The 72,089-nt window shown below is 36.8% G+C and overlaps 2 protein-coding genes across 2 annotated transcripts; both read right to left on the reverse strand.

Annotated features, from left to right (window-relative positions):
* Positions 1-5,029: 5,029 nt before the first annotated feature.
* LOC115956036 (homogentisate 1,2-dioxygenase) lies at positions 5,030-10,727 on the reverse strand. The gene is made up of 9 exons (XM_031074490.1): positions 10,336-10,727; positions 10,003-10,236; positions 8,772-8,851; positions 8,143-8,310; positions 7,812-7,987; positions 7,559-7,628; positions 7,291-7,445; positions 6,741-6,824; positions 5,030-5,633 (listed from the first exon to the last, which is right to left on the reverse strand). Exons 1-9 carry the CDS (start codon positions 10,527-10,529, stop codon positions 5,424-5,426), a joined length of 1,371 nt encoding a protein of 456 aa, XP_030930350.1. The 5' UTR covers positions 10,530-10,727; the 3' UTR covers positions 5,030-5,423.
* A 24,550-nt stretch (positions 10,728-35,277) lies between these two features.
* Positions 35,278-36,266, reverse strand: LOC115956688. The gene is made up of 4 exons (XM_031074996.1): positions 36,201-36,266; positions 35,923-36,138; positions 35,713-35,874; positions 35,278-35,574 (listed from the first exon to the last, which is right to left on the reverse strand). Exons 1-4 carry the CDS (start codon positions 36,264-36,266, stop codon positions 35,278-35,280), a joined length of 741 nt encoding a protein of 246 aa, XP_030930856.1.
* Between the last annotated feature and the right edge of the window lie 35,823 nt (positions 36,267-72,089).

The raw sequence follows: 72,089 nt of genomic DNA on the forward strand, positions 1-72,089 counted from the left end.
GTGGCGGATTCTTTGGTAGATTTTGGCAGCATCTCCAAAGGTTTTAGGCAACATCTCCGGCGGCTGGGGTTGTATCTTAGCTGGCTTGGAGATTTGGTTGGTTCTTTAGGAGGAAGATACAATTTTGTTGGTATATGAATTTTTAGAGGCAAGATTATGTGCGGTAAGAATTTTTTTTTTTTTCAATTTACAATAAGTTGATGTGGCGCAATTTGATTAAAGGGTGTAAAATAGGTGTTTTACGCCCCATTCGGACAGAAGTTGCACATATCTTTTTCTCTATAAGAGCATTATTATTGGTGGTGCTAAAAAACCATATTGCTATTTTTAACTTTTTAGCACCACCAAAGATAAAAAACATGCTACAATGGTGGAGGTATAGTGCACAACTGAAGATGGTTGTGCACCATAGCTAAGAAGGTAAACCAAATAATAATATTTTATTAAAATGTTATATTATTTTATTTTGTTGGTAGTGGTGGTTGTTGTTTATTGTAGTAGATATATTATTTTATTGTGTTGTTTATATTATTTTATTGTGTTGAAAGCTAAAACAAAACCACTGATATTGGGTGCTTTGTAAAGTGAAAATGTAAAATAAATAAAATAGCTTTTGGTAGAGCCAAATAGCTAAAATTATGGCTCCACAAATGTGGATGCTCTAATGCATATCAAATGTAAAGATTTGAGGCCAAAAAGGGTGATACTCTCCTCCTTTATAGCAAAAAGAGTGACAATTTTGATGAAGACAATTTTAAGGGAGATGATATTTATTCATATGGATGAAGACAATTTTGATGATTTGATGGAATTGATTAGTAGTTGTGTTTTAAGGCGTTTAGAGAGGTTTAGGGATTAGAGAAATGGGGTTTAAGGCTCTAGAATTCATCCCCTTTGACTGAATAGGAGGACTTTGAGAGAGTTTCAACCTATAACGTCCGCTCTTGATAATAGTTTTTTATCATTAGACCAATACACCAATTGGTTTTTGGTGTATAGGTGGGGATTGAACCCCAAATCTTTTATACAATTATTAGAGATTTTACCAATTGAGCTAATTGGAACCCACAAATAGGAGAACTTTAGTTATTGAGAGAATAAAATCCTTTAGGCAGAAACACATACCACATGTAAGCCCATCTAGAAGGGCACACATACAGTGTGAACCTCTTTTTTTTTCAACTATTAGTTTATTTAAAATTTTACCATTCTCAAATACAAATTTTGTGCACTTGTTTAATGGCCTTTCTAACCTCTATCTTGAGTCTTTTTGGCATCATTGGAAGGATTATGATGTCTACTTTTCAAAGATATTAACTTTGTGCAATTTGATTCAATATTCAAAAAATAGTTATTCAAGTGGGAAGTTAGGTAGTTCAAATTGTCAGATTTTGAAAAGAGAAGTATTACGTCTGTAACATTTTCATAATATTTTCACAACAAATCGTAGTTGGTAAATTGTTATTGGTTCAAATTTGAACTTACCACTAAGATTACTTTTTTACCCCAACAATAATAATCAATAACAACAACTTAAGATTTGTTATGAAAATGTTGTGGACATAGCATTTCTCTTTTGAAAATGGTTTTTTCTCATTTTGTCCAATTAATTTCCAAAAATCTAGAGATGATCTTGCGATGCCATTTGAACCAAGATTTAGAGGAAAATGCTTAGATTCATAAAGTACAAAATTTTCAAATCAAATATACGCAGTTCGTGGCACATCTTTGGCAAAAGTCGGCACCTTGAGCTGATTTTGCGGACAAAAATGAGAATTTTTCAAGTTACTTCCCACTTTCATGAACTTCGTTCTTGGCCTTCTAAGTTCTAACCTCGAATTGCTACAAACAAGGTATCATCAGAAAGCTTGTAACACCAATTTTTAAAATATATCGGCTTTGAAGTTCAAAGATCTCGATTTGAAAAATTAAAAGTATGGTAACACCACCAATTAATCATGTTTTGGTCCAAAATCTCACTTTTTGTAGTTGTGTGAGTTTTCCTTATTCATGAGGAATTTCTATATGTCGAACCCACCAATCATCATGTAAATGGAATTTCATGATCTTTTATATAAGAGAAATGCTGGAGATACACACTTTTGCACAACTTTGTGCCACAACTCGTCACATGGCGAGTTGTGGTTGGTTAGAGTGTGTTAGTGGGGGCACACTCTAACCAACCACAACTCGCCATGTGACGAGTTGTGGCACAAAATTGTGCAAAAGTGTGTATCTCCAGCACTTCTTTTCATATAGACATCAATTTACTAGGACGGTCTAATTTTTTATCAAATCTTGGTTAAACTTCAGTCAACCATGATCCAACCTGATCAGGCTTGGTTAAAGTGTCTTGGAACACATTTTATTATAAAAAACTTAAAATTTTGTGTCTTGTTATGTTTAGAGCTCGATTAACATTTGGACAAATCTAGTCAAATTAGGTTAATTGTAGTTAAATTTTTGTGAACAAAAATCCAAAATGGGGAATTTGATATTTTTCTATATAATCAACTTAAATTGACTTAATCGGCATTGTTCCCCAGGATTCTAGATGAAATTTTGAAGAAATGTAATTTAGTATTTTTCGGACCTAATAATGATATTTTATGAAAATTAAGTTTAGAAAAAATAAAGTATCAAAGTATCCAACACATGAAGGGAGGGGAGAGCAATGGCCCCTTTTGACTTTTTAATTTCCTTTCAACTAATACTACTAAAATTATAGAATATATGGTCATTTAGTTAACGTCACCTTGGCATTTTTTTTCCCCCGCAAAAAAAAAAAAAAAAAAAAAAAAAAAAAAAAAACCTTGGCTTTTTTTTTTACAAAAATTATACCACCGCTCATTTGAAGGTCTAATATGTTATTTAGTCATCATCTCTAACAGTTATATATTCGTGTCATATGTAAATTACATAAAAACATATGCTTTCACAAATATATTGACAAATCCCTTTTAAAATTAAACCTTCTCTCTTCTAAAAGCAAAAGCCTCAATTTTTTTATTTTATTTTATTTTAAATTGTTATAAAAGTGATTTAAAAGTAACTTTAAGTTTCCAAAATTTTTAAGTTGGTTATATAATTAGGTTATAATTTTTTTTTTTTTTTTTTTTGTCTAAAGATGATTTTAGGGAAACCATCTCCTTTTAATACATATATAGTTTAAAAGAAATGGTGTTGAAAATTCAGAAATCATTGTCCAATTATATATCCCAAATTCTAAAACTTTATATTCTAAACCATTAAAAAAACTCAGATTTGAATCTAAGGAATTATCACCTTATTACCTGATCTGGATTTAGATTACATATTTTTAACCATTTAAATTGTTTAAACAAAATTTTAGAACAAGATTAAAAAAAAAAGAAAAAAAAAAAAAGAAGAGTTTTTAAGTGATTGTTTAACTTATTGAAAGAGATATTGTTAAGAAATTTAGTACAAAATCAATTATAAATTATTTTAGTACTACAAAAAGAAGATATGTGCAGCACAACTTTATTTAAGTTTAAAAAACTAGTTTATGAAAGGAAATAATTATTTTGAGTTTTATTTGGATATAAATGTTATTCTACACAAAACAATAACATACATTGGGTCATGTTAAAAGACATACTTGATATATGAGTGGGGCGTATCTCCAACCGATGTGAGATAAAGGTGTCAAGCCAAAATGGCTACAAGATAAAGCCCTTGACTTGAGGTGAAAATCCTAGACTTCCATACTCGGGGCCGAGAACCAAAACCTTGCAGGCTTGGCTCCCCAAAGAGGACAATAAGCTTGCGGGGCGTGGAACAAAATCCTCCCCCACAACTCCTATTGTAGCAGTAAACTTGCCACTACCAATTTGCTCAACCTTGAGAAAGACATGTCATTTTTTTTTTTTTTTTTTTTTTTGATGGGAGAAAGACATGTCGTCTGATATATGAAAAGAGCAGAAAATCTAATTTCTCACCAGGAAGCAATAAATTAATGAGATCCAGCTAACCTAGTTTTTTTTTTTTTTTTTTTTTGGGAGAATCCAGCTAACTTAGTGTTAGAAATATAATGAACCCACTTATACTACAAATCTATTAACCATAATTAGTGTATGGTTAATATAGAATTTAGTCTACTATATATAATCACACTTATGCTATGTTTGGAAGTTTAGAGGGAGAGGAGAGTAAAGGGGAATGGTTATCTTCCACCTTATTTGGATGTTTTTAAAATTAAGGGGGAGAGAAATAATTAGCCTTTTCATAGTTTGTAATTTTGTTAATATGGTAAGAATAAATTTAATAATTCATTTAGTACCCGTTTGGGTACAGCTAAAACGCAATGCGTTTGCATTTCAACGTTTTTTTTTTTTTTTTTTTCATTGAGAAGCATGTTTTAGTGCTTTCTAGTGAGTCCCTCTTTTTTCAACAAAACTTTCATTAAAAATGGGTCTCACGGAACTATTCACACATTTAAAAATTATTTTGCTACAGTATTTTCAGTTTTCAGCAAAATAAGCGGTATCTAAACGGACCCTTAGTCAGACATTTCTATGCTCTACTCTCCCTCCAAATCTTTCCAATTTGGGAAAATTAAAAATGAAGAGTTAGAAGAAGTTAGAATTCCTCCAAACCCCTCTCCCTCCTCCCTTAGAAAACATCTAAATAAGGTAATTTAACTTACTCTCCCTCCCTCTACTCTACTCTCTTCTACTCCCCCTCTACCCAAACAAGCTATCAGTTCATTATTTAGTAGGCTAAACTCTAGACTAACCGCACATTAACTATGGTTAATAAACTTATAAATTTATAGTACAAGTAGTAGGAGACTTAACTTGCACACAATATAAGATTAGGCTTGAGCCTATGCTATTGGACTATTATATTTCAAAGTCTAACAGTTATATTTCTAACAATTAGGATGCCCGACTTTCAAACACAACAAAATAAGCATATAGAACTGATTTCTTTGAGTGTGAGAGAGGGAGTGAGGCACATTGCTTGTACGAAAGTGACTTCAGAAAAACACTAAAAATCAGTTGTCTGATCAGAATTATAGTAATCACATATATCCAATAGAAACAGCCACTGTTCAGAGAAAACTTTTCACCCAAAATTTGGATAAAATACATCATCCGCAATCACAAGTGGAAGGTGCTTATCAATATTTGCAACTCAGGCAATGCTTATTAGACCCTTAAAACTGATACAAGGCCATGTTGGTAGGTTGAAACATTTGTAGAAGTTTGATACAATCATGCTATTAAGCAAACTAAGACAAGACAGAAAAATAAAACTCTATATATCTAATATATCCACACTTTAGATGCTCTTTTATTGTATTATATACATGCTGGATTGACTTATGGTTGCTTCAAGCTGATAATGTTTGTTCTATATATTAACACGATAGACTCGCCTCCACTTTCAGTATCATCATGTCAATTCTGTATGTTTAGACTTTTCATATCTGTCCCTTCGCCTGTAAAATGGGATCTCAGGCCTATCCAACAATGGTAATAATCATGATCCATTAAGGGAGACTCAAGAGCCCAAGAGCAGACGCGGGGTATTAAACACGATTCAAACATAAAAGCCATGGTATCAGTTATTTTATGCGGCCCTGCCTCATTTCCACTTGCAATTGTTGTCTGTGCATCAAAATGAGCGATATGGTTAGATCAGGACTATTCATTGACTCTAACCCTAATGAACAAGATTATATGATATGGTTAGATCAGGACTATTCATTGAATCTAACCCTAATGAACAAGATTATATCATTGGCCAGTAAAGGGACTCCCCAGGAGTTGACTCAAGGTTTGAAGTGTTCAACATTAGATCCACTCAAGGTTTCAAGTTCTGGAAATGGAGCCGATATATGACCCTCTATGTTTCAGATTGCCATTAATTTGATCTCTCTTTCGAATTTAAACAATTTTATTGAACTTTCAGATTGCTATCAATATGATCCTTCCATCTAGCTGTTAAATGCCATGTCACCCACACATAACCGTCAAACTGATGAAGTATTGGTGAAAAAATGAGAGGGAGAGTGTTGGGAGAAAGAAAAAACATAAAAGAGGTAAATAATGAAGAAATAGATTAGGAAGAGAAACATGGGGAGGGGTTAGGGTAATTAGTGAGGGGAGAGTAGAGCGGAAAGCAAATCTGGGTGAAAAAAAAAAAAAAAATCAAAGACATAAAGTGAAAAACAAAAGATGAATTTGGGATTGTTTGCTTCATTGAATTCATTTTGGGGGATTTATTTTTCCTCTTGTTTATCAGATTTGAATACTAAGGTAGTTTAGGAGAAGATGGGGAATCTCTTCTAGATCTACTTTAACTAGGTCTGGTTTGATGACGATAATTTTTACATATTTGAATTGAAGAAGAACTTGAAGGAGGACAAGAAGAATAAGAAAAGGAAAGAAGGATGGTGATGAGGTGAGCAAGAGCTATCCTACCCCATCCACCACACAGCACCTGCTCTCTCTTTTCTTTTCTTTTTTCTCAATTTTTTGCACTAAAAGGATACTGTTTTGGTCAGCACCTTTAACTCACATGAAAATTAACAGCATTAATGGATATGGATGGAAGACCAAACTGACCTCAATATGGAAGTTTAGGTATTAAATTAAATGCAGAGGGATCAGATTGACAGCAGATATAATCTTGAAAGGAGTAATTTATATTTTAACCAAAAAAATAAAACGAAGCCATCATCTTTTTCTTTGGGTTGCTTATAAAATACATACCTCATATGTCTTGGTATCAGGCCCATGGGGAGTCATGCAGTTATGAAGACTTGCACCACCAGGGAGAAACCCGTCAGCTTTCGCCTGAAAACAAGATTATGAAATAAATTGTATAATAGAATGCAGAACAAAGCTGAATTAAAGTATCCACTTCCTCATATGCCAAATTGTTCTGCACATGCATGCCTTATATACACAGTATAATAGGCCAGAACTGGACAACACGATTTTCCCATCTGTTGCCAGGAAGACTTCAACATGTATATGACCCTAAAATGTGATGATTCTACAAAGACATCTTACGATATTAAATGACTAACATGCATTTAGAAACCGCATGTTAATTATTTATTTTAAATATTAACAGCATAAAAAAGAAGTTTGGCATTTGAATATATGCAGCAACCACCTTCCCCAACAGTACAAAGAATTTTACATCCCATTCTCAGCCAATATATAATCCCCAAATATTAGGAAATTACTTTGTCCACCACATGTAACATTCACAACACGATGAGACAAGTAGTTTAAATTAGATTTTGAGAACAACCTCATATCCACCGTGAATGAGGCCCATAAATTCACTCATACAATTGCGATGATAATATGGAGGCCGGAATGTATGCTCTGCAACCAACCATCGGGGAGGAAAAATGACAAAATCAAGCAGAGCAACGCCAGGTTTTTCAGTTGGTGCCGTCAATACTGCATAATAATTGCAAAATAATAAACTAAGATAATCAAACACACTTTATAAGTGAAAGCGAAAACCTCATTAACCCAAATTTGAAATAATAAAAGCACACCATTAAGCATACCTGTATTTATTGATGGATCACTATGATCGATTAAAACTGTATTGTAAGGGCAGAACTTACTTAGATCATACTGCAAGCAAATCAGATATTACATCAAATCAAGTCCCTTTATGGTTATCATAGTCATATCTAGAGAGTTTTAACAGTCCAAAATGTTATATAAACAGCTGAGAAGAGAGAGAGAGAGAGAGAGCTGCCTATCCTTTTTATTTCATTCATGCAAAAAAGACGTTTTCTTAAAAGTAACACCCACCTTATACGGAGCATAGTTACCATGCCAAGCAACAACATTGAATGGAGAGAAATCTTGTCTAGCAGTAAAGAGTTCGCCACCAAACTTTTGTACAATAGTGAAGCCTGGATAGGAACTCTCTTCAAACCAGGCTGTAGGCACAAGGAAGTCCCTTGGAGCAGCAAGACCATTAGCACCTACATGCAATCAAATTAATAATATTCTCACTTTTGGAAGTATTGAAGTTTAACGATTGATCAATTAAGTACTCTATGTCATATAATTTGAGACAAAAAAATAATCGCACTTGTTTTTTACTCAAACACCACCAGCTGAACAAGAGACTACGTACCTATGGGTCCAAGATCAGGAAGTTGAAAATGGGTACCAAAAACCTCAGCAACATAACCACGTGATGGGCCATCAGGCAAATTAACAGCAAAACGAAATCCCTGAGGTAGAACGGCAATTTCACCTGGGGAAACTTGCAATCTTCCACATTCAGTAGTGATCCATAGCCCTGCACAACCAGCATAGAGTGTAAGAAAGAAAACTCCTATCAATTTAACACAGAATACCCTCACAAAAAGGGTTAGATTTTTTAAACAGTGTACTTGCAAAATTTCAAATACCTAGTAGCACAAGGAGCCAACAATTAGATACAAGCTCAGAATATAAGACTCTTGGAATGCCAATCCTCCAACAGGAGGGCACTATGGGTATGTGTTTCGCATCAAAGAGCTCATTCAAAGGTGAATTCGTTCATCACCCTCTAAAATTAAGCAATCAGTGTCTAAAAATCTCCATCTATTAAGGGAAATTGTCTTTCATATGAGTACATAAACAGAAAGACATCTGCAGACTTTATCCCTTTCCAATTTTTAACAAAGTATGGCCTTCTAACAGGATATCAGGGGGGAAAATCCCTATTTAAGAGAAACCAAAATTAAAATCAACCTTTAAGATAGAAACATCACTTACTTCCCTGTTGAGGCACTATCAAGAAGTCACCATCAGCATTGCAAAAGGCACAGTTAGTCATAGATTTGTTGGCAGTATACCTACAAATTTAATTCCTCAATCTATCAAGGTGTACATAAAACCTTCATAATTTCATTCATGTGTTAACATAAAAAAAGAAGATTTAGGATCTAGGAATTCATTAATCTCTTCGGAAAATATTTCTACTGAAGAAATTTTGCAAACTTGAAAATGAAAGCAAGACAGCAACAAAAATTGTGTGAAAGATATAAAAACGAGGTCGTACCCAGTGCACAAGTCTTCCCCTTATGCAGTAAAAATAAATAACTTAAGTAAAAAGACAACTGCTTGTTAGCATTTCTTACATCACTTTCACACATTGAACTATGAACCAGTTATTTAGTTGCCACTGAGCATATAAAGAAAAAATGAATAAACAGAACACTCTTAAGTAACACTAGCTCCAGTTCACTACATTTTAGCAAACCATTGGCAGTCAAGAGAAACTATTTAGCTTTGAGATAGTAAATAAATTAAGTTAATTTATTATAACATCACAGCTTTTTTAAACCTTGACTTTAGCTGTTTCTCCAACACTAAAGGTCAGCCATTTGACAGCTGTAAAACTCAAAACAAAAAAATCCAAAGTTTCTTTAACTGGTATTTCTGAGCAATTAAACACAGTTTAAACTTTAAAGTACAATACCCTGTTATTTTCTTCTTTCTTTCTTTCTTTCTATTTATTAAAATAATAATAATAATCAGAATCATAAGATAAGATAAAACTTGGACTTCATCTAACAATAAAGTTCGCATAGCTTATTTTTTAACTTTTTGAAATTGAGATTGTTTGAAAAAAGCTGCACCTTAGAAAAAAGTGAATTTTAAAATGAAAAAAAAAAAAAAAAAAAAAAAAACTGATAGGTCCATATATGATATTTGTGGAAGTGAAGAACTGGGTGTCCTTACCTTAATACCTGATAATCAATTCATACATAACAAATTAAAAAAAAAAAAAAAAAAAAAAAAAAAAAAAAAAAAAAAAAAACTAAATTCTAAAAGAATTCGAGGCAGAATGCAAATTAACTAATAATTACCAAACAAAGTAGGGAAATAATAGTGAGGAATACAGTAATTAATGTCATACTCACATGAATATATATGGTATGGCTAATGGCGTAAATGTAGTCGTAAAAAAAGAAAGAAAGAATGAAATAGGGAAATTAGTTACATGTGAATAGCAAATCCATGGCGTAGGAATGAGCTGCCAGCCCCGCACACAGTGTATAAGCCATCGATAAAATCCGTGGGTTGATCGGGAATATGAGGGGGGTTCCATCGTAGCTGAGTTGGGGTGGTAGAAGCTTTGGACTGGTTGTTGAATTCACTAACCAGCTTCTCATGACCTGCTTCCCGACGTTTAAACGGTTCATGTGTAACTGATGGTTTTATCCGATATAGCCAACTGCAGCCCACATATTCAAAAGTAACGAAACTAGCAGCTATGCAATTATTTTGAAAGTAAAGCAAGGCAATCAGCAATTAATTATTAATTCAATCAGACCTGCGAAGATTGAGCTTGCGAGGAGAGGTGAAGGGGGTGCCAGAGATCTGTTCGGCGTAGAGGCCGAAAGGGCAGATAAGAGGGCTGTTTTGACCTTTGGGAAGAGCTCCTGGGATTGCCTCCGAAGCCAAGTGGTTTCCGAACCCAGATTGGTACTCCACCTCTTCTGCTTCTTCTGCCCTCTTATTCTCCATTTATTATGTTTATCTTTATCTATTGAAGAAGAAGTACAAGAGAAGGTTCAAGGCCAAGGTGAAGTTGAAGGTGAAGGTGAAGGTGGGTATTATCTTATATTTTATTATTTGCATGTTGAGTTGAAGGAGTCATTGAATCACCATTTTATAAAGGAGAGAAAGGGAGGATTGGCAGGAAAATTGAGAAATGAGAAAGATGTCATAATCATGATGTCGTGGCGATATTGTCCGTTACAAGAGACGTAGGCCTATTAATGAGATATACCAAAACTACATTTTTCACGCAAATTTATTGAATATTTAATAATCATAAATAAATGTGTAGAATCTCATTCTACATAAATTTTAGATCTTATCATAAATCTAATCAGAGAGATCCATAATTATATAAGAGATAAGGGTACACATTTATAGTACTTTGAAAACATTTAATAATTACTCATTTTTCACTTAATTGTTTTGTTACAATTAAATTCATTTATGGGGTTCTCCTCTTGGCCCACAACTCCTTTTCCTCTCCATTGTTGTCAAATATTTAATGGGAACTAAATTGACTCTAAACTTATTGTGAGGAACTTGGATGTCTTGATTAGAGTAAGCCTAAAGAATTTTTATTTTAATGATTTGCCTAGACTTTCTACCAATAATAACAAATTTTGCAACTAATTAAGAAAGTAAGGCAGTATTGAGAGATGTCACAGTTGGATTTACCTTCACGTGAGAAGTCTGTTACTTTTTTAACAAAAATATTAATTTGGCACATTTGCAAAGTTCGTAGAGTAAATTGGCCAAAACAAAAATTTAGGGAGTATAATGGCCACTACTCTAAAGTTCAGTGGGTGTGTGAGTATTTTTCCCATTATAATTTGTGTAACATTACTTTTGTATAGGACCATTATGAATATAAATCCTCTGTACAATTTTTTGTGTACCATTTTATTTTTCACAAAATGGTACAACTAACATCACTTTTGCATTGTCACTCAAAGTAAAGCTAAATCCTACCTGCAGGTTGGCTTGGCGACCAAAGACAATGACAGGTGTATGGTCATTCAAAATAAAGCCAAATCCTACCTACAGGGTGATCGACAACCAAAGACATCGACGGGTGCAAGATCACTTAAGATAAAGATAAGTCCTACCTACGAGATGAATCAACGACCAAAACATCGATGGGTGCTTGGTCCTTCATTCAATCTAAGTCCTACCTAAGGCATGGACCGACGACCAAAATATTGATGGGTACTTGGTCCTTTATACAATTTAAGTCCTACCTACGGGATGGACTGACGACCAAAAATATCGACGGTTGCTTACTCTTTCATTCAATCTAAAGTCCCACCTAAGGGATGGATCGACGACCAAAATACTAACGGGTACTTGGTCCTTTATACAATCTAAATCCTATCAACGGGATGGATCGGCGACCAAAAATACTGACACGTACTTGGTCCTTCACTCAATCTAAGTCCTACCTAAGGAATGGACCGACGACTAAAATATCGACGAGCACTAACACTTGGCCTATTTTAGTGAAACACATGCTCTCATTTGGTCTAACGGAGTAAACCCGATGAACGTGTACATAGACAACCATTAAACTTGACTGAAGGTGCCTTCGAGAAGGTCAGCAAGAATATTCTACAAGCAAATTATATCTTAACAGAAAACAAAAGATGCATTCAAGACTGATGGAAGCATAAAAATATTCGGCAAGCATAAACAACAAACATATCCAGGGAGCATGTGAAAATAGAAAGGACATTATAGATATAAAAGTATATGTTCAAGCTCGATGAGGGCATAAAGATGTTAACTTGTGCCAAAACAAGGCACCCCGAATAGTTATGAACTTATTTGTACCCAAAACAAGGCACCTAAATTTTTTTCAACTGACTTAAAATATAAAAGAAACAATCAATTTTAAGGATTACAAAAATCAAGCTGGAGGATCGTCGGGCACTTGTAGACACCATATTTTGTACTCGGTTAATAAACTTTAGTCCTCGGTCCCAATAATGAGCTTTACATAGGTAATTGAAGTTATTTTGATAGTTTAGAAGTAATCACAACTCAAAAGTGCTCAAATTGCTTTGAAAACATTGTTAAAAATGACCTTTGCTTATTGTTTTGACCGTAACTTTTGATCCACAAATACTTTTTGAGTTCAATTTGTTTCATTGGAAAGTAGACATACTAGGCTTTAATTTGAATACAGATTTTACCTAATTTGGACTTACATTGAGTGAGTTATGACCGTTTGAAGTCGAGCTATCAGAGTTGTACGTATGCATGAAACTTCATGTGTACGCATGCACGAACCTGCATATGCATACACAAACTTGCATACGCAGGGCCTATTCTAGAACCTCAGAACTTCACGTTTTAGAGCCCAAAGCCTCCCTCTTTGATGGGGCCCGGCCCCTAGACCCTTTGGAATGTCCAAAACCCTAAAAATAAGCCTGAAAACCCTAGTTTTAACATATAAATACATTCTTATACCTCTAAACTCAAACCCTAGCTAGAGAGAGTTGATTTTTGACCTAAAATTCTCCAAAACACTTTTCTAACTCTAATTTTTTGCACACACAGCCACCATGAACGTTTTTTGGTTCTTCCAAACCTCTCTCTAGTAGTCTTAAGTCAGAAACTACTTTCTAAATTCTTCCAAAAACCTTTTTCAAAACAACCTTTTCAATAACATCATTTTTATTTTGAGTTATGATAACTATGAACTATTGGAAATCTTCTTTTACCTTGATATCTCATTGAATCTTATTGTGTAGGCACTAAAGGGCCGGTTGAATATCAATCAAGTTTGTATTCCAGAGCAAGGTGAGTCTCTCTTCATGGCTTTTCCTTGATTTGGTTCTTTTATCATTTGTGTTTTTGTTGTTCTTAGTTAATTTATATGTTATTCATGCTTAGAAATATGTTTTGTTTTGTTTGATTTTATTTTGTTTTGTCTCATCATGTTTTGATTGGAAAGTTGATATAATTTGATATATTGATGAATATGTTTTGATGTGTTAAGTGTTGCTCTTGTTTGTTGTTAGATCCAATGCATGTTTAGAAATAGATTTTGTTTTGTTTATTTTTGATATCTTTGTTGTTAGTTTAGGTTGTTTAGTTTTATATTAGAAGCAAGTTAGGTTTGGTTTAATTATTGTTTTGTTGCTTGCTTTAAAATTGTGTTTCTGGGCGTGTATGCGTGCACATACTTATGTATACGTACGCATACTAGAGGCATGTGTACACATACTCATGTATGCGTACGCATACTCGTGCCCAAAAATGCAGATTTAGGGTTCTTGCAATTTTGTTTGTTTTGCTTAGTTTTAATCCTTTGTTTAAGTCTTGTTAAGTTTAATTTTCACAAGTTTAGGTCTAGGGTTAGTAGAATAACATGTTTCGCATGCCTTTATTAATAAAATAATAATAAAATTTCTAACCTTCTTATTTATTAAAAAAGAAAAGAAAAGATTTTCAATTAATTTTGTTTCTCTTTTTTTGGGAAGAACATGTTCATGTTCTTTGTGTTCTTCCCTATAATCAATCTCTAGCAAAAAACAAACCCTAAACCCAGATCCTAACCAAACCCCAAACCCATATCCCCAGTAAAGCAAACCTTAGCCTTCAAATCCATAAATTTTCTTAGCAAACAAACAAAAAAAAAAAAACCCATTGAAAAAAAAAAAAAAAAAACCCAAATCACCACCACCGAATCAAAGAACATGAAGATCAAACCCAAGCAAAAAAATAGAAACAATTGAAATCTGCCACTAAAAAGAAAGATTAAGACCCATGAAAAACAACCCACCCACGCCGTCCATCAAGCCACCAAATCAAACAACTAAGATCCAAAATCCATCAACCAAAACCTGTACAATCTTGATCACCAGATCCACCTTCGACGCACTAAAAGTAAGTCCCACCGACTAGCGGTTGAATTGAACCAAAAAAAAAAAAAAAAAAACCCTTTTCATTCGTTGGCCTTGGCTCGTACAACTACAAACTGCAAAACCTTACAAAACAACATAGACAAAGGAAAGCAAATAGTCTCAATCGCCCTCAAGCGACCAATTCAATTCCAAAAAGAAAAGAAAAAAGAAACCCAAACAGGCAGCTCTCCTCCACGAATGACAAATTTGATCTGATTTCATCTGATCTGGAAATGGAGTCGTTGACGTCGTCGATGTTTGTGGAACTTGAAGACTTCAGTCAGAAGGTAGACCTGACTCGGCAGATCTGTGACGTTTTGTTGAACTACCCGGAGGGTACGACGATGCTAAAGGAGCTCATTCAGAATTATGTTTTTAACCAAATGAACACATGTTCTAGATTCTTCATGTTCTTCACAAAAAAAAAATAAAATAAAATAAAATTTAATTGAAAATCTTTTCTTTTCTTTTTAAAAAAAATAAGAAGGTTAGAAAATTTATTATTATTTTATTAATCTGTCAGTTTTCCCGTTAGTCTGGTGACAGAATGGTGCTTCAAGGACTTAAATGTCTCGCATTAATTGGTTTAGGGACTAAAAGTGGTAAAAATAAAATGTAGGGACTAAAATGGAAAAAAAAAGTCAAAATGTAAGAACTAAAAGTGCATTTACGCCAAAAAAGAAAGAATGTGGTCAAATTTTGAGACCCATGTGAGCCTTCACCTACCCCCCTTATTTCCCAATCACTCATTCTCACAAAATATCTCACCCTCTCCCTTGGCTAGCTAGTGAAGGGGTTGCCTTCATTTTCTTTTATTGTCACACTCAAGCATAAACATGCCCACATACACTACTCTCTACATCTCTCTTTCATTCTTTCACTGGTGCTCATCTCACAGCCACCTCCACCATTTTCTCAACAAGGTTTACCAAAAAAACTCCATAGGAAAAAGTTAAGACTCACTCATATCTTTTATTTGAGGTAAAAATTTCTAATCTTTTTGGTGGGTTTTATACTTTTGTATGAGGTTCTTTTAATCTAAGTTTTGGAAATGATATTCATGTGATTTTTGAGCTTCTTGGGTGATATTCTTGTGATTGTGTATATGGGTTTTTGATTTGGTGGACTTATTTGATGAGTGGGTTTATGGTTTTTACAAATGGTATCTATCTAAGATTTATTTATGGTGGAAATTTATGGGTTTTGAGCTATATCATATGATAGTTGGTAAATCAAAATTTTCCATTGCTATTGGGTTTATTTGGAGCTAGTTAAAGATTTATATTGTTTGTCCTGGAGGATATTGTGATTTTGGTTTCATGGGTCTCTTGATGATGTTGTGTAAACCTTGTGGGAACTACTTATTAAGTGTTGAAGTTTTAATGTTAGGGAGAATACCTTAAATGATTTAAGTCCATAAATTAGAGTCTATGCCTTGTAAATTAAATTGTTGAGAAACTTTGGAAGTGGAATACATTATTTGTGAGGTTAAATACTTAGGCTTGCCTAATTAATTTCTTATTTAGTGATTTCTAATTTGTAGCTAGATGCAATATCAAGCCTTGTGCTAATCGTGATAATTTTGCTTGATATTGTTTAAGTTCTAACTAATCTCCTTTGGAGCTTGAGGAATTAGGCTTTGCGGGGTGCGAGGTAAGTAGTTTTTTAATGAGATTTTTGGAAAATAACCTTGTTGCATAAACGCTATTTTTGGGTCAAACATATTTTGGAAAATTATTTGTGGGATTATGTTTTCTTAAAAAGTGTTGTGTTATGACCTTGTTATATATGATTACATATGAAAAGTTCATCATGTTTAATATTACACATGGGGAAATGCATGAATATTTGACTTGGAAAAAAAAAGTATATTTGAATTCATTTGATAGTGGATTTCATGGATTTATGGTATTATTTTGGAAATACTAAAGATGTTTTGTCTTAAATTGTATTATTTGGGAAATTGATGCAAAATATTTGTGACAAAAAATGATTTTGAGGACTTTGAGAATATTGTGGATATTTGGTTATTGAAATATCTTATGAAACTACTTGGAAGTAAACTATATAGTTTGAATACATTTAACTTGTGAGCTTTTGATGTGGGTTTGCCCTTGTGCTATGATGTTGGTGATTACCCATCTTTGTGATGACGTCTTGGTCACGTGTGATTACTTCGTCTTTGTGACGACAAGCCCAGTTGGAAGCTCCCACTTTGCATGACACGGGTAAATCCTTAAGTGTATGACTAAGGTTGCTGCCCATAAGGCCAAAAAGACCACATGCAAAACGGGTACTGTGGAATGCATCATTCCCTACTGCCCATAAGGGGAAGTGGTAAATCCTTGTGTGTGTGGGTGAGGCTAGGCAGGGCTATTAGACCACATGCCAAAAGAGATACGTATCATGCTAGTGTGTTTGGGTTCTGAACAGTCTGTGGCGGTATGATGTCTTAGTAACATTTCCGTCTTTGTGGCACCTTGGGTGAGGTTTTTGGTTTTGAAATAATATTGGATATTTTGGGAAACTTGGTACTCAATTATTTCTATTATTCTTGTCATGTTGTTAATGAAATTGTTTTTGTATAAATAAAATGGAAATTCCCAAATTATAGCATGTTTTGTAAAATGCTCATTATTATAAAACTTGCATTTCCCCCGCCCCCATTAATTATGTTACTTACTGGGTTTTAGCTCATCCCACACTCTAACAGTTTTTCAAATCAATTAGTTATACCTGGGGTATGCAGTTTGCTTTATTTGGTGGTAATTGGAGTGCTATGTTAAATTGGGAGACTTTTTCTGTAAATGGTTGGTGACTCAATTATTCTATGTTCAACAAGGCCTTAATAAATTCCATGGGAGGTTGGGCACTTGAGGTTTGTTAGCCTTAGGCATGGTAGGCCCAGATTTGATGTTGAGGTTGTCTATTCTTGATAAAATTGTGACCTTGTGTAATCTATTTGGAGTTTTGTAATATATTCATGTATCTTATGGAGGCATATGATTTTTAGTCATTATTTGTAAATGTGTTACAGAACTCTGACTTGTAATGTGGAGATTCCAGTATATTTATTCTAATCATGTGGAAAAGAAAAGAAAAGAAAAATCTCTTACTGTTTCTTTCTTGATGGTTCTTTTCTCATACTTTGGACCCATTTGGGTTCGGGACGTGACAGATGGCTCCCTTTCAAAGGAACCAACTAAGTCGTCAACCATGGACTCGTACCCTAATGGAGAGACCTTGTCGTTACCCTACTCCAAATGGACATACGACAAATATTCACTTATCATGTCACTATTACTTGACATCTTTTCACCTATAAGCGACAAATGAAAAAATTACTCACATGACAACCAAACACTAGACCAACGACCATCCCAACTACAAATAAATAAATGAAAAATATTTGAGGAATAGAAACTTGATAGGCCACAAACTGAATGATCCCTTGTGATAGAAATTAATTAATTAATTAGCCAAGTTATTAATTAATCAATTTATTATGCAAACGTGTGATAGCACAAACAAATTACCAATAAACTAATTATGCAGCAGAAAATAAATAACACGGTGATTTGTTTACGAATGGGGAAAACCTAACGGCAAAAACCTAACGGCAAAAACCCCACTGGGTGATTTTCAGGTCACCACTCCCAAAACTCCACTATTATTATAACAAGCGGTTACAAGTAAAGGAATCCAAGACCTTATCAACCTACAGTTGAACTCTTACCCTAATACCCAATTGGACTTGTTCTGTAATGACAATTCCCCTTTCTGATGCACGGCTCCAAGTACGTGACTAACCAATTTGATGCGCGGATCCCAGTACACGGCTTACTCCTTTGCACGAATCTCAGTACGTGACTAACTTCACAGCAACCCTTTGATTGTTGTAGTTGATTTGCAGCAGCTTCACATAGAAACACCAATAAGATCTTCAATGTTGGTGTAAGAGACTTTGCTTGGTTACAGAACTCAAAGGCGTACAAGAAATGCAGCAAGAACTCTTTTTTTTGTAGAAAGAGGCTAGGGTTTCAAAAAAATAAAAAACGTTATGAAGCTCTCTAGGGTTAGGTTTTTCTTTTTCCACCTCCTTTAAATAGGAGTTTAATGGGCTCTCCTATTTCAAATAGGTTTACACAAACCTTGGGCTTTCCTAATCCTATAAGGATTATACAAACCCATAAACAAATAGCTTTTTAGAATAAAACGTTTCTCACTGTAATCTGGAAACCCGTAAGCTCGATCGATCGAGGCATTTGCTAAGCTTTAATGAATTTCGACAGATCGAGCTTCTATCGAGCAGGTATCGAGACCTGCAGATTGCACTTTTCTTGAACAGTTCTTGAGTAGTCTTCATATCTTTAATTTAACCACTTGTAATGATCATCTTGAAACTACTTAGATTTACCCAAATACAAATAAAGTACATTTTGTCAAAAAATATGCCAATTACATACAAATATTTCCCCAACAAAACTTACCCGATAGAAGTGACAATTGAAGAGCAACAAACGAACTGTTGAAACAGCCAGCTCTAAAATCGACGAATGATCTCAAAGACCGACGAAAGAACTAGTAAATAAAAAGAAATTACTCAAAAAAGGTGAAAAAGAAAATCAAAAGCAAGTTCACATCAATCTATTGTATGATTGCTTAGATACATCATAATAATGTCGAGTGAAACATGCATAAAGCATAATTTGGTACGTAAAAAATCACCTTTTATCGAATAGCGTTTGTCGTTAGTGTTGGATCCGCCATAATACAAACAAAAAAAGATATTCGATAATTTGTTTACTGTCTTAAGTTTTTCATGAAAGAAGTTTACCGTCTTAAGTTTTTCATGAAAGAAGATTCGAATTTATGATATCTACTTTATAATAATTATTATTATTTTTATTAAATCAAAACATCAACTAATTCTTTTGCATGGATAAAAGTGACTAAAACTATTTCCCATACCTCCCTTTATTCTGACATTAAAATTTATAAAAAAAAAAATGAATGATTATCTAAAAAAAACATTTTTTAGAAAATTATTTTATTTATATATATAAAACCGAAACTTCTGAAACTCTCATAATTTTTTATGTTAGCACAATATTTAAATAAAATTATTTTTATTTAGTTCAAACGTAATAAGGAGTGAAACTCTATTTTTCTAACAAGTCCAACTTAAAGTCAAACTCATTATTGTTATTTTTTAAAACAAAATTATTTTTGTTTAGTCCAAACTTAACAAGGAGTGAAACTCTATCTCTCTGACAAGTTCAACTTAAACTCAAACTCATCATTTTTTCTAAACAATTTTTTTTTTTTTTTAATCCAAACTTAACAAGGAGTGAAACTCTATCTCTTTAAATTGAAACTTTTGAAACTCTCACAATTTTTCACGTCAGCACAATATTTAAATAAAATTATCATTTTATTTACATAAAATTATTTTTATTTAGTCCAAACTTAACAAGAAGTAAAATTATCAAATTATTTACAAAATTATTTTTGGTCTTTCAGAAATTTTAATATCTGAATTTTTGAGTTATTTTTTTTTTTAGTATCTGAAATTGTCAAACAAATTTTTTGTAAGTCATTGCACGTTCAAGCAATGGCTTCTTCATCAATTTGTAACACAAATTGAAATTATACAAGAGCAAATCATGCAATGGTATAATTTCTTAATTAATTTAAGATTTTATAAAATTATTTTAGTCTACCTTACAAGTAGGTAAGTTCCCGTGCATAACACAGGTTGGCAACTAATTTTTCTATAATTGGTAACCTTAAAATGAATTGAAAAACTATCTTTTAACTTTCTCTACTTAGCCATGAGATAGATTTTCTTTCACCATTTTATTCTGAAACTACCAAACACCCAAAAAAAAAAAAAGCAAGAAATTATCAGTCAAAGCAAACCACGAGTCATACGTGTGCGATTCCGAATTGGAAAAGGTTAGAGAGTTCATCCAAACAGAAAAAAGAAAAGAAAAGAAAAAAGCAAGATAGAGAATTTTGGACCCATACCTAATTAATATTTCTTAAAAAAAAAAATTACTAATTAATTTAATATTGCTTTAAATATGTATGCTGCCAACCATGGAGGCATGGAGCTATAGGTACACTTTACTTTTTGCCGAGGTCAAATATCTTTTTTTTTTTTTTTTTTTTTTTGGGAGAAAATGCCGAGATCTAATCTGTACACTTCCTTTCTCTTTTTTGTCTGGTTTGTTGCTAATAGGCACCACATCAATTAAAATAGAAAATCGAAGGAGCAGGATAACATACAGGCACAGCTAAGAAAATTTGACTTAAAAGGGCCTAATTAATTAAATCATGGGCCACACCATTTTTAGATTTACATATCAAAAGAGCAAAGTTGTCAATATGTCTACAGGATAGTTGCCAACTGATAATCACTAGATGCTACTGCCAAAGCAAATTTCATTATCATCTTCTATTATAATTACCATACACATCCTCATGTTCTTTTCTATCTGCATTGCAGGACCCAAAAAATGCCTCTGACCTCCACTGCCTCAAGTTGCTCGCAAAGAATTGATTGCGCCTGAATCAATGCATAGGTTTCCCTTCATAATTCTAAGAATTAAGAACCACAGCAAAGCTATGTCGCAAGTTATTCTAGGATCATAAATTTGTTTGCCACTATTCTTATATTTTAGAATATTAGTAGTTATTTATCACTTCCGTATCAACTCATTATTTTTTCTACATACTTAAAGAGTTGTGATATCAGAGTTGTGACATATAAATTGTGGACCTCGATTTTCTCTTCTATTGACAGATGTTGCATCACAACTTAGTTTGTGTCTTCTAGCACCAGGAGCCTGCCAACATGAGAGTTAACTGTTTATTGTTATATTCGATTGCATCTCGCCTTTAATCGATTAGCTATCAATATTTTTTTAACTTCATATGGAATTTTTTGGTAGTGACATACTTTTGTATCTAAAACATAAACTCTGTGTTTGAAATTTTGGAAGGAAAGGGGCAAGATTTTTTTTTTTTTTTTAAATACTTGTTTTTATCTTTTTATTAAAATTTAGGCAAAAATGCAAATTTCACCCTCTAAGTTTGACTAAAATTCATTTCAAGCATTAATTATACTTTCATTTAATTGAGTTCTCTAACTTTCAAATTTATTCAATCAAGGGTTTTGATTAGTCTCTGTCAAAAATTCTATTGGTTTAGATTTTTTAATATTATTAAATTTTTAATTACAATTGCTTGGTGAGAAATCGATGGCAATTAAGTATGTTTGGCTCAATGACTATGGTCAGGTTAGCATTGGGGTATTTCGCTTTTTTTTTTCTTTTTTTTTTTCTTTATTATGTTTGGGCGTTGATGGTGGGAAAGTGACTATTTTAGCATTTGATACCAATCGTTGGGGTTTTGGTAATATTGGGGTGGTTGGTGTAGAGAAATATTTTGGTAGTCTGATTTAAGGGCAAAAGGGATCAAAGTTTTCTCTGATACCAAATTTGATGCAAGATTGGGAGGGTAGCAAATCGAAATAACTGGGAAGAAAGTAGATCAGGGGTAATCACAGGCTTCACCACCAAGAATATGCTTGAAATTTTAGGTTTGACCACATAAGGGTGCTTAGAATCACCACCAAATTAGAGAGAGAATATCTATAATCCATATTATATATCAAATTCAACATACGAATTATGCTTAAACTAGGGACTATTAAATAGGTTACCATATTAGATGAAACAAGGAAAATAGATCATAATTAAGATAGCAATAAAATACCTTAACCCTTAAATAAAATTCAAATAAATTCAAATCCCATAATCTTAAATCCAGTAATCTAGACCAATTGAATCAATTGGCATTTATTTGGTGTCTATACCACTTGTTTAAACAATTTATTAAGTTATACGATTAATGATCTGTTTGTTTTGAAATAAAATATTTTCAAACGTAAAATACTTTCAGATGTTTGGATGTCATGTAAAATTGTTCAAGCAAACCACCAAAACTAATGGCTCAAACATTAGAGCTGCTAGTGCTGAAGGTCTATGACCAAACCTCTCGAACTAGCAATTGATATGATGGCTTTGACAATCGGACCGGTCTCTAGTGACTTGAATGGTAGCTCTAGCCACTAGACCGCTGGAAACTACCAAAACAACATCTTCGGTGACTGAATTGCTAGTATCAATCATTGTAATGGTGTCTCCAGCCACCTAATTGCTAGCACTAGTTGCCAAAACGGGTACACCAAACACTAGACTACTGACACCGGTGACCTAGCCACCAAATGAGGGAAAGGGAAGTCACCATGTGTTTTTGTAAAATGTTTTACCAAATTTTTAAAGGTAAAATGATTTGTAACTTTTTATAAAGGATTTTAAGATCAACGGAAATATTTTACAAATTTGACCATATTTTACATGCAAATAAACATCTAAAAATTAAAACATATTTTCCAAAAAATATTTTACTTCAAAATAAACTGAACGTAATATACATGAAAGCTCACTTAATTGTCAAGCTCTCAATTAGAGAAATTTAGAAGATAACTTTGATGAGAAATGTTATGTTTATAATATTTTTCATAACAAATCTTAGGTTGTAGGTTGTTACTAGCTGTTATTAGTAGGTAAAAAAGTAATTTCAGTAATGAGTTCAAATTAAAACCAATAACAATTGACCACCTAGAATTTGTTATGAAAATATTATAGACATAGCACTTCTCTAAAATGAGGGGAGGGGAAGTCATCATGTGTTTTTGTAAAATGTTTTACCAATTTTTTAAAAATAAAATTGTAAGGACGTGATTTGTAACGAACTGTAACAGTATTGGGTTTGCACGTAAAAATGCCCAAACAATATCATTTGTAGAGCATGGGTTTGAAAGACTAGGCCTTGGTCACCAGGCGATGGGTTTTTCGTGATATCCATATATGGTTAAGTCGTCTTCGCCCTAGGAGTCTTTCTCTTGGAGGCGGGCTGGGAGGCTCTGGTTTTTTGCCATTTTTCCCAACCCCTGCTATGAATTGCTTACTTTTCCTTTTATACTAGCCTGTGTTTTTTATCCTTCGTCCACGTGTAGGATCGACATTCCAAGACTGATACTTGTCCCATCAGCCCATACCCAGAGTGGTTGGGGGTGGTTGTAAAAGCTGGAGAGTATGGCTCTGTCAGGTGCGGAGTATTGAATGGCAGTAAGGGCAGCTTTCCCTGGTCGTTACGCTTTCCCTGGTCGTTACACTTTCCAGCATACCCTTTTCTATTGGCACAGATATTTTAGATTTTTTCCCAAGTTATTTCTATACCATTTTTGCCCTTTCTTCTTGTGAGGTCTCGGACATGCCGAGGACTGAATCGTCCTCGGCTGTGTCCCAAGGTTATTTCGTACTTGTATTGCCGAGCCTGGGCTATCACCTTCCTCGGCTTGGGCCTTTGGACCCCAACAAATAAATGGGCCTGGCCCACGAATTATTGGGCCCTACAATAGCCCCTCAAAGCCCTGTTGTCCAACCTCTTGGTTGGAGAGGAGGGTTTTGGTAATACCAAGCCTTTATTATAGCTCGTTTAACTCAACCCTTTATTAATGTTGGCGTTTCTCCATCTGCCCAGGAAATGTACCGGTCTACGAGACATTCCTTTGAATTCATTCACAACGCGTTCATGCTGTTTGGCTATCCAAAACGTGCCTTTAATAGTTTCCCTTTACGAGACCATTCAAATTTAATGGTTATTGATGGTGTGGGGAAGTGGAGCGGGCATATTTTCGTTTACATATTTTCTTGGAGATCTGAGCATATTAAATACCTTCCGTTTCGCCCCTCATATAAAAAGAAAAAGCGAGAGGTTATTTCTCCTGTACATGAACCCTTTTAATCCCTCTGAAATCTGAAACCCTTAGACTCCTCTAGAGTTTACTTTACCCGCTAGTTATACTTTAATTTGTAATTCGTTCAAAATAGGAGCAAGTAATGAAGGAGACATTCCCTTCTCAGAAATTCCATGTTCTTATGAAGCTAAAAATGGCTCGGTCGGGGCAGGGATGGCAAAGACTCAAGATACTTCTCACCCTCCTTTCAGCCAAAATCCGAAGCAGGGGCTCGTCGCGTCAGGCTTTTGGCGCGACTGAGCTGGGGTCACCCATTATCAGTATCAGCCGCTCTCTTACGAGCATAGCTAACATGGCACCAGCGTGTTAGGAGTCAGGACTGATGCAGGGACAAAGCATCCCTGCTTCTTCCTCTTTTCCTCCACTGGTGCCTCCTTTTGCCTTTCTTTCTTCTTCTTTCCACCGCTAGATCCATCTTGGCGCTTTTCCTTCTTCCTCTTCTTCTCCTCCTTCTTTCTCTTCTTCTCCTCCTTCTTCTTCTGAAGAAGGTCCTCATCTCAATATGAGCGCTATTGAGGCAGAGTTTGGAAGGATTTCGGAGACGAGTTTAAGAAGACATCTGACCGTTTATTTGTTATATTGTTATTGTTTTCCTTTTATTATTTTTGTAATCCACCTTCTGTATAGGCTTGTTTAAGCCCTTCTTTGTACGTTGTAATACCTCTTTATATTAATAAAAGTTGTTATTGCTTTATTTCACACATTCTATCTCTTTATTTCTGAAATGGTTACGCCGTGAATAGACATACTATCTTGTGAATTCTTTTTATTTTTACACTTTGACCGATGTCTAAGACCGAAATCCTAGTTAATAAAAAGATCTTACTCTGTGTTTATAGGCAATATCCGACTTAATACTACCGAATCGAATTAGAGATACTTAGGGTTGAAACCCCTATTAAGAAGAAAAAGAAAGGAACATTATGGTAAGCTTATTGAGGCGGCCTGGCACAATACCGCCGACCTTAGAGCACAATACTTAGGGCCGAAATCCCTTATCAAAGAAAAATGCGCTATTATGAACTTACGAGTGCTGTTCGGCACAATAATACAGACTTGAACTAATGACACTTAGGGTCAAAATTTTTGCTAAGGAAAAGATATTACACGACTTTAATAGAATTGTTTGGCATAACAATGCCGACCTGCGAAAACAACACTTACCCCAAAATAGCCAAGATGACAACTGAATGCTCGGTGCGGTGCAGGAAGTAATCATCCGAAGACATACAACCCACAAAATGAACAGCCCCTCCAGGTTGCTAAGTAGTAGGGTGTTTCACCATCTTCTTAACAACTTTAATAGTTTTAACCTTTTATGGTATTTGAGCCGAGGATTGAGTAACTTAGAATTTTTATTAAGTAGCCGACCTTACGAGACTCAGTTTTTCTTTCAAAATTCAGTTTTTCATCTAAGTAGTTGGTTTCTCCATAGGTTTGAGTCTGAGGACCATACAATACCTTGGTTCTGTCCAAAACTCAGTTTTCTCATCTAAGTAGTTGGTTTCCCCATAGGTTTGAGTCCGAGGACCATACAATACCTTGGTTCTGTCCAAAACTCAGTTTTCTCATCTAAATAGTTGGTTTCCCCATAGGTTTGAGTCCGACGACCATACAATACCTTGGTTCTGTCCAAAACTCAGTTTTTTGCGTGGGACCTTGGTTTTAGGGGAATTAGCTCCTCGACCAAGCCCCTAGAACCACCCATGCGATTGACGCTACCAAGCGTAGCCCCTAATCAAGAATCATAGCCCCTAATCAAGAATCATAGCCCCTAGCGGAACTTTACACTAGAACTCCATAACCAGCTGCTAGAAATGACAAGGGAACTCTCTCGACCTACCGCCTATGCCAACACACAAGCCTTTCCCACAGACAGCGCCAATTGTAAGGACGCGATTTGTAACGAACCGTAACAATGTTGGGTTCGCACATAAAAAGGCCCAAACAATATCATTTGTAGAGCATGGGTTTGAAAGGCTAGGCCTTGATCACCAGGCGATGGGTTTTTCGTAATATCCATACATGGTTAAGTCGTCTTCGCCCTAGGAGTCTTTCTCCTAGAGGCGGACTGGGAGGCTCTGGTTTTTGGCCATTTTTCCCAGCCCCTACTATGAATTGCTTACTTTTCCTTTTATACTAGCCTGTGTTTTTTATCCTTCGTCCACGTGTAGGATCGACATTCCAAGACTGATACTTGTCCCATCAGCCCATACCCAGAGTGGTTGGGGGTGGTTGTAAAAGCTGGAGAGTATGGCTCTGTCAGGTGCGGAGTATTGAATGGCAGTAAGGGCAGCTTTCCCTGGTCGTTACACTTTCCAGCATACCCTTTTCTATTGGCACAGATATTTTAGATTTTTTCCCAAGTTGTTTCTATATCATTTTTGCCATTTCTTCTTGTGAGGTCTCGGACATGCCGAGGACTGAATCGTCCTCGGCTGTGTTCCAAGGTTATTTCGTACTTGTATTGCCGAGCCTGGGCCATCACCTTCCTCGGCTTGGGCCTTTGGACCCCAACGAATAAATGGGCCTGGCCCACGAATTATTGGGCCCCACAAAAATGTTTTACAACTTTTTATAAAGGATTTTAAGGTCAACAGAAATATTTTACAAGTTTGACCATATTTTACATGCAAATAAACACTTGAAAAAAAAAAAAAAAAAACCACTTTTCATAAGATGTCTCATCATATAACTTTTTTTTTTTTTTAGAGAAACAAACACACATATAAGAGAGAGAGAAATGAATTCTAAGAATTACGTCCATTAGAATTAAATAATCAATGAGAATTAATATATTCATCACTTATCTACTCAGTATAGTAAGAATTTGACGAAATATTTCAAAGGGATAAATCGATTAGAAATATCCATATATGAATTAGTGAGTAAATGAAAAGCACTTACTCTCGACAGGTGAAAAAAAAATAATAATAAAAAGTAAATCAAAAGCAAGTTCACGACAATTTTATTCTATAGAACTTCAGTAGATACATCGTGATGTGGAGTGAGACATGCATCACAGGCCAATTATGAAGATATCATAATCGAAGGTGACTCCCTCAGGCCTCAGCGGCATTCAGGCCTTGAGAGAAGAACCTTGCGAGATTCACTGGAGAATCAGAAACATCATAGCAGATAATATCATAATATAGAGTTGGCAGCTCTTTCTCCTAACCTTTCCTTCCATTGGATAGCTAGGGTAGCAAATGTAGCTGCTCATACTTTGGCCAAGTGATCAATATGGAAAATAATTTGTAGGTTCTTTTGTTTATGGCAATTGGCCTCCCTGTCCGTGCGATATTCTCAGGGAGGAGGCTATTCTGTTCTCTCCTCTGTAATTTCCCTGCCTTTTAATAAATATTTTCCAGTTCATAAAATAAAAAAATAAAAAAAAGCAGCGTGGCATGCATGATTTTTTAAATCGATAGATCTTAAAGAAATTGGATTTATGATATCCGACTTATAATAATCTTTACTACTAATTAGGGGGTTTTCTCTTTTTGATTTCCTCATTTTTTTAATTAAAAAATGCCCCTACACCTCTGTAGGGGTATTGGGCCTAGGAGCTCATTCTCCATGTATGTATTGGGCCTAAAGCCCAAGCCGAAGACTAGAGATCATCCAAGGAGTAAACATTATCAAGGGAGTCTATGTTAGTAGATGACGAGGTCAGTTTTGGTCATAATGGCACAAGACTTTCAGCCTTACAGCTACTACTCAAAGACTTTAGGAAGCTACTGATGGGATAAGTATCAAGACTAACCATTGAGCCTGCACGTGAAGGGTGGAGATGAAAGGAGAAAAAAGTATAAAAGAAGGAAGTAATGTGAGAGGGAGATCGGAAATTTGTAAGAGAAAGCACTGTAGCAACTTGAACCATATCTATAACCATTTTCAATCAATATATACTAGAACAGACCTCCTCGAATTGTGCCGAGGACGAATTTACTTAGATAACTCCAGTCCATTTTTGTTTGATTATCTGTTAAAATCCATTCTAACTGTTATTCCATTCATTAGAGCCTAATTTTTCAACCCACTCTCTACAAATTTATTGTATTGGGCTTGGATCCAATCATACTTTGGATCTAGGGTCCAAATTGCGTCCTTACAATTGGCGCCGTCTGTGGGAATAACTTGTGTGATAGTGAGTGCAACGGTTAACTATGGTAGGATCAGGTTTCCATCAACAAGAGTCCACGGGGTCCCAATGACAAGATGATTTTCTTAATCTTAAAAACAGGAGAGATCGAGAGGGTAGTGTGCATACTACACATACAAGTAGAAGTCATTCTCGAGTTGGAAGTCACGTCTCTCAAGAGTAGAATAACAGAGCCATGCAACTAGAAATTGACCATTTAAAGAAGAAGTTGCGTCATGCACAGCGAAAGCGAACCCCCTCCAGCTCTGACATTTCCTCTGATGATGGAGAGGATGCTAGTTATAGACGAAGGTCAAGAACCCCGCCTAACAAGTCTTTCTCCTACGATGAGGAGTACCATCACAAATGTAGGTATAAGAGCCCATCTTGCAAAGGCCTGGGCAATGACGCTATGAGTAAGGCGTTGAACCAAATTTCCAAATCGCCCTTCATGCATAAGATTGAAGGGGCAAGACTTCCTCGGCGATTCAATCAGCCAACGTTCACCATTTACAATGGTCGAATGGATCCTGTGGAGCATGTGAGCCATTTCAACCAAAGAATGACTGTCCATTCCAAGAACGAGGCCTTGATGTGTAAGGTGTTCCCATCCAGTTTAGGATCTGTGGCCTTGATGTGTTAGGTGTTCCCATCCAGTCTAGGACCCGTGGCGATGAGATGATTTGATGGCCTGGGGGCAGGTTCCGTAAATTCCTTTAAGGGGCTCACCCAAGCATTTGGCTTTCGTTTTATTACTTGTAGCAGGGTTCCTTGGCCCTTGGATTCCCTACTGTCCTTATCTATGCGAGAGGGGGAAACGCTGAAAACATACTTGGACCGATATTAGGAGATGTTCAATGAGATAGATGGTGAATTTGATGACATGGCTATCAGTACTTTCAAAGTCAACCTCCCAGCCGAGCACGGTTTAAGGAAGTCTTTGACGAGAAAGCCTGTCACCAGTGTACGCCAACTCATGGACTAGATTGACTAGTATAAAAGGGTTGAGGAAGACTAGTAGCAAGGGAAAGGTAAGGCTAATGTTATCCCTCTAGAGAGGAGGGATTTTAGGTTAGACCGATACAATAACAATTGACCTCGAAGAGACTTTGCTAGGCAGCCAGGGCCTGCCAATGCTCAAGTAGTTAATGCGGTGTTCTAAGAACCGATGCACCAGGTTCTAGAGAAAATCAAGAATGAGTCGTTCTTCAAATGGCCAAATAAGATGGCAAGAAACCCCATGAGGCGCAATCAGAGCATTTATTGCCAGTACCACCAGGACTAGGGACACACTACGAAGGACTATAGAAATTTGTGGAATCATCTAGACTAGTTGGTCTGAGAAGGAAAATTGAAGCAGTTTTTGCATCATTCTAATGGTTAGTAAGGCCGAGAAAATTCAAAACCCCAGAGAGATGCTTCTTTAAGACCTCCCTTGGGCATGATAAATGTCATCTTTGCTACTCTAGGGAGGACTAGTTCTTGTCCCTTCAGAGTGATGTCTGTGGCTCGACTGTCCACCGAGGACACTAATTCAGAGCCGAAGAGAGCTAGATTGGATATCCAACCGGCACTAAGTTTTTCGGACGAGGACAAGATTGGAACCATTCAGTCATATGACGAGGCTTTGGTGATCACACTCAGGATTGAGGGGGTATGATGTGAAGAGAGTGATGGTGGACCATGGCAGTGGTGCTGAGATCATGTACCCTGATCTGTACAAGGGGCTGAACTTAAGACCCGAGGACTTAACAACCTACGATTCTCCTTTGGTGAGTTTTGATGGGAAGGTTGTCATCCCGAGGGGTCAGATTAGACTACCTGTGCAGGCTGGTTCAGAAGTGGTTGAGGTGGATTTTATCGTGGTGGATGCCTATTCCCTTTACACGGCCATTGTGGCCAAACCTTGGCTTCATGCCTTAGGAGCTGTCTCTTCTACTCTGCACGAGAAGGTAAAATATCAGTCAGGGGGCCAGATTGAAGAGATTGTTGGGAGTCAATTCACGGCTAAGTAGTGCCTGGTGGCTGCCATCGTACATCTACCCGAAGCTGAGTCCCGACCTCTAATAAAAGGGGCTTATAACAATCAAAAGCTTCGATGTTTCCTGTCAATAAACCAGTCGAGGAGGCGAAATGTGAAGATTTAGAAATGATTGTTGTTGATGATGATTCAGAGAAGTTCTTTTAGATCGAAGCTCAGCTGCCTCTTTAAGAGAAGGAAGAGCTGATAGAGTTTCTTAGGAGAAATGTTGATGTGTTCGTATGGAACACTTACGAAGCCCCGGGGGTGGATCCGAGCTTCATCTACCATCATTTAAATGTTAATCCATTTGTCACCCCTAAAAAGCAATTACCTCGGTGCTCATGCAAAGATCATTCTGATGTTGTCAAAGACGAAGTGATGAAGTTTAAGCAGGCAAAGGCTATCAAGGAGGTATTCTATTCTGAGTGGCTGGCCAATATTGTGGTGGTAAAGAAGAAGAGTGGGAAATGGTGAGTATGTGTGTGTGTGTGGACTTCATAGACCTAAATAAAGCTTGCCCAAAGGATCTTTTCCCTATGCCTAGGATAGACCAGCTGGTGGATGCAACTGTAGGCCATCATTGGATGAGCTTTTTAGATGCCTTTCAAGGATACCACCAGATACCACTAGCCCTAGGTGATCAGGAAAAAACAGCTTTTGTTACTCCCACTGGAAACTACCACTACAAAGTGATATCCTTTGGTTTGAAAAATGCAGGGTCTACGAATCAAAGGATAATGGCTAGGATGTTTGAACCACAGCTGGGCAAGAGTATTGAGGTCTATATAGACGATATGGTGGTGAAGAGTAATGTAGTGTCCGAGCATGTGGGAGACCTCGAGAACATTTTTGAAATTCTAAGGAAACACAGGTTGTGCCTTAATGCTTCCAAATGCTCTTTTGGTGTGGGATCAAGCAAGTTTTTGGGCTACATGATAACTCATCAGAGAATTGAGATTAACTCCAATCAGATTAAGGAAATTAATAGTTTACAACCACCTCAGAATCCCAAAGAAGTCCAGAAGCTAACCAGAATTACTGCTACCTTGAACCGGTTTATCTCTCAGTCAGCGGATAGATGCAAACCTTTCTTCCTGTTGACGAATAAGTGGAAGAGATTTAAGTGGACCAAGGAGTGCGCTTTGGCCTTCCAATGGCTCAAGGAATATCTCTCTCGGCCACCTATCATATCCAATCCTGAGGTGGATGAGGTCCTGTTTGCTTATGTTGCTATGGCCCCTCATGCTGTAAGCTTGGTGTTAGTATGAGTTGATAGCGCCATACAAAGGCCAGTTTATTATGTGAGTAAGTCACTACATGAGGCCGATGTCTATTATCTACCATTGGAGTAGGCCATTTTGGCGATGGTACATGCTACATGTAAACTCTTCTATTACTTCCAGGCACACACAGTTGTTGTCCTAATTCAGGTTCCGCTCAGAGCTCTACTCCGAAGTACTGATTACACGAGGAGGATTGCTAAATGGGGCACAATCTTAGGAGCTTTTGACATCAAATACATGCTTCGTACCTTCGTCAAGGGTCAAGTCCTCGTTGATCTGGTAGCTGGGTTTGTTGAATCTCCATTGGAAGTAGAAGCAGAAAAGCAAGGCATGGATGAAAAATCAGTTGGCATGATCTCCCTACAAGATCCTTTATCCTGGACAGTATACGTTGTTGGTGCAGCAAATTAGAGGGGATCCGAAATGGGGCTAGTTCTAATATCTCCCGAGAAGATTACCATTAAGAATTCATTGAGACTGGACTTCTCGGCCACAAACAATGAGGCTGGATATGAGACTCTGTTGATGGGAATGGCCATGGTGCAAAAGATGGATGGAAAGGTAATAGAGATTTTCTCTGATTCAAGATTGGTTGTAGGCCAGGTAATGCGGGAGTAAGAAGCCAAAGATGTGAGAATGCAGGAAAATTTGAATTAGGTTAGGCATTTGCAATCAGAATTTGAATCTTTTAACTTATTACATATCCCTCGAGGTGGAAACACACATGCGGACTCCTTGGCCATTCTTGCAACATCCTCGGCACATGATTTACCTCGAGTCATACTTGTTGAAGACTTATGCAAGCTTATTGGAGTAAAGAGGAATATAGTCCAAATCCATCAAGTTAAAGTAGGGCCTAGCTGGATAAATCCCATAGTGCTATTCCTCAAAGAGGATATCTTACCCGAGGAAAGGTCAGAAACTAAAAAGGTGCATAGAAAGGCTCCTCGGTTTTGGCTGTCCGAGAACCAAAAATTGTATAAGCGCTCATTTTCTGGGCTGTACTTGCTGTGTATACATCCTGAAGCATCAGAGCTACTCCTTTAGGAGCTACATGAAAGGATTTGTGGGAGCCATACAGGAGGCAGATATTTGTCTCACCAAGCTCTCACTCAGGGATACTGGTGGCCAAGCATGCAAAAGGAAGCACAAGAATATGTGAAGAAGTGTGACAAATGCCAAAGATTTGCACCAAACATCCACCAACCGGGAGGAGTCCTTAATCCTCTGTCCAGCCAGTGGCGATTCGTTAAATGGGGCTTGGATATTGTGTGTCCTTTTCCTAAGGCCACAGGGAATAAGAGGTACCTGCTGGTTGACACGGATTACTTTATCAAGTGAGTCAAAGCTGAACCATTGGCTAACATCAGGGACGTGGATGCCAAGATATTTGTTTGGAAGAATATTTTAACCCGGTTTTGGGTCCCTCATACCCTTATCTCAGACAACGGCCTGCAGTTTGATAGCAAGGCCTTCCAGAGATACTGTTGTGACTTGGGGATTACGAATAGATATTCCACCCCGGCTTACCCCCAAAGGAATGGACAGGCCGAGACTGTCAATAAGGTCATAGTGAACGGAATCAAGAAGAGGTTGGATGATGCAAAGGGAAAATGGGTGGAAGAGTTGTCAAACGTCCTTTGGACATATCGGACTACGCCTCGTAGGTCAACAGGAGAGACATCATTTTCAATGACGTATGGAGTCAAGGCCGTTATTCCTTTGGAGACTGGATTCCCAACACTGAGGACGAGTTCTTTCACTCTGAGTAACAATGATGAGCTATTAGGGAAAAGCCTAGACTTAATTGAGGAACGAAGAGAAAATGCAATGGTCTAATTGGCCTACTATCAACACAAGCTCAAGCAAGGGTATGATGTCAATGTGAAGTTGAGACCACTAGCACTAGAAGATTTGGTGTTAAGAAAATTTTTGGGTGCTACTAGGAACCTAACCTAGGAAAAGCTGTGGCTTAACTGGGAAGGACCGTATCGCATCACTTCAGTAGCAGGCATAGGAGCATATTATCTGGAAGATCTCGAGGAAAATACTGTACTCCATCCCTGGAATGTAAACAACCTGAGAAGGTATTATTATTAGTGAAAGTAGTCTTTGCCATATTTTTGGTTTATCATATTATTTGGCATACGTTCTACTATTTATTGAATATCAAACAGAACCTTGGTCATGCCTAACTCTCCGGACGACATGCCTTGGATAAATTGATATTCTATGACATCTATCTAAGTATTAAATAGAACCTTAGTTATGCCTGGCTCTTTAGACCACATACTTTGGGAAAATTAATACTTATAGACATCTATCTAAGTATTAAATAGAACCTTAGTTATGCCTGGCTCCTCAAACCACATACTTTAGGAAAATTAATACTTATGGACATCTATTTAAGTATTAAACAGAACCTTAGTTATGCCTGGTTCCTTGGACCACATACTTTAGAAAAATTAATACCTATGGACATCTATCTAAGTATTAAATAAAACCTTAGTTATGCTTGACTCCTTAGACCACATACTTTGGGAAAATTAATACTTATGGACATCTATCTAAGTAGTAAACAAAACCTTAGTTATGCTTGGCTCCTCAGACCACATACTTTGGGAAAATTAATACTTATGGACATCTATCTAAGTATTAAATAGAACCTTAGTTATACCTGGCTCCTCGGACCACATACTTTGGAAAAATTAATACTTACTGACATCTATCTAAGTATTAAACAGAACCTTAGCTATACCTGGCTCCTCGAACCACATACTTTAGGTAAATTAATACCTCTTATTATTTTCCTAAGTGTCTAACAAAACCTTGGTCATGCCTGGATCCTTGGACCACATACCTTGGATAAATTGACGTTTCAAGCCATTCACAAAGGTGTCAAATAGAACCTACATTATATCTGGATCCTATTGAATATGTTAACACTTCCTATTGGTTATTTAAGTGTCTGATAGGGTCAGCCCTAATTAATGATGCAGTTCTTCATTAAAGTGCCATAGTTAGTTGCATGCTTGTAAGTGTCACTTAAAGCATTTGAAAGTATATCCATGATCTGTTTCAGGTCTGATTATTGTATTCGGGTCTTTTAACTTAGTAATGGGAAGAAGTTTAGATAAAGTCTATCATGAATTGGTGTCTTACCATTTGCATACATAAATGGAGTTGTATCCAATGTCCATATTAGCTAAGTATTAAACAAGATAGAAATTATATCAACACTTGTATGAGAATCATAGAAATAAGGAAAATGCTCATAACTTTCATTAACAAAAGCCTTGAAGCAAGGAAAATTGAATACAAAATGGCAACTTAGTAACAAATTATGAAAACCAAAACATAAGTTGCCAGACAAAAAAAAAAAAAAAAAAAAAAGAAAGAAAAGGAAAAAGAGAACTGTCTTAAATCCTACTTCTTTTTTATCACATTTTTTCCATGAGGTGGGGCCTAGGACTGTGGGGTAGTAGCCTCTAAGGATCCTTGACCTGTGCCTTTAGGGTCACCTTTGGCACGTAGCGGAAGAGTTGCGAGAACAAGCTCCATCCTAGGTGCCTCCTTGTCTTTATTTAGATCCTGGGTAACAGCCGAAGGATTGGTGGCATCAGAGGCCAGCCTTTTTGACACCTCAGTCACTTTCCCATCTACCCCAGGTTGCTTGGCTACTTTTGGAGGGCTGCCAGGAGGGGGGGAAGCCTTGCTGGGGCTGCTCTTCTCAAGATCTGCCACCTCGGGAGGGGTGTTTGTCTTGGAGTTGCTTAAAAAGGAGGCACAAATGGTTGGGGGCTAGTAGACACTTTCTGCCTTCCTAAGCACAAAAGAAGCCTCAACCTTAGCTTGGTTGAGATCTTCATCCCATACTTAGGCACAGTAAGTCCTACACACCCTTGAGACCTCAGCCTTGAGGGCTTTCTTGGTCTCGGCCACTCCAATATCATATCCTTCTTGCTTCACCTCTTCTCGAGCTTTCTCTGCCTCCTCCTTGGCCTTCTCGGCTTGATCTTTGGCCTTCTTGAACTCCTCTAATCTCTTGTTTAGGGCGACTATCTAGTCCTTGGAGGCAGCCAGTTGATCCTCGGCATTATGGAGAAGTACCCGCTGGCCTTCGGCTTGCCTCTCAATGTTATCCAAGGCGGCTGCAGTGCTTTTTCTTTCCTTTTTTTCCTCGATCAGCTTAGCCTTCAGATCTTGATTGCTTTTCTCAACCACCTGGAAGGCCTTCATAGTTGCAATTTGCCTCCCCTCCTCTTTCTTGTACATATGGTGAGAACTACTCACCATCTCCTCGGCCCTAAAAGCTACTTGGATAGCCTGGGAAGGAGAAGAAGTTAATAAAAATAATAATAAAAAATACGTAATAAGAGAAAACTTACCATAGCCAAGTCCTTCTTCAGGACGAGGAAGACCTCATATTTCCTCATGGATCTGAGGTCGGCCATATCCTTTAGCAGCAGTAGGGTTTGTTCCATAGCATTGGCTACGTACCCAACCGTGCCCCCCTGAAAATCCTGGACGGTGGCATCACTTGATAGAGGAGCCCCATCCCACTCCAAGGGTGGGGCCTAGGCTGAGGTTGCAACCTGGTGCTCACCCTTCCTTTCTACCTCATAGGCTGACCTCATCTGCATGCCCCTTGGTTGCTCAGACCCCCTCTGATGTTCAACTTCTTGGGAGGAGTGGGTCCTTCCAGTCTCCACTACCTCCTTGCCTTTGTCTTACCTCTTCCTTTTATGGTTGGCAGGGTTGGCTTGGATATGTTGGGCAGGTGGAGGAGTAGGAAACCGGGTCTGGGCTACCTTCCCGGATGCTTTTCCCCCCGGCTGGGACTCAAGCAACTCCTGGAGGGTTGATCTTTGCTTGCGCTGGATACCCATCTCATCTGGTAAAGATGTAGTTCCTAGAGAAAGCTAGCCGAGATCACTAGTTATAGTCTCAGGAGATAAGGGACGATAAAAAACCTCGTGCAAGTCCTCTAAATATGAGGCGTCTACTATCTCCTTTTCCTTTTCTTTTTCTTCTTCATCTTCCTCCTTGTTGATGGGCTGAGAGGAGTTAGCTTCACCAATTGTGTGTTGAAGTGGAGGGACTACCTTAGGGACGCCTTTTGGATGGGTTGAGTAAGGAGAGCGCCCTCTGGGATTGGAGTGCCCTCGGGAAGGAGAAAACCCGGGACGGCTACACTTATCCGCTGAAGGCGGGGATCTTTGGCTTTTATGACGCATTTAGGCGCTTGGAAGCTAGATGAGATCGGCGTGTACCCCAGGATCAAGTGAGCCGCTTGTAACTGACCATCCTTGTTCACAAACACCTTATCTCGAAGGATTTTGTCTAGTTTATCCTTGTTGACCATGTTGAAATTCAGCTCGGCAGCGTGTATATCTACAAAATCATCAGAGAAACAAAAGAAAAGTCGTCAGAATCAGAAATAATATCAATCAGAGGAAGACGGGTAACTTTAAAACAATCTTTCTAAACCTAGAGCCCCACCTGGTTGCCCCTCCCTCGTCGGGCAGGGGAGGCCATCATGCCACTCCCCTGACACGATTAGGAAATCTTTATTCAGCCCATTGTTGGATTCAAGGAGGCATTGAATAAGCCTAACTTCGAGGTACCTTGATTTTAGGTAGTACCCCCGCCTCTTTAGATGGTGAAGGTTATAAACCCAGTTGATGTCGCGGTGGGTCAACCCTAGGCCCATTTTTTTCATTAAGGGAATCTACACTCCCTAGTATTCTGAACGTATTTGGAGCACATTGGGTGAAAGTTAACCTATGAGCCTTGAGGTAATCCCTAGTAGCGGTACCCATAGGAATCCTCATCCCACCCTCTATGAAGGCAATCATTGGGATCACCACTTCTCTCTCCTGCCTTCTTTCATGCCACTAACCCTTCTTACAGTACCTAACAAACACCCTTGGTGGGATCCTATATAGAGCTCTAAAGCTCTCTATTCCCTCCTCAAAGTCTACCAGGCTTTTGAATCTACCCATTTCTAGGAAGGTTTGGGGGAACTAAAAAGATCGAGAGAACAAAATGGAGCCGAGGAGAAAAGAAGTACAGAAAAAAGAAAAAATATACGGAAAAACAGAGTATAAAAGTTTATAAAGACTTATAGGAAGGAGAAAAATATCCTCGGATAGGCTTTTAGGATTTATAAAGGCATAAGTGAGTGGGGAGAAATTGGCAAGTTCAGTGTATGTATGCTAGAGTGAAGTGAATGCTAAGATAAGATGATTAATTGATTTGAGGGGTATTTATTCCAAGGAGAGAGCTAGGAGCAGGAAAATTGTTGCTTGGTTCCCAGCAAAATCCTCAACCATTGGATTCGCATCACACCATAGAACGTAGGGGACAGGAAGCCGTAAGAATTTAATGAAGATGCGTCTCAAATGTCGAAACACCAAGAGTGTGTCTTGGGCAATTACAAAGGCGTTTTCATAGGCAAAAGTGGGATGCAATGGGCTCAGAGCAACTATAGTAATATCGAGATCCTCCTTTCTTCCCAAGAAGCCAAAAAGAAGAATCTCGGGGGGCTATTGTAGGGGTATTGGGCCTAGGAGCTCATTATCCATGTATATATTGGGCCTAAAGCCCAAGCCGAGAACTAGAGATCGTTCGAGAAGGAGTAAACATTATCAAGGGAGTCCGTGTTAGTAGATGACGAGGTCAGTTTTGGTCATAATAGCACAAGAAGGTAGGCCGAGGACAAATGTCACCTCGGCTAACCAAAGCCGAGGTTCAAATAGGTGATCTGCCGTCTAGGGGGATGTTCTAGGAAGTTTTGCTGGCACGGATAAGCATTGTAAAAACAAAGTACTAAGGGGAGTCCTAAAATATCTAAGGAGAAAGCTGCTACCATCGCATTAATTGCTTTGCAACTAACTCTTTGGCCGCATTAATATGAAGGTGATACCTGAACAGTGGCTTTCAACCTTACAGCTACTACCTAAAAACTTTAGGAAGGTATTGATGGGACAAGTATCAAGACTAACCATCTGGCCTGCACGTGGAGGGTGGAGATGAAAGGAGAAAAGAGTATAAAAGAAGAAGGAAGCAATGAGAGAGGGAGATTGGAAATTTGTAAGAGAAAGCATTATAGCAACTTGAACCATATCTGTAACCATTTTCAATCAATATATACTAGAACAGACCTCCTCGGATTGTGCCGAGGATGGATTTACTTAGATAACTCCAGTCTATTTCTATTTGATTATCTGTTAAAATTTATTCTAACTGTTATCCCATTCATTAGAGCCTAGTTTTCCAACTCACTCTCTACAAAGTCATTGTATTGGGCTTATTGGGCTTGGATCCAATCATACTTTGGATCTAGGGTCCAAAACGCATCCTTACAACCTCTATGTTTAAGTAGAGACAAAACTAAAAAACTATCCAGTAAAAATACAACTCTAACTCCTACCTAAAAAATAGGACCACTCTCCTGTTAATTTTCAAATTACTTTATCCACTTATAAATTAGATTCTTAAAATAAAAATTATATATATAAAATCAAAACACAAAGTTTTTTTTTACTAAAAAAAAAGCCTCATCGCACGTGAGAAGCGTGTTTGATGAGGCTAGTTTATAATAATTGTTGTTTATCTATACTAGTACTATTTAAGGGGCTGTTTCGAATATTCAATTTAGATGTCTAAAATACCCCTCAAATTCATTGGTTTCTAAGGCTTAAATTATAAGGTTAAAATGTAAATTTAGTAATTTAAAAACTCCTAATTTTTAGCTAAATTTAAAAAAAAAAAAAAAAAAATTCTCCCACCTCCACATTTTTCTCTCACATTAGTTGTCAAGTACTAATACAACTTCTTATTTTTGAAAAAAATAAAAATAAAACTTTTTTTTTCCACAAACGTACCATTTTTTTTAATCACTAAACTGTTTTTTTCTCACCTCCACATTTCTCTCTCACATTAGTAGTCAAGTACTAATACAACTTTTTAAAATAAAAAATAAAATAAAACTTAAATGAGCAAAACATGTAAACCAAAAAATAAAATAGAACTTACATGAGCAAAACATGTAAGCCCAAAAAAATAAAAAATAAAAAAATTAATTAGTTATTATGACAAAGATATTAATTAGTTTTTGGTACCACTACTTTTCATTTGAACTATGAACCTATTTTTTTAAAAGAAAACCATGAACCATCTAGTTCAAAAAAAGTAAGAGAATTTTCGACACATACCTACTAAGAAACAGGGGGAAAAAATGAAATTACTTTTTGGACCTTGCTTTTATTTTTTTATTTAAAAAAAAAAAAAAAAAAGAAGAAGAAGAAGAAGAAGAAGAAGAAGTATCTAAGAGTGCTTGATTTATATGTGCTAAGAGCATTTACATTAAGGATGCTAAAATGCTAAAATTCTATATCTAACAATCAACACACAAAAACATTTACTACATTAAAGCACTCAAATGTCAAAAATTTTGACATTCAACTACAGTGAGCTGCCATCTCTAACAACTCACTGTAGCTGAATATTATAAGAAAATATTGTTTTTTAATCCCTCTCCCACGCTTGCTCTCTTCTTTCTCTCTTTCTTTCATATGTGTGCCTATCCTCTTTCTCTCTTTCTTCTCCATGTGAGGCTCTTTTCTCTTTCTTTTCATCTCTTCCCCCTTGCAATCACCCACACAACCAAGCCCTCTCTTCCCATGCTAGACCCAGTCAAGCCTTCTTCCTACGCCTGACCCACATCGCCAAACCTTCTCACACGCTGCCAAGCCTTCTTCCGATGTTGCCCAACCTTCTCCCTCGCCTTGGGTTTTGATTTGCAAGTTTTGGGTGGTGGGTTTGTGATTTGGTTTTGGGTGGGTATGGTTTGTGGTGGACCGGTGGTGGTGGGTATTCGTTTGATGGGATTTTGTGGTGGACTGGTGGTGGTTGATGGTCATGGTATGAGTTGTATGTTTTTTTTTTTTTTTTTTTTTGGGGTTTGTGATTTGGTTTTGGGTTTGTTTTTGTTTGTGATTTTAGTGTTGGGGGTTGTGGTTATGGATGGTGGTGGCTATGGTAGTGGGTTTGGGCGGTGGTGGGTGGTTGTGGTTGGTGGTAGTGGGTGTGGGTAGTGACAGTGGGTTGGGTTTTGCAGTGGGTTCGAAAGAAGACGAATACATGGAGAGAGAGAGAGAGAGAGAGAGAGAGAGAGAGAGAGAGAGAGAAAGGGATGAGATTGTGAATAAAAAAAATAAAGAAATAATATATTTAATGAAGTGGTAAAAAATATAAAACTTTTGATATTGAGTATATTATAAAGTGGGGTGTTAAAATAGATAAAGTAGTGTTTTAAGTTGCTAAATGCTATATTTCTTTAGCATTCTTGATGTGAATGCTCTAAGGATGCTATCATAGACCTAAGTACACTTTACATATTTGCTAAAGGTGAGACTTAGGTCCAATGCATCTAGTGCACTAGACTCGTTGAGATAGTGATACGTGTCCAAAAGTGGACATGTGTCATTATCTTAATGGATCCAGTGCAGCAGGGCACTGGACCCAAACCTCACCCTTTTGCTAAAACCTTAAAGGAGTATACTTAAAAACTTACTCTAAGTGCCTGTTTGGGATTTACTTATAAATTAGATTATTGCTTATTTTTCTTATTATTTGTAGGTTTTACTTAAGTCACCTACATATTTTATTTAACTTTTACCTTTTTTTCTACAGTGCTTTCAGCTAAAAGTTTTCAACAAAAACCTAGACAAGTTATTCTCAAATAGACACTAAAAGCATTAATATCCAAGCTCCTAAAAAATTTTAGATTTCAGCATTTATGAATTTTAACACACTATTTCACAACTCATCCTTCATCCCATCTTTTATTTTTCACATCACAACCAAAATTATTAATAAATTTATTCATTTATCTCTCTTCCTCTTCATCTATTTCTCTTTCTTCCTCACTGTCTCTCTTAAGCAACTAGTGTTGATACCGTATTTTGTCCGCCCTCGATTTGCGTGCTGGACCCGAAAAATCCAAAAATGTTATTTTCTCTCCATGGGGCCTCGAGAACATCTAGAATGACGTGGCGTAACCCATTTGAGACACCGGAGCACCCAAAGTGCCTTTTTCAGCTAAAATGACCAAAATGCCCCTGATCAACCTAGGGTGACCGAAGGTCAAGCGAGGTCAAAATCCTCACAAAACAACATTTTTCATAGTTTTATACCAAACTCGAGCTTTTCGGATATTTTTGGCAACTTTGACCAAGTTTGACCTAGTTGACCCGGAGTTGACTCCTAGCGGGCCCTAGAAACCCTAATTTTAATTCGGCCGTCAGAATGAGTTGAAACTAATGTTATTGTGAAGATTATCAAATTCTCAGTTCAAAGACTATTCATGGGTCAAAATTGGAGTTAAAATGGCCGAGATATCATGAAAACCAGGATAAAGCATCGATCGATGCACTGCTAACTTCCGAGAGCCATAACTTTTGATCCAACTGTTGGATTTTCAAGTGCCATACCTTTTTAGAAACAAGAAGTCAGGATCTTTCTATGGGAGCCAAGATCAACCCAATATGTGGCCATTTGAAGGTAGTGCCCTACAAGGGCTGCCTCCTTGAAAAGCGTTTCGGGACTATAAAAGGCCCCAGGCACCCTCCAAACCAAAAAAGAGGAACTCTCTCTAGGTCTTGCTCTCTGCTTGGACGTTTTCTACACATTTTTCCTCTCTCACAAACACAAAAAATACACAAAAAACACATCAAAGTTTCTTGATTCTTCTCTCTTCACCAAAAATACAAGGTATTGTTTTTATACGCAATCTTCTTCTCCTTGGTTCTACACTTTGGATTTGGGGTTTAGGGGTGTGGATGTGGCTTTTTAGCTACTATCCACACCCCTAACTTTCCAAAAAATTTTCTAGCCTTTATCTTGCTCTTTTTGCCTTAATAACATGATTTATTGCTTTCTTTAGCATGTTTCTTGCTTTATTTGCATTTCTAGCTTAAATCTCCTTGATTTTTATGCCTTATGCCATGTTTCATGCTTAGACCTACGTCCTTACATGCTTATATGTTTAGATCTACATGTTTTATGCTATAAGCCATGTTTTCCTATGCTTTGTTCCTCTTTTTGTTCTAGGTTGATGTTAGAGTTATATGCTCACATGCTTGTACGATGTTGTTGGCTATGCCTTGCTTGGATCTATGTGTCTATGTGTTTATTTCCATGCTATATGGTTAGATCCTTGTCTTCACATGCTTGAATGCTTAAATTTGTGTTCTTCCATGCTTTTATGCTTACATCCACATGCTTAGATGTACACTTACATGCCTACATGCATATTTCCATGCTTATATGTGTAGATCGGTGTGTTTACATGCTTAGATCGATGCTCTCTACATGCTTTATGCCATCATCTATGTGCTTGCGTGCTTCACGCCATGTTTATGTGTTTAGGCCTAGACCTTGTTTGTCATGCCATGTGTTATTATAGTCCTTTTGTTCCTTTTATCGCATTTTCTTATGTTTTGGCCTAATGGTCAGGACCCGATCTAGACCTTATGGTCTTTGTCATCATCCATACACCAAGGCCCACATAAAAGGGTTTGGATCACCTCTATTTGTATGTCTATGCTTACTTGCTTCTATGCTTTATGCTTGTGTTAGCCTCTCTAGTTCTAGGCTTTGCCATGCTTGATGCCCTTAGCAAGCTTGTGGTTGTATGGTTACATTCGACACCCATGAGGCCTTGTTTGGGTGTAACCATTTGGGATGCATCTCCAGATGCTAGGTTGCTTTGTGCATACCTTTCCCTTTTCTGCTCCGCACAATGCTATGCTTACCATACTTATTTGTGCCACCCATTGGCTTTCTATGCATCTTTACGCGCTTGCTTACATGTTCATGCATGAGTCTTGCTTGCTAGTGTGTCGTCCATACTTCAACATAATGAAGCTATGGATATCCGATCCAAACCTACATTTGTCCCCTGTCGACACCATCTTTTGTTGGTCTTTTTGCTTGTTTGTCTTCCTTCTTGTTTGCTTTCTTGCTTGTTTACCTTCTTGCTAGTTTGCTGGTTTACTTGCTTCCTTGTTTGTTTGCCTTCTTGTTGGTTTGCTTGCTTCCTTGTTTGTTTGCCTTCTTGTTGGTTTGCTTGCTTCCTTGTTTGTTTGCCTTCTAGTTTGCTTGTTTATCTTGTTGCTTGTCATGTCTCCTTCCACATGCTATGCTTGCTTCACTTGTATGCTTGTTTGCTTTACACCCATTGCGCATTATCTGCGCATCTCTTTTTTTCCATTGCTTGTCTACTGGTTTCTTGTCTTTGCCTTTGCATGTACACACATGGAGCAAGGACACATGGAGCTAGGGCATGGTCTCCCGGGCTCAAGCAAAAAGGGCACGGATGCAAGCATGAAGATATGAGCCAAGCAACTATATTCTGTAGATTTAGGGGTCTAGCCTCTCCCATTTGGTTATGTACTCTTTTAAACCCCCCTTCCCTCCTCCCTCCTTTCTCTCTTAGATGGTTTGTATTAGGTATATCATGCCGTGTACCATTCATCCTCATCTCTAGAGTATGGCGACCCCTGTTTACTTTCCTACACCTATATTTTGGGCCATGCTTAAGGGATGTAGACATTTACTTTCCTGCTCTGTGTGCTTGCATTATGCATGATGTATGTGTATATATATATATATATATATATATACCTACTCTCCCCTTCCGGTGTGATTATCACAGTCCATGTCACCTAAGGCGAAGCAATGCCTAATTTCGACCGCGAAAGTAAGGTGACATGTTACCAGATTTTCGCCATGGAAATCTAGTACTTTGCCTGAATGCCTTAAAAAAGCATAGATTGGGACCACACCCATTCAAAAGCCAAACCTCAAAGCCCCATGCATGTAAAGCCCCGAAAGCCAATGCCAAAATCATGCTTTTACTACCAATCTCTGAAAATTAAGGTTTTATCAAAACAAAGGACTGTCCTTGGATAGGCGTTGTGAGGTGCCTAACACCTTCCCCACTCGTAACCAAACGTCTGAATTCAAGAATCAAGATTTTTTACCATCCACATTAGATTAGGAAAAATGTCATTTTTCTTAGCCTAGAATCGGTAATAAAATCAACTAGAAACAGGTGACCAATCACACCTTAGAAAAACACAATGATTGGTGGCGACTTCACTTGCCTTTGGTAATCACCAAAAATTTGTCCAAGATTCCTGCCACACCCCCAAAGGTAGACAAATACCTTCCTCCACCGAGAGAGAGAGCACCCGAAGCACCGCGCGTACCGCACCACATACAATCATCGAGAGGGCCCTCTAACGGGCCCCGCACGTGTGGGAGCGTTGCCACATCAGGTGGTCGAATGAAGGCCCGAAGGTTCTCTGTTTTGGGTCGGGTGTCGACAACTAGCAACCACCAAAAACCTAGTACCACCCTACAACCCACCACCATCGCCACCACAAGTATATTTTGTCCGAAAATAATAAAGATTCACAATAGTCATAATTATTGATTAGAAACAAAATCTAGCAAAAAATACAGAAAAAAAAAACTCTCACCAAATCCACCACAGACCACCACATGAAACTAGCAAAACCAAGCTATCCACCAAAGATTTCCTATCCAAAACCCATGTTAATCACTAGCCCATCGATAAGTATTCACCCAAAATCATCATTATGCAATCCCACCACCAACGATCACCAAAACTCGACCAAAATCACAACCACATCTCGACTGAAACCAAAAATCAACCCAAGAGAGAGGAGAGAGACAGTGATAGAGTTGGAGAAAGGCAGAGGCTTGAGAGAGAGAGAGAGAGAGAGAGAGAGAGAGAGAGAGTTAAAAAAAAAAAGGTTAGCAACCTAGATAAAAGCATGGTTTTTGATTTTTTGGGTGCTAAAATAGCATATTTGCTAAAATAGCACATTCAATTTGAATACTCTAAGAATGAGCAAAATAACATACAACAAAGAGATATTTTTGACATAAAGGCTTACATAATTAAAGCATGGGCCACACCATTATTTAGATTTACACGAGATAAAAGGAAATCAACTTTCTGGACCTGCACCTGCTACCCTTTTTTTCTTTGCTTTAAATATACTAATATGCTATCATGGACCTAGGTACACTTTACCTTATGCTGAAACCTAATTAACCTTTATCTGTCATCTTTTTTCTTTTTCCTAATACTTCTTTCTTTCTTTATATTATTATTATTATTATTTGGCTAAATGTTATAGTAGTAAGCATCATTAAGGAAACAAAACAAAAACAAAATCTCTTCCACAGTAAACCGACTCTTAGATAATATATAACATATAAAATCATAGAGTGGACTTCATATATTGACATTCTATAATATTTATCAATAAAAAAGATAATTGAATTAAAACTTAAAGGCCTACTTAATAAAAGCAATGACTACCCTCTTTATAATTACTTATGATAGCCTCGTATTCTTTTTAATCTTCATGGCCCACAAAATGCCTATGAGAGCATTCCCATTGCTTTTGCACACAAAAAGAAAAGAAGAAAAAAAAGAAAAGAAAAAAGAGAGAGTATTTTGCATCTTTAAAACCTATTTTATTTATTTTACACAACCACTTTTACAACACATCCTAAATCTTATTCTTTATTTTGCATTCCCAACAGATTAAAATAATCTAAAAATAATAATTTACTTATAATTTTTTAAACAACCAACCAATCAAAACTTGCATAACTGCCCACAATTAAACTCAAATGTTAGAACCACCACAACCCACTACCTAGTGCTGTCAAGATCGGTGGCAAGCCATCCAACCACTGCTATCTCTCTAGCCACCACAATAACAGATATCACAACCAATGTTTTGCCCACCCAACCAAGCCTTGCCCAAACCCACCACTGCCACCAATACCCAGATCCGACAATGATCCACTTGACGGGTAAAAAAAAAATACTATAAAAACACAAAACTGACAACCCCTATTAGATCCATCATAGCCATCCCATCAAGCTCCCTGGTCGCAATTCTCTCATCAAATTCGCTTCCACTTCTCTCAAAAGCAAGGTCATTTTCACCCAACAACAAAATGATGAGAGAGAGAGAGAGAGAGGGAATGAGTTTGTTTGCCAAAGAGAGAGTGTGCTAGTGATTAAAAAAAATCCAAAAAGTGATATGTAATTATGTATTTTGCTACAATAACATCTATTTTGTAGATATTACTATAGCATGGTGTATTATTTTCTACAGTTTTTGATAAGATGTCGTGTTGTCTTTGGTGTTTGTTTGCTACAATATCATCCAAAATGCATTTTGCATAATGGGATGAGAATGCTCTAATAACCTCTACTACCTCAAGTTGCCCGCAAAGAATTGGTTTTTCCCGCGCATACATTGCGTCCATAATTTCTAACTTTTAAGAACCATAGCAACATATGCTGTATCTTGAGTTGCATCATAGTCTATTTTTGTACTTAAGCATTAAGAGACTGCCAATAAGAGAACTAACTGGTTATTGTTATAAATTTGATGGCATCACATTTTCGCCTTTAATAGAATAGCTATTTGGGAGTAATGTACAACCCCGTCTAAAACCTAACCTAATATATTTGAAAGATGGGACTGATAATTATAAAATTAAAAATGAGAGAGAGAGAGAGAGAGAGTAAAATAGACACCTTTTTCTCTTTTTTTAGATGTTTTAAAAATTAAAGCAGAGTAGAAAAAAAAAATAGAGGTCAAATTAGAATGCATGAGCATGAGCATCAACTATTGCAAAAGTATGTCATTTTAACACATCAAAAAGCCTACTTTGTTATTTTAGCACATCATTTTACAAGACACACTACTTCACATATCCTATTCTTCAATTTCATACATTAAAATAATATATTAACAAAAACTTAGCCAATATACAAAACACAACCTAGTGGTAGTGGGCACCAACTAGGAACCAACAACCACCGCCACAAACAGTGGCCACCAACCAACCACCACACATCCACCAAATCCAAACTCAAAACAAACACAACCAAATACCCTCAACAAACCCATTATAAAACCCACAGCCACCAACGGCAAGTCAATCGCCACAAACCACAACCATAACCACAAGTCAACCTCCACAAACCCACAGAGAAAGGGAGAAGAAAGAAGACAAGAGAAGAGAGAGAGAGAGAGAGAGAGAGAGAGAGAGAGAGAGAGAGAGAGAGAGAGAGAGAGAGAGAGAGAGGATGGAAAAAAAGAGAGAAGAGGTCTAAGAAGAAAGAAGAAAGAGAGAGTGAACGAAGAGAGAGACACAGTCTGGAGAAGAAAAAAGAAAGAAGAAAGAGAATCAAAGAGAGGAGAGAAAAAAAATGAATTTTTTTAATAACATTTGTGATCGTATCGTTCCAAATTTGGAATGTTACTATTCATCTAGGCCAAATTGTTTGGCATTTTAAACACCTCATGTGAGAGGTTTTATGGTGTGTCAAATGCCAAATATTTAACATTTGGCACACCTGATACTAATGCTCTTATGCTAGAATTCATTTTGTTCAAATTCATTTTGGTGTTTTTTTATTTATTTTTTTAAGTGCATTTTGGCAGTAGAGTTATTAAATGCAACCTAAATGGAATATTGGATTTCTCTAAAAATTTTGTATTTAGTATTATATTAATACCTTTTTATTTATATATATATATACTAAAAAGCAATTATGTGAATGAAATTGTGTTTGGTATGTCATTGGAAAATAAATTAAAAATTAAAAAAAAAATTCTATTAAAATATCAATTAAAATATTATACTAGTTTTTTTTTTTTTTTTTTTTTTTTTTTTTTTTTTTATGAACAAAAAGATGGCTTATATATACTTTTTTTTTTTAATTACACTTTATCACCTTAAATTATATCTCATTTATATTTAGCACACTAAACTTTTAGAATGCACATTACCACCTTAAACTACAACATTTATTTCGCTTTACATCCTACTAACCTTAAACTACAACATTTGTTTAACTTTACATCCTACTATCCCATGCAACTCAAGTGACCTTTACATACATGGCATCAAATGAAAAAAACGAATTACCCCTTCTCAATTCCCTAAATCAAATGTTATGTGTCACCACAAGAGTTACCTTTTTTTTTTCTTTTTTTTTCTTTTTTCTTTTTTTGAGGTGAAGTTACCTTATTTGATAAATACATAACCATTGTAGATTAGCACATCCTTAACAAAACTATGCAGCATCCACAAGCCGCCTTGTCCACTACCACTTATCCCAAATCCCTATCACATTCCTAGCACATGAGCACATAACCACTCTGCAGACACACTTTTGTGGCACGCCTTCCTATAGGCTATAGCTTTGGGACTTATAAAAGTGGAAACTATGTTAGTCCTCTGGCCCCCTCCCCACCACTCTTTTTCCTTTATATATATATATATATATATTTATATATATTTATTTATTTATGGGTTTTACTTGCATAATTGAGACAACACAAGTGCAAAATATTCTTGGTCCATGTATGAGATTCCACCCTTTTTCTTTGCCCATATTGTATTCCCAGATCCTAAGGGGACTTTGGAACTTATGGTTGGATGTACAGAAAATATTTTATCTTCAATACAAAAATTGCGTAGCTCATGAATTGCATATTAAAAAAGCAGCAAAATATTTTGCCATTAGTTTTTAATGGGACAAAGTTTTTCTTCAAAATAGTTTGGAAATAAATCATTTAAACTCTTCCTATATTTTTTTTGTTAAATATAAATTTTGAAAATCTAATTATTGAATTAACTATTTTAAATCTTGACTTTTTCGATATAGTTAAGCCATTTTTGGAAATTTGCAATTGAAACAAAAATTTTATCATCCAAGCTTTGCCACTTGTATTATCCAAAATGCTTATGATTTTAAAATAGAACTTCACTTTTTAATACTTTTACTGGATACTAATCTATGCAAACTATTTCTACACACCACCCCCTCTAGTTTTAAATAAGACACTCACTTTCCTTAAAATGTAAACTACATTTTACATTGATCTCCCCTAAATATGAAAGTCTCAAATTTTGGATTAGAGGTGGTGTGGAAAAGTGGAGAGTAAAATATGAAATTCGATATATTTCAAAGTTTTTTTTAATAATCTAGAGGATGTCAATGTAAGGAGAAAATGGGCTTTTACCCCTATTTCCAAAAATATTTAGCCTAATGTCCTAGTTTTGAAACTATTTTGCACCATGTCCCTGTTTTAAAACTCGATTTTTAAAAGAATGAGTTTTACATAAAACTCGATTATCATAAAACCGAGTTACAACTTGTAACTCGATGTTATGAATATCTAGTTTGTCTTATGGTTTTGTCACACTGGCCAAGCAGCCATGGCTTTTTCCAATTAAAAAATTTCAGCTAGAGAGTAGTAACTCAGCAATTGGAAATTTGAGCTGTGAACATAATAAAAGCAAAATTTGAATGTAACATCTCCAAATCGCGTCCTCTGTCTCCCTCAGTCCAATCAGTAGCCCAAGTCCTCTTCTTTCTCCCTTAGTGGCGGCGGAGCCCTTTCCTATTATTAGTAGACTAAAACCTTATCTAAACAAAAACGCAACTGAAAACCCAAAACGCATCCGAAAACCCTAACCGTAACCCTCACCTACAACCCTCACCATCAACCTTAGAAATCAGAGTTAAAGCTGGTATGGGTTTTATTGTATTTGCTGTCTAATCAAAGGATTAGAACTGCATTATGGTAATTTCAAAAATCTGAGTTCAATTTTCTTTAGTTTTTTAATCTGGGTGTGAGTTGTTGTTGTTGTTGTTAATTGTAGTTGTTGTTGTGGGCTTTACATAAACTTGTGAGTAATTCACTTTTGACTTTTTTTTAAAAAAAAAAAAGAAAAAGAAAAAGAAAAAGCTTTGGAGTTGGTTGAATTTTGGCTTTCTGGAATTATGGGTTTTAGTTAAAAGTTGACCCCAATTTTAGTTTTTTGTGTTTATGTGCTTAATTGGGTCTAAATTGGTTTTTATTTATTAATTTATTTATTTGGCAAAAGTAGATTGCTTGGTGGGCTTAGATGGTGGTTTTAGTTTTTCTGAAATGACTGAAATTGATTAATTTGGATGTTATTTTGTTGGGTTTTGTGAAGAGTTAGAAATGGGGTTTGTGTGAAAATTAAGTATTGGAAATTTGATTATTGTTTTCGGAGTGTTGGAGTTGCTTTGGAGTGGGTTTAGTTATTGGGAATTTGAGTGTTTACTAAGTCTGGTTTTGTTGCTTTTTTATGCTAATTGAAGTTTTGGTTATTGCTTAGCAGTTAATGTTGGGTTAGTTCTACATTGTAGAGTGAAAAAATGTAATGCTATTTTGGAATGCCAATGTTCTAGCATGTGTAAATTGTAATGCTTGTAGTGTTCTATGAATGTTTAGTTTTGAGAACTTAAGTATTTGCTAAGTTTGATTTGCTGGGTTTTAAGCTGATTGTAGTTTCAATTATTGCTTAGTTGTTTATGTTGGCTTAGTTATACATTGTTGAATGAAAATGTAATGAAATTCTGGAATGAGAATGTTCTAGCATGTGTAAAACTAAAAGCAAGCTTAGTATTGTAGATCAATGGACATGACTACCTCGAGTTTGAAAGAAAGGCAAGCTTAGTAGAAATTAAATTAGAGTGAAATGCAAGAAAACTCTGTTTCAATAATGAAACTATACAGAAGGTACTATCAATGTGATATTTATATTACACATATTAGGATGTAATTATTTTTTTTCTTTAAAAAAATATTTTACGAAAGTTGACGAAAATACCTTAGTTGAAAAAACTTAAAACTTAGAAGATTAAAGTGAACAAAAACAAAGTTAGAAAACTTAAATGAATTGTGGTAAAATTTATTAGAGTGTGAGTTATGCATTTTAGCCTAAATTTAAACATATAAGTGCATTGAATTTAATTATCCTTTGAAATGCATGTCTTCTTAAAAAAAAAACCCTCAAAAATTATAACACTATTTGTTAATTCAGTTATATATTTGGATTTAACTTGATAGCCAAAACTAAATAGACTGACCATAATCCTCCAACCATGGAGAGTGAGAAGAAGATCAATGAAAGGATGAACAAGATGGAAGAGATGATCAAGAGAGCTTATAAGATGGAGGACCTCATGGACTACCAATCACTCTCACTTTTTCCCGATGTGAGATTGCCTCCTAAGTTCAAGATGCCAACCTTGGCCAAGTTCGACGGGACTGGCTGCCCAAAGTCCCATTTGAAGATGTATACGAGGGCCCCTAAGTGCAATTGAAGAACTACTTGCTCAAATGTACCAAAACACTCTAACTGGAGCTGCTTTTAGATGGTTCCTCAACCTAGATGACTCTAGAGTAAGGAGTTGGGAAGACATCTACCGTGAGTTTCACAATTAATATAAGTACAACTTAGATGTGGATATAACAAGGAGGGATCTCGAGACCATGAAGCAAGAACCGAAAGAATCTTTCTCTAGCTTCATCACTAAGTGGAGGTCCAAGGCAACACAGATGATGAATAGGCCAAGCAAAGAAGAACAGTTAGCTATGGTTATAAAGAATTTATTACCTGTATATCATAAGTACTTTTTTGCTCAGTATTTTCCTAATTTTAAAGCTTTGATTGCTGCTGGAACCCAAATTGAGGATTCAATAAATAATGGTACTATAAAGAATGAGGACCCACTGAGGTTTAAAAAGAATTTAGGATCTAGTTCTAAAACTGCAGAAGTTTCTAATATATACAAAAATGATCCTTACCAACTTATTGCTCCTATTGCCCAGTCCCAATATCACAAGGGCCACCTCCAAGGCCTAGGAGGGAATTTCATGAGTTGTATATGCCTGTAAGTCAAGTGTTTAAGAAACTAAAAGCCAAAGGATTACTAAATCCCTTAGATCCAAGATGAATCCTAAACCCATCGCCTGCAAGATTTGATGTGACTAAGAGATGTGCATACCACCAAAGCCTTGGCCATAATATTGACAAGTGTTTTGGCCTTCGTCATGCAATTCAAGATTTAATAGACAATAAGGTGATTGCACCACCCACACAGCCTAGCATCACTAATAATCCCTTGCCCAACCACAATTGTGGGAGAGGACCAATGATTAATTGCTTAATGACTGAGGAGGAAAGTAAAGAAGACCCGTTTGAGTTGATTTATGACCTACCTGAATGTTTTATGATGACATGGGAAGAGTTGATAGATATGACATCTGCCACAGGGTATGACATATGGAGTGAAGATGTAACTAAAACCACTAATTACCTGACACCTACAAATGGGGGGAGACACTTCAAACCCCAATCAAATCACTCAACATCCACAAATGGGGGGAGACACTTCAAACCTTAATCAAATCACTCAACATCCACAAATGGGGGAGATACTTCAAACCCCAATCAAATTACCAAACACCAACATATGGGGGGAGACACTTTGAACCCCAATCAAGCAACCCAATACCTACATACGGGGGGAGATACTTCAAACCCCAAGACATTGATCTAAATGACCCAACTAAAATTGCCCATATCACAAGGGGGGAAGACACTTCAAACCTCCACATTTGGAGATAGACAACCCAATAGAAGCCTTGAACAAGGCCGCCCAACAAACATCCACTAAGGAGGATGAGGTCCTCAAGCAACTATAGAAGACTTAAGCCAATATATCTTTATGGGGTTTACTTATGGCCTCGTATAAGCACCGTCAAAATTTGGTGGACCTTCTCAACCAAATCCAAGTCCCTACAACCACAACTTCCTAAGATCTAAATGCTATGTTTGGGTCCATAAGTAAGGAACTCACTATTTCCTATTTTGACAAAGATTTGACAAAGAAGGGGAAGCACCACAATGACCCATTGCATATTATTGTAGATGCCAAAGGTAAGAGGATTCACATGGTTCTAATTGATGACGGAAGTGCCTTAAATGTGTGTCCTTTAAAGACTGCAAGTTGCTTGGGTATAAGCATTGAAGATTTTGTGCTTACTGATCAGCATGTGAGGGCATATGACAATAGTAGAAGGAAGGTCTTGGGAACCGTGACACTAGAGCTCACTATAGGACCAATGATCATGAACGTGGAGTTTCAATTCTTGAACATAGGTTCATGCTTCAATATGCTCCTTGGGTGACCATGAATCCATGACACAGAGGTCGTACCTTCATCCCTATACCAAAAGGTTCGGTTTTCACATGAAGGTGCCATAGTTTCCATATATGGCGATACCTTGAATGTGCCAAAGCCCATTTTTGGTATTGATTCTGAGAATGCGCCATTGACCTTGGATAGCTTTGAGATTGAGAAGCCTGGTTTTGAAAAAAGATTAGTAGAGAAGTCCCCATGGACTTTGCTCCCTATAGCAACAACAACATGGTGGCAATGATGAGGAGAATGAATTACCTTCTAGGAATGAAATTACGGAAGATGGTAAAAAGGCCAATTGTTCAAGACCCAATAATTTCTACTGCCACGCCACCTTTTAGGCTAGGGTATAAGCCCACTGATGATGACTTGTTAGAGATGGAGGTGAAAAGAATAGCCCGAGCCAAAGCCAAAGCAAAGGGACTTCCTTGTCCCCTGAAACCCCCAAATCCCTATACTCCAACATTGAACGGAAAGTTTGTCAAAGCTGCAGATAGTCAACGCTATTAGGGATTCCTTGAACCGAGATTTGACCCTGAGACAAGAACAATGGTGCTCGGATTTGTGCTACTATTTAATTACAACAACCAGCTTCCAAAACTAAAGAAGGAAGACACAAATTGGATCCCAACTGATTGGGCTGATTACATGGACCCTGATGCAGTGATTACGCTTCTAGGAGATGCCATTTGCAATATAGAAGAAGAAAAGTATTGGGAGGCTTGCCAACATGCATTGAAAAGTCTGTACGAAGCAAGGACAAGTGATGAAGAAGGGAGAGAAGCCCCTAATGATGATGATGAAGGTAGCAATATCAAAAATGATAGTAGTAGTGGCAGTAGTAGCAGTGACAATGGAGATAGTGAGAATGATAGCAATAGTGATAGTGAAAGCAACAGTAAGGAAGACTATGATAGCCAATATAGTGGCAATGATTGGGCTGAAACCCCTGGTGATAAAGAAGATGAAGATGAAAGGCCTTTTTATGAAGACCACTTTGATGATGATGTAATCTACTATGATGGAGATATAGAGGATGATGCTGAAACTGAACTTATAGACATAGAAAACGGCGCCGAGAGTGAAGAGTATGGACTAGAAAATGTGCTAAAGACTGCAAGAGAGGAGATTGAAGATGCCAATAATATAGATTATGATGATTACCCTTATAGGCATCCCTCAGATTGGAAATGTATTGCTAATGTTAGTTAAAGGTGCGGTCCTCAATATGACAAGAATGGTAGAGAAATTCCTGAGTTAGGATCATTCCATAATTCAGAGCTTGGCTTACTAACCCCATTACACTGAGGAAGAAGATGACATAGACGCTAGATTGGCCACCATAAATAGAAAGTTGATGATCCACAATTTTAGAAAATTAACATTGGAGAGTCTTGAAGATGAAGATAAGAGAATGGAAAGGAACGAGTTAGAATATCTCCCCCAATATATCCATTTAAGCAACAAAGGAAAGCAAGACTTGTTTGGTGAGTGGATGGACAACATAGAGCACATGGATGCTTATGTGACTGACAAGCCCACAGACATGGGGATTAATGATGAAGGCGTAGATTATATGGATGAAGACCCCCTGGTACTGATGCTGAGGGAAGAAGGAACTCGTTGGAAGCCACTCGCCATCTTTGAAGCCACAACTGAGTTGAAGAATTGGGTATGGGAGGGAGTCGCCCACCCTATGGAAGACTCTATGAGGAAGATCAATACCATCAAGCCAATCACTCTTGTCAAGAAGATCAAGATCCTCAAGCTAGTCACTCTTGCCAAAAACATAGTTTCTACTCTTATTGAGTCTGTTTCTGTGAGTATTACTATTCCTATTAAGTCCGTTTGTGATAGTATTTCTATAGAATATGTTTCTGTTGAGTCTGTTAAGTCTATTGAGTCTATTGAGAACTCTTTTCATTATAATATGATTTCTGATTCTTCTTATTTGCTAGCTTTGAATTTTTTTATTTCTGAAATTGGTAAAGAAACTCTTAATAATAAGGAATCAAAAGAAGGGCATTTAGAACCTATAAAAGAAGAAACTTAACCTATTAACCTGGAAACTAATGATGAACCAAAAATGATACAAGTGGGCAACACCCTAACCACCTCTGAGAAAGATGCATTAGTTGCCCTATTGACAGAATTCAAAGAGGTATTTGCATGGTTCTATGAAGATATGCCTGGGATTGATACAGATATAGCATAACATTGCATTCCAACAGATCCAACCATAAAGCCCAGAAGTTAAGAAGAATGAAGCCAGAATGGACTCTCAAGATCAAGGAAGAAGTCGAGAAACAATACAATGCTGGATTCCTGAAGGTGGTCAACTACCCAGAATGGTTAGCTAATGTGGTTCTGGTGCCGAAAAAAGGATGGGAAAGTTAGAATGTGTGTAGACTTTAGAGACCTGAATAAGGCAAGCCTAAAAGATGATTTTCCCTTGCCCCACATTGATATCTTGGTTGATAATATAATAGGACATGCCTTGCTATCATTTATGGATGGGTTTTCAAGATACAATAAGATAAAGATGGCTCTAGAAGATATGGAGAAAACCTCCTTCATTACTCCATGGGGGACATATTGCTACAAGGTCATGCCATTTGGCCTTAAAAATGTTGGTGCTACTTACCAACGTGTAGCCACTACTTTGTTACATGATTTGATTCACAAAGAAGTAGAATTTTATGTTGATGATATGATAGTGAAGTACAAAGATCGTGAAGGGCACATACCAGCCTTATGGAAGTTCTTCGAAAGGATCCTGTTCTATAAATTCCAGTTGAATCCAAAGAAGTGCACTTTCGGTGTAAAATCCGGAAAGCTGTTGGGGTTTATAGTTAGTCAGGGAGGAATTGAAGTCAATCCTAACAAAATCAAGGCCATTTTGGAGATGAAGCCTTCAAGGACTAAAAAAGAGATCCGATGATTTTTAGGGAGGATACAGTACATCAGCAGATTCATAGCCCAGCTCACCATGACATGTGAACCAATTTTCCGACTACTCAAGAAAGAAGTTCCCACTGTCTGGAATGAACAATGCCAAGAAGCTTTTGAGAAGATCAAGAATTATCTGATGAAGCCACCAATATTGGTTCCATCGGTACCTGAAAAGCCACTATTGTTGTATCTCACAACTATGGACACAGCAATGGGGGTTTTTCTTATCAATACCTAGAGGAGTCTAGGAAAGAGAATGCAATCTACTACATCAGCAAGAAGATGTTGCCTTATGAAGAAAAGTATTCACCACTTGAGAAGACATGTGTAGAACTTGTATGGGCAACCTGCAAACTCAAACATTATATGCTTGCGTTCAAAGTCTTGTTGATTGCAAGAATAGATCCTTTGAAGTATTTGATGGAAAAGCCTGCGCAAGATGGGAAGACAGCTAAATGGGTTTTGCTTCTATCAGAATTTGATATTAAATATGTGACTCAAAAATCTATGAAAGGGAAAGCAATTGCTGATCACTTAGCCCATTGTTCACCTGAAGAAGCTGAAGAAATCCAAGGAGATTTTCCAAATAAGGATATCATGAAGATTAAGGTAGAATCATGGAAGATGTATTTCGATGGAGCAACTAATCAAAATGGAAGTGGCATTGGGGTTCTCCTAATTTCTTCAAAAGGCACACACATCCCATTCTCTGGTAGGCTTAACTTTCCTACTACTAATAATGCCACTAAATATGAAGCTTGCATTATGGGATTATGAGCAGCCCTGGGTCTTGGAGTAAAAGAATTGGAAGTATATGGTAATTTAGCTTTGATAATTTCTCAGATTTAGAATATATGGAAGATCAAGGAAGAAAGGCTAATGCCTTATCATGAATGTTTGCAAGTGCCATCAGTGCCAAGTCCATAGAGATCTGAAGCACAGGCCACCTAGGCCATTACATACCATGACTTCACCCTAACCGTTTTCTACACAGGGAATAGATATTATTAGGAAGATTCATCCAACAGCATCCAACGGCCATGAATTTATACTTGTTGCTATAGATTACTTCACTAAATGGGTGGAAGCTGCCTCATACAAGGTTTTGAACTTAAAGAAAGTTGCTCAATTTATTCAAATTAATATCATTTGTAGATATGGTACATGAAATTATCTCTTACAATGGACTATATTTCAAGGGAGAAACAAAAAAGCTGCTACGACAGTTCAATATTCAGCACCACAAATCCTCACCTTACCTTCCTCAGACTAATAGAGCAGTTAAGGCTGCAAACAAGAATATAGGGAAAGTCTTGAAGAAGAGCATGAAGAACTACAAGATTGGCATTTACAATTACCCTATGCACTTTGGGGGTATAGGACATCAATTCAATCATCCACAGGAGTCACTCTTTATTCATTGGTGTATGGGATAAAAGCTGTCATTCCCATTGAAATGGGTGTCCGTTCACTGAGGATAGTACTGGAAAGTGAAATCCCTAAAGTAGATTGGTTGCAAAGCAGATATGACTAGTTATGCATGCTGGATGAGAAAAGACTCAAGGCCTTGATTCACATTCAAGGTTATCAAAGGAGACTTAGGAAGGCTTTTAACAAGAAAGTAAGAACTAGAGATCTAAAGTTGGGGGATTTAGTGCTGAAAGAGATCTGAGCCCCGATCCAAGAGACAAACGGGAAGTTCAAGCGAATTGGGTAGGCCCATATATTATCAAGTAGATATACTCTGGGGAGCAGTAAGGTTGATGGACTTAGATGCAAATCCTTTCACCGAACCAACCAACATGGATCAATTGAAGAAATACCACGTTTGAGGTGGTAGTCTCAAAACACCACATCTGAAGTAGTAGTAAATTATCCTATTTCCATTCATAGGTTCTTCAAAAAAAAAAAAATGGTAAGTTGAAAACCCGAAAGGGCAATCTACGCAAAAGGAAAGTGAAAAAAAAGAAGAAAGCGAGAAAGCCTGCGAGGTTGAAAACCGAAAAGGGCAGCCTAGGCAAAAATTAAGGCAGACAAAAAAGAACTACTTGATGGCCTAATCCTTCTGCCAAGGAGGTACGGAGGCAACCATACATTGGTTCAGTCACAACTTCCCCAAATCCACCATTTATCCATTAAGCAACAAAAAAAAAATTATTTTTTTTTCCAAAATTCAACCATTCCATTACACAAAAATCAAAAACCCAAACCCTAAACCAAACCATAAAAAACCAAACCCTAAAAGCCCAAACCCTAAACCAAGCCATAAAAAACCAAACCCTAAAAACCTAAACCCTAAATAGAATCCTTAACTTGGAAGTCCTAAATAATTCCTAAACCTAAGAGTTTTGCATCAACTTTTAAAATAAGCATGTTCGAAGCCAAAAATAAGAAGATTGCTTTGTCTTTAATCGTTTCTCTTTTGGTTGATCATTGATTTCCTTTGTGCTAGGTAATTTGTCACTTTTGTCCTTTTAAATTCGTAGTTGTCATCATCATATCTTTCTCGATTGTCTCTAAGAAATTGTTTTCTCATAGCAACCATGTTAGCCTCCTTGTCAGCAATCTTGTCCACCAACAAATTAGAGTATTATGTGGTCATCTTGTGAAAGTGAACTTTGACAAACAAATTGGTCCACTTGGTCAACCATCTCCAAATCCAACAACATGTTCCTTATAGAAGTAGGATTTGTGTCCACAGGAGTAAAATGTTTTCTTCCTTTTCCACCTGGCATTCCTTGCTCATATTGGAACTGCCTCAAGAGTCTATCCGCCTTATAGAAATTTTATCTCCTTAATCTAACTATGAAGATGTGATTTGATCTTGGAGACCACAGCAGAGGGGGTGGACACTTCCACCAATAACAATTCCATCGAATGGAGGCACTAGATTTCTTGTTCAGAAATTTCACTCATTCACTTTCAATTTGACACTCAGTTTTGATGACAATCCTATTGAGAAAATTGCCAAGACCATAATTGCCAACTGTAGGCCTGGCAATCATATCCAGTCTTTCCATTAGCCATATCTGCAAAGTCAAGGGACTCCCAAGAAAGTTTTGTGACTCTCCACCATGAAATATAGAGTCCAATCCTAAAAGAGTTTCTGCCAAGATCAGAGAAACAGGATTATCACCATCCTTAATTTGAATCACAACACTTATGGCTCAAGCATCCACAAAACTGTGCCTTCCAAAGTAAAGTAAAAATTTTCCCAAGAAGTAGAGAGCCAAGCCAAAATTTTTCTGCATATTGTCAGTCGCTCCATAAGTACGTTTGTTAATCAGTCTTGAAAGAATTGCATGAAGATCCACCATATGTCCTTCAATCATGCTACTGGTTATTGAAGTAGGAAGACTTAGAGCATCAGACAAAGATTCCCTATGCCTGGGATCACAAGAAACTGCTACGGATTTCTTGCTTGGATCATAACCCAGAATAGCTAAAAATTCTTCAATTGTGTGGCACAGTTCAACAGTTTTAAACCAGAACACATGATCTTTAGGATCCCAGAACTTCACAGCAACACGGAGGAAGTCCCACTTGATTTTGACGTTACTTAAAGCCTTGATTCCCTCTAGTTTATAGGCTATAAAATTGGTCTTGGTACTAAAATCAAAACTACGAACCCATCTATTGATATCATGAATGGTTGAATGAGAAAAATGTTGATTGTTAGCCATGGATCACTTTTGCTTGTGATTATTGTGTCTTGCCAACCTTGATGCAGAGATTTGTTTACAGGATTGATGTTAAAATAAGCTACCTCAACCCTTAACTAGGTTTAAATAAGTTTCAAGAGTTTGTAGTTGACTAGGAAAGTGTTTCATGGTTATAAACGAAGAAAATATTTTTAAAAAAACTTGAAAACGCAAAACACGCGTCGAAAAAGCATGAAGAGTTGGCCCACCATGGGGTAAGCTAGTCAGCACATTAAAGTGCCATTCAGCACTCTAAAAGTGCCGATCGGCACTCCTCAAGTGCCGATTGGCACGCAACTCTACCAAGGCTTACTTATCATGTTATGTGTTTTTGGGCACTTTTCAGATTTGTTTTTTACTCTATTTAACACTTTTTTTTTTTTTGGTCAAACTGGGGCATTCAAGCATGCCTTGACCTTTTGTAAAAAAAGAAAAGGTCACCTGCATCACCGTTTTCAAAAGGAGAGAAAAAAAATCAAATCAAGATTTTTCAAAGTCATGTATTCATCTCTTAAGCTAGGGGCATTCAACCATGCCTTATCCCCTCTTTCTGGAACAAGTAAAAATCACTTATTCTTTTCAAATAATAATAATAATAATTCTTTTCAAGAATGAAGGGTCATCATGCACAAGTCTTTAAACTAGGGGCATTTGACTGTGCCTCATTCAAGTAAGAGCAAATTCCATCAGAATTGGTCAGATAAGTTTAAATTGTTACCAAAGACTTCATTAGGTGAATTCTAAACTTGTCTCATCTAAAGTTTTAACAAGATCAGAAACAATTCAAAGGACAAAGAGCTAAAAGCTGAGATTAATACAAATTTGTCTAAGAAATGTTTCATCTTGTTCTTGCAGAAAAAACATAAGTCAAGCATCATTGGGACTTCGGGTCTGCCTGCACAAAGATCTCCTTGACCCACCTCTAGAGGAGCCACCCTCAGTATCTCATTCCTGACTTGCATAAAATCAAGATTCTTGCTACCGGTTTTGAAGTTCAAGATTTCTGATCCTTTCCTCTAAGGCTCTTGCATTAGCATCAGCCAATGCCATTCGGCTCGCCTAAAAAATCAATAAATACAAGTATTAGATCCATTATCAGGGAAGTTCAAGCAAAGACACTCAGAAAGCATCATCCTATACCCAGCTTTCTTCATTAATCACATATTGGGAAGACTGAGTGCTTGCTACCAGTTGCAATCCTCCGATCATCTACATGCTTTCTTCCACAAGATCAACATCGACTTGAAACACAAATTTACCAGATCATAAGCAATTCAATGAGCCAAGAAGAAACAAGAACAAGGAACTAAAGATTCAAGAACACACTAGATCAGGCCAAGGGACATTTAAGGTATGTTCTGGCCTATCTAAAGTCATGGAGGTATATGACCCATCAGGATTCATCACTTCATATTTTCATGCAGGAAAGTAAGGATACGTCTCTAGGAAAGAACTAGAAAAGCTGCTAGCATGGCTAGGAGGGGGATTCTCTTCTCCCTCTTCCTCTTCTTCAGAAGATGAAGCTTGAGAATGCAACATACAAACATTATCACAAAATGGAAATATGGGAAAGGAACATACAAGATGAAATACAACCTGACTTCAAAAGGAAAGAGAGATACTGAGGGGACAAGAATGGCAACTAGACAACCTTGTAGTTAAGTTTGAATGAAATCAAAATAAATCCCTGGTGTCCCTAAAACAACATGGCCAATTCAAGCATGAGCAATCTCTTCATTAGCTAGAAGGTCAGCCAACTGAATGGAGGGACAAGAAGGAACTAGAATTGTCGTAGAAGGATACACAAGTTAAACTTGAGCCAACACCTGATAGCCAAGATACTAGTACCTCCTATGGCCATACTCAAACAACACCTGATGACTATTCAGCTCTAGAGCCCATTTACACTCAGCATACTCCTTACATCCAAACCAAGGATTCAAAGACATCTAAAAATCACAAAGAACACAGAATGAAAAGAATACCAAACCACAATCAAATCACAAAAATCCTTAAACACAGAATCCCACGCACAAAAAAAAAAAAAAAAAAAAAAAAACTCACGTCAGCAACAGTTAAATTGTCAATCACCATTCGCCAAACTTCCAAAGAATGCTTGGAAAGCGTTGACAAATGGTATTTGGGCAACCAATGAAGAAATCTATGGTATATGCCATCAACATCTTCCCGAACTCGAGGACCGACCCCAAAATATTCATATATCCAAACCTGAAAAATTAACATACATCATTATGACATAGCCAAAACGACTTTCCAAAACCCATACATAGCCAAAAATTCCAAACCTCACCTGCCAAACAAACGGCGCACGACTTTCCAAAACCCATACATAGCCAAAAATTCCAAACCTCACCTGCCAAACAAACGGTGCACCTTCTAAGCTAAGTCATGAAATGAAAGAGGGTTGCGTAAGCCATGCCACCCTAATCATAATTCTTGACTTGGTCAATATAGACTCCACAAATAGCGCAAGCTCACAATACTGCCCAAGTTTGGACACAAGAAAGTCCCAATGAAGAGGAGCATGAAGATGCGTGTACCCATTGCCACAATTTTACAACTCTCAATATTCTCATACAGCCACATCAAAGAGACATTTTTACTCTTCAACTTTGAAGGCACTACGCCTAAAAGATTCTAAATCTCTTTCGGAGTAAGAAAATGATTGACCTTGATTTTTTCACCGCGTAATCTTAAGCTAGTGATGACAGAGAAGTCGTAAGGTGTCAACATTAATTCACCAATGCCTGGAAAATGGAATGTGCACGTGGTATCCCAAAACCATTTTGACAATGTAAAGAGCAACTAGAGATCCTTGTACTCATGAGTCTCCTAATTCAATAAAGCTTCGAAGAAAGTCTGAAAGCCCGCATCATTAATGACGTTCTTGATATCTAGAGACAATATTTCCTATATGCCTTTCAGCATTTGAAGGCTACCTTGGCTTTTGAGGTTCTGCAAAACAAAGTTTGACCCATCATTAGGAGGTTCAAGAAAAATTACATGCCCCAACAAAATTTTCCATGACCAAAAACTACATGCCCTAACAAAGTTTCCCATGACCAAAATCACATGTCCAACAAAATTTTCTCATGACCAAAGTTACATATCCAACAAAAATTCTCCATTCCAAAGCTACATACTAAACAAAAATTTTCCATGACCAAAATCACATGTCCAAAAAAAAATTTTCCATGACCAAAAAAAGAAAAAAAAATCACATGTCTAAAAAATTTTCCATGAAAAAATTTGTATGTCCAACAAAAATTTTCAATGTCCAAAATTTCACACATTCCAACCAAATTTATGCATCCATAAAAATGAACTTGTTTAACCAAGCCTACACAACAAATTTCCATAACTTCAATGCCCCCAAAATTCAAGTCTAAATTCATCCAACAATACCACATGACATACATTGCCAAAATTCATGAGCCATTAACATTGTCCAAGTTACACCATGCCAAATAGTTCAACAATTCAAAAATACCCCAAGGCCAAGATTACAACATGATCACAAGAATTTCCAACCAAGCCCTACAATGTCCAAATTCCAATAAGAGCAAACAACAACCAAATGACGATGTCTCAACACCAAACTCTTAATGAAGCATGAAATCAAACAAATTTCCCAAAAAAAAAAAAAAAAAAAAAAAAAAAAAACCTCACCTTGAAGTCCATAGAGTGTGCAACATGGGTCTTGGGGTCTTGAAGGAGCCCCTCTTCATCATTCCAGTCAAGAGATGGGTGGTATTTTTTCCCATTAAAAGTGAGAAAGGAAGGCCTATTGGAAGATGATGCCATTGGTAATGCAAAGAAAAAGGAAAGTTTGGAAATGGGTATCACAAAAATGGGTGTGTTGCAAAAATGGCCAAGAACACGAGGATCTAAAAAGATATTGAGGGAGATGAGTAAAGGAAGGTTGAGAAGCTTAGGAAAGTGATTTTTTAGAGAATAAATAGTGTAATGAAGGAGAAAATGCAAGTGGAAGGGGAGAGTGAATGGTGACAATGGAGGAAGATGGGGGCCAAAAAAAAAAAAAAAAAGAGACAAGGAACATGGGGGCCAAAAATTCGCCACCCCCCCCCCCTCCTTTTGTTTTACCACCTGAGTTGCTGAGTCAACTTAGGATACAATTTTTCAAAAAAGAAAAAGTTTCAAACTCTCAATTCTAAGTTTCAAGTTTCAGATTCCAAGTCTCAAATTTCAAAGTTAAAATCTTTTTCAAAGGACTACAAAAATTAATCCGAGTTTTCTTGTCAAAAATGAAAAAATTCAAATCAAGAAGGAAAAATGAAGATCACACATCTCAAAACAATAGAACAACAAAGCACTCATCATCAAAAGTCTAATTTAAAATTTTGATCTTTTCCAGGCAAAATTCAAGATCAAGGTAGAGAAGCCCCTTAGTCGCCGCAATCCAGGTTCCAAGGTAGAAAAGCTTCTTGGTTACCTTTCATCAAAGATCGAGGTAGAGAAGCCCCTTGGTCGCCACAATCTAGGTTCTGAGGTAGACAAGCTCCTTGGTTACCTTTCATCAAAGATCAAGGTAGAGAAGCCCCTTGGTCGCCACAACTCAGGTTCCGATGTAGAGAAGCCCCTTGATTACCTTTCATCAAAGATCGAGGTAGAGAAGCCCCTTGGTCCCCACAATCCAGGTTTTGAGATAGAGAAGCCCCTTGGTTACCTTTCATCAAAGATCGAGGTAGAGAAGCCCCTTGGTTACCACAATCCAGGTTCCGAGGTAGAGAAGCCCTTTGGATACCTTTCATCAAAGATTTAGGTAGAGAAGCCCCTTGGTCACCACAATCCAAGTTTCAAGGTAGAGAAGCCCTTTGGATACCTTTCATCAAAGATTTAGGTAAAGAAGCCCCTTGGTCACCACAATCCAGGTTCCGAGGTAGAGATGCTCCTTAGTTACCTTTCATCAAAGATCGAGGTAGAGAAACCCCTTGGTCACCACAATCCAAGTTCTGAGGTAAAGAAGCCCCTTAGTTACCTTTCATCAAAGATTGAGGTAGAGAAGCTCCTTGGTCACCACAATCTAGGTTTCAAGGTAGAGAATCCCCTTGGATACCTTTCATCAAAGATCGAGGTAAAGAAGCCCCTTGGTCACTACAATCCAGGTTCCAAGGTAGAGAAGCCCCTTGATTACCATCCATTCAGATCAAGCTAGAGAAACCCCTTAATTGACCTTCCATTCAAGTCAAGGTAGAGAAGCCTCTTGATCGACCACCCAGATTCAGACTGAGATAGAGAAGCCTCTCAATCACCTCAGATTTCAAGATTCATTTCAAATTTATCAGTTGTCAAGTAGGTCAAGAATTCACAATTTTCATTTTTCAAAATAGCAAGGTACTAGTTTTTGTCCCAAAGTTTTGTGTTCTAGGGCTAGACAATCTTTGACAAATCAACCTCAATTAAATCATGGCAACTAAAATCAATGTCTTTGTTTTACATTGACATTTGCTTTGCAAGCTCTATCTGTAGACACTCGATTTTGCACCTATAATTTAATCAAGGAAGATGGCTAGAATGACCATTCATATACCCAAAAAAATTATAGTTGCATTTCATGCATTAATTAATTCATTACATATCATAAAAATGACCTTGAGATTCTAACGGTCACGAAGATATGTCCGATTTCCAAATCAGACCATCGGATTGAAAGATATTGCATGATCAAGTTTGCACGGTCTACATGCTTTTTTTTTTTTTTTTTTGGGTGGAACCGGCCACGCATGATTAATTTAAATTAATTCTAATTGGTTAGACAATTAAAATTAATTAAATAATTTTGCGATTGGTTGTTAGTTAGTGTCAAAAATAGGCTTGCATGATGGGAATAAGGAGGATAATCAGATAACAACAAAATTGTGGATAATCAAGATTTTCTAAAGTATTTATCTACAAGATAATTGTTACTAAAAAGACTTGAATTATCAAAAAAGAAGTTTAATTTTTAGAATATGGATTAAAACATGTCTAAGTGCAAGTCCCGGCTTAAAAAACCTCAAAAAATGAGTCCAAAGTGGACCAAAACTCAAACCCAGATTCAGCACCCAAGAGGGCCTTTCGTCACTCTTGGAGTGTCGATTGGCACAAATGCACGACTCGGCCCAAGGGCTCCTGGATTAAGATAAATTTTATTATTTTCGATTTTTTAGAGATAAGGATGCGTCCCAGTTCGTATTCTGATCATTTAGCTAATTTTTCGAAGCATTCTCACCCTTATAAATAAAGGATGCCTCTCAAAATTTAGCACACTTTTTCACGCTTTCTAACCCCCTTCTTTTTGGCTCATCTCTTCTTTTCAATTCTCCCTTACGTTAAAGACGTTCTAGAGGCTCTTGCCTTAGGAATTTCTTTTATGTAAGCAAAATATTTTAGGCTTCAAAGAGTTGAATAAATTTCTTTGAATCCTAAAATATCATTTCACTAAGAAGAGCACACGTGCAAGAGGTAGTTAATTTCTTTTCTTTTTCTAGTCTTCTTTATTAATTTTGATTGATGATGCATGAATAGGTTTAGGATATTTTATTATTTTTGGTCTTTGATATAATTGCCATGTTTTGTTTAAATTGTTTTTTTAAATATGTTCTTAGATGATTGTCTATTGTGATTTTTTCTTTTGAATCTCAAAATCTAATGCCAAAGATTTTTTTAAAACACGCAAAACAAATCTGAATTTTTCAAATCTGATTTTCAACACATAAAACTGATCTGTATTTTCATTAAATAAATATTTGATTTTTTTAACACATGAAACTAATTTGTATTTTCATTAAGTGTTGGTTTAGATACGAATGAAAATGCTGGCGTCTGGGTTTTCCACTTTTTTTTTTCTTTTTTTTTTTTTGGAACCAGCGCCTCTTACACTCCCATGAACAGTGCATTAAGACAAATGCACAGTACTTTCAGCGTGAACAGTAACCTTTTTATTGTTTTCAATTTTCAGCAAAATAAGCGGTATTCAAACGCACCTTAAATACAGATTTGATTTTTTTTTTTAACACATAAAACTGATTTGTATTTTCATTAAATACAAATCTGATTTTTTTTTAACACATAGAAAAACTTATCTGTATTTTCATTAAATACAGATCTAATTTTTTTTAACACAAAACTAATCTGTATTTTCATTAAATACAGATTTGATTTTTGTTTTAGGAAAGTTTTCTTTGACACAAAATTGTAGATTTTGGAATTTAAAAGAAGAAATTAAAATTTAGGTTGAAGTCTTTTCTTTTTCTTAATAGGTGATGCATGTAAAATAAATTTATCTCATGAGTGTGAATCCATTTTTTTCAAAAGCCTTTTTTAATGATATGTTCAAAAACCGATCTGATTTTTCTTTACAAATCAAATTTTTTTTATTCACAAAACAGATCTGAATTTTTCTAAAATAGAGGATACATTCCTAAGATAAATTTACTTAAATTAATTTTAGTCAATGTCTGTCATGTATGTTCAACATCATTCACATCATGCAAAAATGGTATATTGGTCATTAGAGTTTGGAAGACCAGTCTCTGTCCAGACTTAGGTTTTTGGTTAGGTAGATTAGTGTCTTATTTTTTATTTTTGGTAGATTGTAACAAGGAACTAAAGCTTTGTATTCTTTTACATAGATTGTAACTAGGACTCAAAGCATTGTAAGGGTTAATTTGCCAAGATTGTATTTATCATTATTCAATCAATGACAATGAAGTATCTTGATCATGTATTTTGTATTTAGTTTTTTTTTTCTTATTTTTTTGTATAAAAAAATAAGCGGGGACTCCACACCACTTACCCAAAAAGAGAGGTGCCCTTAAAAGCACCCAAATCTCTTTTTTTAGAGCAACCCCAATTTTCGTAGTCTCTCACACTAAGTAATCGAACCACGTTCCACTATTCCAAGATGTGGGGGTGAGTTCCCCGAAATCCTAACACCCCCACTACACCCACACATCTTCCACAATGGAGGTGAAGCCTAACAAATAGACCCACTCAAGAACTCTTTATAAAAGGAACCTAACCCCATCAACCCAAGGTACTTTTTCACTATTTCTACACTTAGAATACCTGAGATAGAGAGAAAACTGATTTAACCATCGGAGGGTCCTTGGTTAGCTCATCTCGGTCACCTTTGATAGTTCATTTCTTTCTTTTCAAGTCATCCAACTGCCGTTGAAGCCCAAAGCATTCAGCCTATTGATTTTCCAAACCTCATCAGAGACTATGCTGAAGATGGAGGGGGACATGTTTGCCATCACCAATGAAGAGCCAAGTGATCCTTCTAACATCATCGTACTTACTGAGGGGCACCTCAATAACTATACTTGGATTGGGTTTTCTAAGAATGATTGAAAGAAATTTTGTAATGCAAGTTCCAATGTACTTCCCAACATTTTCAATAAGATGAATTCTGATTTGGCTTATTTTGACGTGTCCCATAATATTGAAATTCTACACTTAAATGATTCTAATAAATTTGAAAATAAAATTAATAAACAATTGGAAAAGAAAATTGAACCTATGGAACCAACTTTTGAAAATATTACTTTGGGCAACGATGAGAATCCTTGCTTAATTAAAATTGGCTCAACCCTAAATGAAAAGGAAAGAAAAGATCTCAAAAAGCTTCTCATAGAATTTCAAGAAATGTTTGCATGGTCCTATAAAGATATGCCCGGCATCGATCTCGAGATAGCTCAACACCACATTGATACTCATGCTCACATGGTACCCATTAAGTAAAAGTTGAGGTGTATGAGAACTGAATGACTTCTAAAGAAGCGGTTACAAGTAAAGAAATCCCAGTACCTTATACCAACCTATATGTAAAGCTGTGATTTATAAATATGTATTTTGTTGGCTTTTATTCCGTGCCAAATTTGATTGTAAATTTTATTCAATCTTTTGTACCCTGTATTTGTTGTGGGAATTTATTGTAAGGGTTGTGTGATAGTGAGAGAGAGTGTGAAGACTCAAGCTATTGAAGACTGAAGAGTTTTTGCGGATATATCGCGACTAAGCATCTCGTGAAAGGAAGCATGTGCCTTGCACATGTCTGGAATGCGAAGAGTCAGGCCAGATGGAGACAGCTGTGTCTCGCGAGTATCTCACGGGTAAGGCCTTCTCGCGAGACACCCGCGAGACATTCTGTTCTGCCAGCCTGTCCAGTTTGATACACATTTTCTGTGCCTACACTATTTATACACACATTACCCATAAATGTAAGAGAGAGCTTCAGAGAGAAAACCCTAGCTAAAACACTTGAGAGTTAGAAATTGTTCATCGAACAATTCTCTACACATTTGTTTGTAGAATTTCCTCATCTCCTATCTCTCCATTTCCATACCATTGAGAGGTCAATAGCCCAAACACTTACCACACCTTTTAAGAGTGTCCAATGAGGTTTTGGTGCTGCTGGGAAACATTGGAAGAAGCCAAGGATGGCAAATGCAACATGGAGCTTGTTGCGGGATCCAGAGAGCTAGACAATATACGATTCCGAGAAGCCTTGTTGGAGTAGGAGTTTGGAGGGCTTAGGTACAGAGGGTAGATTAGGCTTGGAGGGTCTCTTGCTTACCCATGTATCCCAACTAATTGAGTGGATCGATTTCCGCTTGGAGGGCGGCGAAGAGGTTTTTCTCCGAGTTCTTCGGTTTCCTCTTCGATAACACATCTTGGTGTTATCTGTGTTTGGATCTCTCTTCCCTACTCTTGTTCATTTCATTTTACTGCTGTGCTGCTTTAAATATGGATTAGAGTAGTTCTCATGTTTGTATGCTTGTGTTTACACTATTCCGCACTTAGTATTAAGTCAATGTAAAATCAACCAAGCCGTAATTTGAATTAGGGGTCTAAACAAGCTCTTGTGTTTTCACACATTTCGAGATTTCACTATAGTTGAACCTTAACCCCAATACCCAATTGGACTTGTTTAGTAGTGATAATCTCTCCTTTCAATACACGGCTCTCAATACGTGACTAACGAATTCAATGCGCGGATCCCAATACGCGGCTTACTCACTAACTTGAGAAAGATGTTAGGTGTAAAGTTCTTCAATTCATCAATATGATGAAAATCATGAAGCTCCTTGGTTACAAAACCCTACGGTGTACAAACATAGCAGTTTCTTGAATAGAAAGATGAACTAGGGCATATGTCTCCAATTCACAATATGCTTGTGAAAAACTTTTGCATTGAGTTGCATCAGCTGTGACGGCCCTTAAAAGAATCCTTATATATGTTTAGGGTTGTGAGAAAAGAAAGCCTAAACATCTATTCATGGATTGGAGTGAAATCAGATCTAAAAAACTGATTTTCTTAAATTTCAATAGATACCCTATCTATCGAGTAGTTGTCGAGCATCGTGCTTAAATAGCCTTTTAAACCTCAATAGATACTAGCTGTCGAAATTTGAAATCCAGCACTTCTTCACTTGATTCTTGGATAGACTTGCATGGCCCCCCCTTGGCACCTCCCTATCTTCACCTATGGATGGTAGGTATATGGTGGTGGGAGTTTGATGGTGGGTATTAATGGTGGTGGGTGTTTGATGGTGGGTATTAATGGTGGTAGGTGTTTGGTGTGGGTGTTTGATGGTGGGTATTTGTGGTGGTAGTGTTTGATGGTGGTGGGTATTTTGTGTGGGTGTTTGATGGTGGGTATTTGTTGGTGGGGTGTGTTTGATGGTGGGTATTGGTAGTGATGGGTGTTTTATGGTGGGTATATGGTGGTGGGTGTTTGATGATTGGAGTTTGATGGTAGTGGGTATTTGATGTTGGGTATTTTGTGTGGGTGTTTGATGGTGGGTATTTATTGGTGGTGTGTATTTGATGCTGGGTATTTGTTGTTGGTGGTTGTGGTACCATGGTGGCTATGGTTATGGGTTGTTTCGCTATGGTGAATCCATGAATGGATATGGGTATAAAGAAAAGGCTATGGTGAAGACAAACAGTGAATAGGAGAGAGAGAATTGAGTTTTTTATATTATTTGTTGGTGTAGTTTATATTATTTTAATAAGTTGTATGTAAAAATAGAAACTGTGATGTTGGGTGAGTTGTAAAATGAGATAGAAAAATAGATAAAGTAGATTTTGAGGGTGTAAAATAGAACTTTTTTGGCATCCCAGATGCTAGTGCTCTAAGAAGGTTTAATTATTTATTGAAAAAAAAAAAAAAAAAAAAACTTAATTATCATTTTTGTCCCTAACCTTTTGATATTATGTCAAAATAGTCTCTAACATTTGTTGCCACCCATTTTTAACAATTATGGGCACAAAGACCCAACAGCTGAAAAGCCTAAACCAAGCCAAGAAAAAAGAAATGAAAGATTAGAGAATAGAAGCAAAGCAATAGGGCCACACCCCCTAAGATCCAAAAAGTTTATAAGCATGGCCCAAGCTAGGGCTCAAGGAGAAGGAATGTCCATAAAAGAACAAGG

This window comes from Quercus lobata, chromosome 8 (assembly GCF_001633185.2).
Source record: "Quercus lobata isolate SW786 chromosome 8, ValleyOak3.0 Primary Assembly, whole genome shotgun sequence".
Lineage (NCBI taxonomy): Eukaryota > Viridiplantae > Streptophyta > Magnoliopsida > Fagales > Fagaceae > Quercus > Quercus lobata.

Coding starts and splice junctions, on each gene's coding strand:
- LOC115956036 (XM_031074490.1), bottom strand. CDS start 10,529: ATGGAGAATAAGAGGGCAGAAGAAGCAGAAGAGGTGGAGTACCAATCT. Junction 8,311..8,771: donor GATAGTGCCTCAACAGGGAA/GTAAGTGATGTT, acceptor CTGGTTGTGCAG/GGCTATGGATCACTACTGAA. Junction 7,988..8,142: donor TCCTGATCTTGGACCCATAG/GTACGTAGTCTC, acceptor GATTGCATGTAG/GTGCTAATGGTCTTGCTGCT.
- LOC115956688 (XM_031074996.1), bottom strand. CDS start 36,266: ATGGCCGACCTCAGATCCATGAGGAAATATGAGGTCTTCCTCGTCCTG. Junction 36,139..36,200: donor TGAAGAAGGACTTGGCTATG/GTAAGTTTTCTC, acceptor TCTCCTTCCCAG/GCTATCCAAGTAGCTTTTAG. Junction 35,875..35,922: donor GGCAAGCCGAAGGCCAGCGG/GTACTTCTCCAT, acceptor TCCAAGGACTAG/ATAGTCGCCCTAAACAAGAG.